At 36.5% G+C, this 72,089-nt stretch overlaps 2 protein-coding genes across 2 annotated transcripts; one reads left to right on the top strand and one right to left on the bottom strand.

Moving 5' to 3' along the window:
• Positions 1-40,555: 40,555 nt before the first annotated feature.
• LOC112284877 (putative dynamin-related protein 4A) lies at positions 40,556-43,883 on the bottom strand. Its single transcript, XM_090251977.1, has one exon. It carries the CDS (start codon positions 43,881-43,883, stop codon positions 42,783-42,785), a length of 1,101 nt encoding a protein of 366 aa, XP_090108103.1. The 3' UTR covers positions 40,556-42,782.
• Positions 43,884-45,144: 1,261 nt separating this feature from the next.
• LOC112284542 (putative dynamin-related protein 4A) lies at positions 45,145-47,677 on the top strand. The gene has a single exon (XM_024524426.3). It carries the CDS (start codon positions 45,434-45,436, stop codon positions 46,532-46,534), a length of 1,101 nt encoding a protein of 366 aa, XP_024380194.1. The 5' UTR covers positions 45,145-45,433; the 3' UTR covers positions 46,535-47,677.
• Positions 47,678-72,089: the final 24,412 nt, after the last annotated feature.

The following is a 72,089-nucleotide window of genomic DNA, read 5'->3' as shown; positions in this document are numbered from 1 at the left end:
CCAGTACAAATACTGAGTGGTCGGGTTCAGTCACTCCGTTACAGTCAGCCGAGGCATACTGAAATGCTCCATTCGATTCCAATAACGGGAGTCAGCAAGAAGAGAAGGACCAATTCACACGACGGGTTCGAGGGGCCAATTGGATCCAATTTCGATAATCCAATCCGGGTCCTCTTATCCAATATGAGACCTGAATTGGCCGGTCAACCCAATGCAGTCTAATTACGGGAAATCCAGGTCTTACTACGGGTCTTAGCCAATCTGACACGACGACCAATTTGACCCAATTACGGGAACATCCAGGTTACTACGGGCATCTTTCCCAATATAGGACCTGAATTGGTCGGGCGACTCAATGTGGTCCCGATTACGGGGTTTCGATTCTGTTTCGGGCTGTCCTGTTCTCTGTGCCGTTTCAGGGAACGTTGTTTATGGTAAATGGATCTCTTAAAGGTAAAAACGGAGGAGAAGGCCTTGATGACGTGAGCCAATTTCGGATCTAAGCTCTAACGGCGGGAGCCAATTCCGGATCTAAGATGGAAGATTGAAGAAATTCAGAGGATAAGGTTAGGGGAGAATATAGTTTTAGGGAGGGAGGTTTTTGGAGATTAAGGGAATTAGAGAGAGGAGCTTCATGCTTCGGATCGGGGAAGGAAAGACATAGAATTTGGATTTTTCTTCTTCGTAGAGTTTTGGGAAGACTGAGGCAATCGCTGCTGAAGTCAGTGTTGTAATGGTGAATCGGGATTTTTAAATGAAGTGGATTTGAATACTCTTGACTGTTTTGTAAAATCAAGTTACGTCTATGATTGAAGGATTAAAGGGGTGTCTATAGGATTGAGTATGCGGAGTGAATGAAATTTATTGGGTTAATCTAACAAGACAGTCAGTGGATACAAGATTGTAACTACAAAGGGGTATTGAAGATTAACAGTTTGGGTTGTTCGGGGTTCTCTGTAACGTCTAGAGACCTATCGACTGGGGCAAAAAAAAGACTTCGACAAGCAGTCGAAGAACATCTGTATAGATTTACGGTACATTATTGCAATCGTTTATATTCCAGCAGTCAAAAACTGATAGACTGCTTGACTATCAGCGAATCTCCATACTACCTTCTACATTCAGACGCCCAGCGCGTTCTCGAGTAGAAAAGCATGTAATACAACAACGGCACAGAGAACAGGACAGCCTGAAACAGAATCGAACCCCGTAATCGGGACCACATTGAGTCGCTCGATCAATTCAGGTCTCATATTGGATAAGAGTCCAGTAGTAACCTGGATGTTCCCGTAATTGGGTCAAATTTGTCCTCGCGTCAGATTGGCTAAGACTCATAGTAAGACCTGGATTTCCTGTAATTAGACTTCATTGGGTTGACCGGCCAATTCAGGTCTCATATTGGATAAGAGGACCCGGATTGGATTCTCGAAATTGGATCCAATTGGCTCTTTGAACCCGTCGTGTGAATTGGTCCTTCTCTTCCTGCTGACTCCCGTTATTGGAATCGAATGGAGCATTTCAGTATGCCCCGGCTGACTGTAACGGAGTGACTGAACCTGACCACTCAGTATTTGCACTAGAGTTGGTCGATGCTCCCAATATTCGAGGTAACTGAATATTAATAAAATTCCCCTTTCTTTTTATTTTCACCGTATACTCGTGTTACGACACGATAGCGGAGCCAATTCTGGATACAAGACGGAAGTTTGAAGAAATTCAGAGGCTAGGGTTTGAAAGAGGGGAGAACTAGGGTTAAAGGAGAGGATAGGTTAAGAAATAAAAGGAGGGAGAATAAGGTTTTTGGGAAGAAGGATCAGAGAGCTAGCTTCATGCTTCGAGGCGAGGAAAAAAGACAAAGAGTTGGGATTTTTTTTCTTCATAGGGTTTTGGGAAGACTGAGGCAATCGTTGCTGAAGTCAGTATTGTAATGGTGAATCGGGATTTTTAATGATGTGGGTGTGATTACTCTTGACTATTTTTTAAAATCAAAGTTCCGCCTGTCATTGAAGAATTAAAAGGGTCTCTATAGGATTAAGTATGCGGAGTGAATGAAAATTTTTTGGGTTAATATAACAAGATAGTCAGTGGATACAAGGTCGTGAGTATAAAGCGATATCGGAGATTAGCAGATTGGGTTGTTCGGGGTTCTCTATAACATCCAGAGACCTACCGGCTGGGACAAAAAAGACTTCGACAAGTAGTCGAAGGACATCCGTATAGATTTATGATATATTCTTACAGTTGTTTATATTCCAACATTCAAAAATCGATAGACTGCTTGAATATTAGCGAATCTCCATACTACCTTCTACAGCCAGACGCTCGACGCGTTCTCGAGCAAGAAAGCACGTAATACGATAATGTTCTTATCTTGCACCAAAAAAAAGAGATGTAGCTTTTGAGCAACAAAGAACGGTTCTCTTGAAGCAACAGTAATTTCATCTTCGAGCAATAAAATCAACATTGACTATTGATTTAACTTTTTTCAAGCAAATCCAATTAAGTATGTCTTCAGAACCTTTTATTCATGATATCAAAAATAATTCTTCTAAATTTCATGATTCCTCTAAATTTGAATTCAAGAACAACCTACTCTATTTCAAAGGATGCCTATATGTTCCAGAAGGAGAAGTACATTTACGTGTTCTTCAAGCTTCTCATGACTTCCCAACAGCAAGATAATTTAGATATAATAAGACTTTGGAGCTGATATCTAGGGATTTTTGGTGGCCTCAAATGTGGAAGGCAGTTAACGACTTTGTACAATCATGTGTTGTTTGCTCAAGATCAAAAACTCCTCGTCATCGACTTTTTGGACTTCTTCAGCCATTACCCATTCCAGAACAACCATGGTCTTTTGTTTCTATGGACTTCATCACGGATCTTGCAATCTCAGGTTCTTATGACTTTATATTCGTGATAGTAGATCGTTTTACCAAGATGGCACATTTTGTACCATGTACAAAATCTATCACAGGTGAAGAAACAGCTAAGCTCTTTCTTGACAATATCTATCGCTATCATGGATTACCCAAAGATATTATATCAGATAGGAGAACTCAATTTGTATCAAGATTTTGGCGGACTCTTTTCAAGATTCTTAAAGTGGATATAAAACTATCTTCGGCATTCCATCCTCAAACTGATGGACAAACGGAGCATGTTAATCAAGTTTTGGAGCAATATTTAAGATGTACCATTAATTACCAACAAGATGATTGGATAACTCTTTTGCCATTGGCAGAGTTTGCTTACAATAACACGGTACATTCTTCTACAAAAAAAAACACCTTTTTTTGCTAATTATGGTTATCATCCACGACTTGATACTTTTGACTATTCAAAAAATGATAATCCTGCTGCGAAAGATTTGACAATTCATTTATCAGAGCTACATGCAACGATGAAGGCGCAGTTAAAAGAGGCTCAAGAAAAACAAAAGGTCAATGCAGATGTCTATCGAAAGGAACAACCATCATTTGTCTTGGGTGATAAGGTATGGCTACTTTGTCGCAATATCAAGACCACTCGTCTTTGTGACAAGTTGGACTATCGAAGGCTAGGACCATTTTCTATTTCTGCACAAATCAATCCAGTTGCATATCGTTTACATCTACCGGAGTCAATGAAAATCCATCCAGTATTCCACATGTCTCTTTTCGAACCATACAAGAAAGTGGACATATCAAGAAGACGACAAGCTCCACCTCCTCCTATAGAAGTGGATGATAATGAAGAGTTTGAAGTAGAAGAAGTCTTAGATTCAAGGCGGCACCGAAATAAATTAGAATATCTTGTCCATTGGCGCAGATATGGTATTAGTGAAAGCACATGGGAGCTAATAAAGGATCTTGCAAATGCAACAAAGGTGGTAGAGGCTTTTCATCGACGATATCCATCAAAATCAAGATAAAAACTTTCTTTATAAAAAGAAAAACATCTACACAAGATAACATTCTACTTTCAATTCTTGTTCGTAGCTTCTTTGTAGTAGTGACGCTCAGGAGATGGAGAACCAACAACCACCGGATTCGACTCAAGAGCCTTCATTTGCTCACCTACCGGTAGAGACATTACGATTGTCACAACCTTCAAGACGACGCAATCGAGATGAATATCTTCAAGAATGACATGTTCTTCCTTGAATAGAGAAGGGACTCCCAATGTTTGGTGATTGTGCTAGAAGTAGGAACAACTCCTGATGATGTTCCAAATATTCTATTTGATGGAAGTTACGAAGGCCTCAACAATGATCAAATAACTGGGTGGTCTTCCCGCCCTGGTATGAGACACTATCGATGGTTGAGAGGCCCTATCAATCATCTTCAAAGAGAACAAAGATCAGAGTATGTAGCGAATATAAATCGTTGCATCATAGATTTCTTCAACATATGATGACCGCTCCTCGTAGAACTCGTCTTTAGAAGGGGGGATAATTTCACGGATATAATCATGTAAGCTAGTAATTACATATACAAATAAATAGAAGTAAATAAAAGTAGGTAAAAGTAAGTAAATTCTATTGTATTTAATATGGAAGCTTCCTAGAAGCTTCATAGATATTGCTTTGACTTCATAGGTGTCTTTAATTGACTTTTTGGATTAGAAACGTGGTCAACAAGTTGGCCATGTGCCACACATGTTGTTAGCTTGAAGATCAAGCTAACTATGTGGCCCACACATAGAAAAGCTTGCCTTGTAAGTCAAGGCATATGTCGTTCAAAGTCAACACTTATTGGAGGTCCTATAGAATGTCGCCACATAGCCCCTAGTTAGATAGTAGATATAGAGACAAGAGTGAAGCCTTTTTCACTCTTATCAACTCCTTTCTTGTTTCTAGTCTAGTTTCAAGGATCTCTAGTTTTCTTGTCTTTTGGCAATAGCCATTCTAGTTTCTCTTTCAATATACATACTTGTTTATTTATATTATCTTTCTTTGAGTGAAGGCTCACTTGTCTGAATTGTTTTTTCATCGAGTTCTTGTCCTTGACAGTTGTTCCTGGGAGGAAGCATTATAGTATTTCTTAGTGTTTAGTGGTTTGGATTACAGTTAATTGAATGATCCTAACTTGTAAGCTCATGCACTTAGTCTTTCTTTAAGTTCAAATTCTCCAATACAAGTTTATTCTGAAAGAAATTATAGAATAAGTAAAATAACAATTACATTTTGGCGCCACTGTCGGGGATTGACAATAGCATTGAGTGTTAGGAATTAACTACCGAATGAATAGATGGGAAATAGAAAGCAAATTCAGCAATATATAATGAAAGATTATGGTTATTAAAAATGAGAACATTGCACTAAGAAAAATATGCTAGGTAAAAATAAGACAAGAGAAAGCACAAGCAAGAAAACTGTTGTAAAACAAACAAGAATGCTAGTTAAAAAGGAAGCATCGATAAAGTTAGATTAAGCCATAGTTGCATGCTTGACAATATATCCGAGCATACCCAGAAGCTGACCGATCTCTAATATTTCACAGATATATACCATTAAGAAAATTACCAAGAGTACTCATAGGAAATTTTGTCAGCAGTACAGCGTATCTCTTGAGCTCGTTAACTGCAAGTGGAAAAAATACAGAAGAATTGGGTACTCTGTTGGGTACCTTCCCAATAGCATAAATTACCGATTCTATAAAAATTGGTTCCGTTGTCGTACTATAAATGCTTATAGTATGTAAAAATTAGTTAAAAGATATTAAATGTTAATAAATCTAAATGTATGTTAGAGTGGATAATAGATTAAATTAAAAAGAGTTAGTATTAAAAAAACTTTATTTTGTTTTCCTTACTTAGTTTGATTATAGTATATAAAAGTTATAAAACATTAATGTTAAGTATAAAGACTTGAGAGGAGATAGGGGCCTAAAGATGAAGATTTAAATTAATAGGAGGTTAATTGGGAGGGATGAAACCAAGACATGGTTGGATGAAGATAGAAATAAGGATTTTCATCTCCATTGGTCGAAATCCATGCCCAATGGGCTTTTAGGAGGCTGCCTGCGACCTTGATAAGGTTTTCGGCGACTTCAAAGAGGCCATTAGGAAATCAGAGGCAAGGTTTGTAAAGTTTAGAATTTGGGCTACAATTTTTGTGCAAATTTTATAGGGTTTGGAGTTAGGGTGAATAAGTTATAGCCATTTGAAGTTAAGGTGTCAATTTGAGACCTACTGTTACTCTTTTGAGTTTAAGAGGAGTCTTACGGAAGCTTTTCGAGATCGGAAGGTGCAGCTACAAGGGAAACTTCAAGACATACATCTTTTGCTAAGGAAATTTTGCATTTGGAGTTTATATGAAGGAGTTATAGGGAGTTAAAGACAGCACATTCAAATCAAAGGCAGTAAGTGAGTTGTTTTGTTCAAAGTAGTGTTAGGAGCCATAACTTGAGTTTTTGAATGAAATTTTGGCTCAAACTTTGGGAGAATGTAAAAATTTGTGTTAAAAAGCTATCTATATAAGTTTCGTGGCATTTAAACTTATGGTTTGTGAGATACGAAGAAAATTGCGCGCGGGTATATAAAGTTTAGGGTCTGAAGCGACTATTAGGGTTTTGAAGATATCTCAAGATCCGCGACGAATTTGCGGTTGAAATTTGTTGTACAAATTAATAACAATATATCAGTACTTCATGTAAATTTTGATCTTGTTTGGACGGTTGGATCAAGAGTTATGAGGTGTTGAGGTTCGGGAGAATTTCCACACAAGGATATTCAAGGTTTTAGAGTACTTCTACCATATTTTGGGTGTTGTTGGTTATTTAAGACTTAAGTATTTGGTATAATTGTCCCAAAAGGAGAACTTATATATATATAAAATTAGGGTTTCTTTATTTTAAGTTTGATTGAGCAATTAGTGACAATCAAAAGCCCAGCGCTTTCTTGAGGCAAAACCTCTCTACTCCGATACTGTAAAATGGCATAAATTGCTTGCCAATAAGGGTCAATTCAGCGTATATCAAAATCCATCATTTTCACCTCCAATTCAATTGATAAACTTATTTAGGGATAATAATAGTAAATTTAGGAGGTTAAGAAGTCCAAAAAAGACAACACGGAAAGGCAGTGGTAATTTTAATATGAGATAAAGGAGCACATTGTGCTCTTCAATGGCGATGGATGGTCTAGCAATTCCAATAGTAGTACAAATAGGTGACGTGAGCGATTCCACAACGAGCATGGCTCCATTATCTACTTTTAGGAATTTTTCGGATGCGGATCCTGATCAACATTTGTCTCAATTTTTGACTGCATGTATAGCCAATAATAGAAGAATCAAAGATATTTGGTTACGATGGTTGCCAGCAACATTAAAAGACACGGCATTTGAATGATACAACTACCAACCAGTGGATCAATTTTTGAATTGGAAAGCATAGAAGAATGTATTTTTAATCCATTTTTGGCCAATAGATTTTGAGGATCGTCTTCAAGAGAGGTTAATGAACAACAAAATGATCTTAAGAGAGGTGGTGGAATCGTATTATGGCCGGGTGGCTAATATACTCAGTAAGTGACTGAATCACTAAATGCCGAAGGTATTTATCTTATCCATATTAATCAATGGTTTGCAACCACTAGAGTTAAAAATAATTGTAAAGGAAGCTCAACCTGTTATGATGTCTGCATCCCTTAATAAAGCTAAGGTTTGGGAGGAATGCCATTATGATCTGTTTTTAACTACGGAAGCTATGATGATTCTAGTTCAAGGCAGTTATCAAAATTTGACTTGGAACGGATGAATAAGTAGTTATCCACAGAGGTTAGAAATAGTGGCCAATTCCAGTGCCAATATTCAGGGGCCAGTTAATGTCACCTCATTGCAAGCTATACCATCAAACGTGATAATAGTGTATGCTCTCTATTTTTTGTATCAACAATAAGCATTAATTGTGACAAAGTTACCAATAATACCAGCTTCAAAAGATTCCAATGAAGCCTTGTTGTTGAACTTGATGAAGAAAATGGAGGAAATGGCCATCAATATGGCCAAGGATAAGGAGAAGAGGTAAAAGCCTACCAATACCAGGACCAATGTTTGGTGTAGTAATTGTAATGGCCACGGTCATTTGGTAATAGAATGCCCTTCACCCTCACAAATGATGGATCAATGTACATTTTGTAGAGGAAAGTAATTAATAGCTAATTGTTGGAATTTGCAAAGTCAACAACAATTTGGTAATCAGACCATGATTCCACCAACTCATTGGGACGTCAATCAAGTTCAATCGAGAAATACATTTGGATGGAATGGAAAGCAATCTAATCGATAAAATCAAGCATTCAATAACTTTCAAAGTTCTAATATTAATCAGAGATCTATATGAAACCCCCAGAATTACGGAAAGGAGCAGTAGAGGTATAAGCAATATGCTCCACCGTGTCATCAAACCAAGTACCAACCGTACCAATGGAACAACTTGGATCATCTTCTAATCCTATATGGAACAAGCCTAATAGGAATATAAGAGTGGAGTCATTCAATATGCCTGATGGGGGTGCAAAAAGACCACTTCGTTGTTTTCATTGCAAACAAATTAATCATTATATGAGTGAATGTGCCAATCCCAAAGTCCGTGACGATTATGTACCAGTTTGTGAGAATTGCAAGCAGTCGGGGCATATTTATCAATAATGTAATGCTCTATTCAATTTTAATAATCATGATCAGCAAATCCAAAATCAAGAAAAAATGGAGGAGATAAATCAAGATCATCAAGATTCTCCAGTAAATCAGGTAGAATTTGTCCAAGTTGTTCTTACCAAAATTTAGCTAAAGAGGAATGGATTAATTCAACATTTAGGTGAGCCTTATGCGAAGGGCCAATTTGACCAAATTAGGGAGATATCTAATTAAGGTCTTGTTCCGTGCTTCTTATCCAGTATTTAACCTAACTAGGTTGGGTAATTCAATGAGGTATCGATTACGGAGGCTTTGGTTTTGTTTCAAGTTATTCTGTTCTCAGCATTATTCTGAGAAACTACCTTTCCATTGAAAGATCTTCTAGGAGAAGTGAATTCCAAAAAAGCTCCATCTTCTGCTCCAATTTCCAGTCTAGGGCGGAAGAATATCTTACATCACGAAGTTAAACTCCAACCAATGAAAAGAAAGAGGGCATTGGACATTACCCAAAATATGGAATCCTATGACATATTGAAGGATCTAGATGCTATTCAACCTTCTATTTCTATGAAGCAACTTCTAGCGATCGCACCAGAGTGCCGTTCTACATTAAATTCATCCTTAACATGATATAGGCAATGCAATAAGAAAGTATGTGAAGAAAGTTTGAATCCTGATCCACATGCATCAACCATCAAAGTTTCAATTAACGGTGTCATGATTTCTAGTATTCAGGGGGATGGTGCTTCGAGTGTCAATTTAATAAACGCTGATACAATAGATGCTTTAAATTTGGAATACTTAGTACCCACGATATTGTTATTATGGATAGCATATTATAGCCGGATTAAACCAATGGATATTTTATAGAGTGTTCAAACTATAATTGTTGGTATTGCATATACAATTGACTATATCGTCTTTCAGCTATAACGTACAATTTTATTATATCTAATTTTATTGGGACGACACTCACTTTATTATTTGAAAGAACGATTGGGATTGAGGTACTTTGACAATTGGCAAGGGCGGCAACAAAATGGTATTATAAATGTACCTAGTATGCTATCACAGGAAATCTCAATTATTAATATCTAAATTGATGTTGGACGATGGACTTAGCTCTGATGATCATGCAGTTGCACTAACTACGGAGGCACCCATAGAGGCAGTGCAATACCCTGGAGTGGTGTATCAATGTGGAGGTCCAGGGGAGTACTTGATATATCCGATGGATTTGAAAAGCTCTAATTATATTAATATTGATTGGATGACCAAGTATCATGTGCATCATGTTAGTGCCGTAGACACAAGATTTAGTACTTTACACATGTCACACTTATTGATTGATTTTCAACCAATCCAGAGGTTGAAATAGAACATCACCATTGCACCTTTATGTCAAACAATTAACTTGGCGACCACAGCAGAGCCTCGGATAATTAAGGTCTACAAAGGTATTAAGGTTTAAGAGTTGACCTATTAGACAGAATTTTTCTTATATCATAAGTCCACATTTTCTTAGACTTATGCTGATTTAAAGGATATTCCCATTGACGTCTATGAATATCGTATCATTTTAGAGGAGAATGCTAACTTGGTACGATAAAGACAACATCGCCTTAATCCTAAATATTCTCTCAAAGTGAAGGAGGAATTGGACAAGCTTCTTATGGTTGGTTTTATTTATCCGGTACCAAATAGTGACTGGGTTTCTCCAATCTTGATGGTATCCAAAAAGAATGGAAAAATCCGCATTTGTCAAGATTTTTGAAAACTTAATGCGGCCACCAAGAAGGATTACTTTCCATTGCCTTTCATAGATAGTATATTGGATGCGGTAGCGAGTCACGAATGTTATTTGTTCCTCAATGGATTTTTTGGATATAATGAAGTTCAAATTACAATGGAAGACCACCTTAAGACGACCTTTACTACGGATTGGGGCACATTTGCTTATTACGTGATGCCTTTTGGGTTATGCAATGCCCCAGCCACTTTTCAGAGAGTGATGACTTAGGCCTTTCCAAACTATCTCTGGTAATTTATGGAGATCTTTTTAGATGACTTTTGTGCATTTAGTACAAAATAAGATCATCTTAATTGTTTGGGCAAATGTTTGGCTTAGTGCATTAAGTTTAGAATATCATTGAATTCAGAGAAGTGTCAATTTAGTGTTCCATTCGATAAATTATTGGGACATATCGTCTCCAGCTATGGCATTGCTACAGATCCAAACAAAGTGCAGCATATAATAAACTTGCCCAGACTAGAGACGGTCTCTAGTATTCGAGGGTTTGTTGGCCATGTCAGTTATTATCGTCACTTTATTCATTTGTTTGCAGTTACTTGTCAATCTTTAATGAACTTACTAAAGAAACCTCTGTTAGAAGAGACTAGTCTCATGTGAACTATAGAGTGTACCATGGCCTTTGAAGCGTTGAAGTCAAAATTGGTCTTTGCCTCAAACTCTGTGACTCCTCATTGGACAGAGCCCTTTCATGTATATGTTGATGCATCCAATGTGGCTATTGGATCAATGCTAAGTCAAAAGGATGACAAGGATTTGGATCATCCTATCTATTATGCCAGTCGGCAATTGGTGGCTGTCGAATGTAATTACACTACTACTGAACGAGAAGCGTTAGGTATAATATACTCGGTTTAGAAATTTTGACACTATTTGTTGGAGTATCCATTTGTATTTTATATGGATCATGTTACTCATAAATACATGATTAATAAGCCTGAATTGAGTGGGTGCATTGTCCAATAGGTCTTACTCTTAGAAGAGTTCAATTTTATGATTATTGTACGATCTGGGAAGAAACATGCCAATTCTGATCATTTATCACGGTTGTCTAATATTCTTGACAACAAGCTTGACTTGGATGCTCTTCCTGATGCTGAATTATTTGTAGTAGATGTGATTTCTCCCAAGTATAGTGAAATCATTCAAGTTTTGATCTTCCACACCTTTTCGTCAACTTTCACCAAGAAGCTTAAGAAGCGACTTATTCTAAAGAGTGCCCCGTACACGATGATTCACGATGCTTTGTATAAATAAGGCAAAGATGGCATTTTACGATGCTGTATCTTTCCAAGTAAAGTATAGTCGATCCTAGAAGGTTGCCATTTGGATAGTTGTGGTGGTCATTTTGTGGAAAATAGTACTGCTTGCAAGGCTTTAATGGCCAGATATTAGTGGCCCACAATGTTTGCTGATTTGTACTAATTTGTTCATCGTTGTGATCTTTATCAACGAATTGATCAACCCACGGATACTTCTCCCATGCCGTTAGTTCTAATCTTGGTACAAGCACTGTTTAAAAAATGGGATATTGATTTTGTCGGTCCTATCGCACCAGCGTCCAAACCTAGCCAAAAGTGATATATTTTAGTCGCCACGGACTATGTAAAAAATGGATAGAGGCTATTGCTATCCGCAATAATAATGCCAGTATGGTGGCTACTTTTTTATACAAGAATATTATAACTTGATTTGGGTGTCTAAAGGAATTGGTTAGCGATCGCGACACTCATTTCTTCAATGCTACCATAGCAGCCTTGACGAACTCATATGAAATCAAGCAACAGAAAACCACTCCATATCATCCTCGTGCTAATGGACAAACGGAAAAGACCAACAAAATTCTGTGCAAGATCTTCACTAAGACAATTTCGACGGCGGGTATCGATTGGAAGACCAAATTCTTTGTGACTTTGTAGGCGTATCATATCACATATAAAGTAACTACCAATTCTACTTTGTTTCAACTAGTTTATGGTCAAGAGGCAATTTTACCTATCGAGTTGGAGGTTCAAAGTTTATGGATTACCTTGGATGAATGTCTTAATGATAACAAGTCATTACACTCTTGGTTGGTAAAATTGGAGAAATTGGATGAAATACGAGCTATAGCTCTTTTCAATATAGAAGCGATTCAAAAATAGAGGAAGAGTTACTATGATAATAAACTGCGTCCAAAAACTTTTATGCCCAATGTTTTGGTATTATTGTACGATAGCCAGTTTAATCATTTCCTAGGTAAATTTCAAGTTCCTTGGCATAGGTCGTATTGGGTGATTGAAGGTTTTTCCAATGGATTTGTTCAATTGGAGGATTTTATGGGCCATCGATTCAGTATCCGTATTAACGGGAACCGATTATAGTTATATAATACATAAAACCTGAGACGGGTTTTAATTTTTTTTTTAGAGGGATGACTTCGAATAGACACAGGGTAGACCTAATTATGGTATAAGTGCATTAGGATGTAGAGGAAACAGAAAGAATAGTTAGTAATTATTAATGGGTCAGATGGGACGGAGGTGAAAAACGGACAGTATGGATAACATGTTGTCATGATCATTGGTAGTAAGAGAATAGGAGTGGAGCACCAATTAGAGGTCATTCTCTGTTGTCATTCTTGATTATTTTTTAGAGATTGCTATTTCTTGTATTCCTTACATTTTTTAGCATAGTAATTCCAATTAAGAATTTGAGAGACGGAGCATCATGGCAATTGAAAGTGCAAAGCAAGCTACAGATAAAGAGGATAGTGGCTGAAAAACGAAAGCTAGATGCACATCAAAACTACCTTCTATGATAATCATTATCAATATGGAGTAGATGAAGTTGGATATCTGCTGGATGCCGAAAAAAATAAAAGACTTTCAGAATGCGGAGTAGTTTCAATTTTTGTACGTGTCAGATCACTTATCATCAATTAATATGTCATTAGTGGAGGAATATATTACGAACTACAATCCAGAGGATGGATCGAGTGTGATACAAGGATGAATTATCAGGATTAATAGAACAATCTTGGAAAAGGTGTTGTTTCTTTCCATTGGAGAGATTGCTGTAGGGATTGATGACTCAAGCGACTTCAATCTAAGAAGATATTTTAAAGGAGGTATATTGGCCTTTGAGAGGAGCCAAGGTTGGTGGACTGCTGAGGTAATTTTACCAAAACTCGTAGAATGGTTTCGTTTTGTGGTGAGGTGGTTAGGATTATATCGACACCCCACATATATGTCCAAATGATTATTGTATGCAGCAGTAGGAACACTGGAAGGGATGGTTTTCAACTGAGCAGCGTATGTAGTAACTCGTATTTATATAGAGATAGGAGCCAAGTGAAAATTGTAGAAGTTCACTTATTTACTTTATTCCAATTATGTATATGTTGTAATCGCACACACATTGCATGAAATACCGCCATTAGTGATAGAGGCAAGCATTTCTTAAATGAAGAGATAGAAGATTTTACCTCTTGATTTAAAATTGACTATAGAAAAACTACTCCTTATCACCCTCAAAAAAATGGGCATACAAAAAGGGTAAATCAAACCTTGGTCAATATTCTTAGAAAAATTGTTACAACATCTTAAAGAGATTGGGATACAAAGCTCCTTGTGGACTTATAGAACAATGTTTAAAGTGACAACCCAAGCAACTCTATTTTCCTTGGTTTATGGAATAGAAGCTATTTTACCAATTGAATTTAAAATTCGTTTCCTTTGAATCACCTTGAAAGAAAGATTATCCATTAAACAATCTTTAATTGATAGATTAGAATGATTAGAAGATCTAGATGAGACTAAAAGACGAAGTGCTCAACATATAGAGGCCATCCAAAGAAGAAAAAAAATTACCTTTGATAAGCAACATAAAGTTAGAACCTTTAAGCTTGGCATGTTAGTTCTCTTACAAGATGCTAGGAGACTAGATTTTCTAAGGAAATTTGATACCATATGGTTGGGCCCCTACTTAGTCAAGAAAGTCTTTCCAAATAATTTAGTTTGGATACAAACACTCAATGGCAAAGATTTTCTCACTAGAACATCTGAAAATAGATGTAAAGAATATAGAGTGTCATTTTTATCATACACAAAGTCAAACGGCTCATCCTCAAATTCACCCTTATTCAATTCCTTAAGTGGCAAATTATCAAATCCGAGTGGAATTTAGAAGCTAAAATATTGGAGCTCAAAATAAGCTATAGTCATTTTTATTTGTCTTGTCTTCCTTTCAATTTAGAAATATTCTAACTAAAATAGACGATTCTTTGATGAAACTTTTATGAATATATATATATATATATATATATATATATATATATATATATAATATTATTGAGAATTGTAAAAATATGTCTTAGTAAATATCCAAAAGGCATAGACGGGTTGATCAATTAAGAGATTGTCAAGAGAGCATCCCAAGTTTGAATCCGGTTGGAAAAAATGGGCTATCTCAATGAGCTAGTATTAGTGCAAGAAAAGACCAATATTGTACCTTCTATGGATGTATAGGCCTTTATGGCTTTACACAAAAATCCTTTCATGTCAAAGAGGGGAGTGGAGATACCACCTATTTAGCCTTAGTCTTGTCCATCTTGTTCTAGAATCATTAGTTTCTAAGATTAAATTAAATTTTCTTCTATCTTCTTATATAATTGTATAAAAAAAAAATCTATTTTAGTCCCTATAGACTAGTAGCAACTCACTTATACTTGAATTGAATAGCTATTGAAACCTTCTATAAACAAACCCTCTTTTTATTCAATAGCATTTTGAGAAGTTAGTTCTAGGTTCTTCTCCGTTGCAAGTCATCCCACATCGTTGCCATAAGTGAGTCATCACATTAACTCACTACTTGTTTTAGGACAAAAGAATGCATGTAGAGTGCCAAAATTACAATTATTAGGTAAAGATGTGCGTAAAAGATATTAAAGAAAAAAAAATAGTATTAGTGGAGAAGAAATGGAGTCTTCGTAAGTCTTGGAGGTAATTATTTTAGTTGATTTAGTATTTTTACTTAATATTGAGGAGTAAGGATTAGTTACTAAAATCAATATTTATATTGATCTTATATCTATAAGTATTACTTATACAAAAACTATAAATATTAGTTAGTAGTTAAAAGAAGCATGAAAAAGAACCTCATGTCTTTTTAGTTATTTATACAGAAAGTAGAATTTATAGTAGATTTAAATTTATTCCATTACTATAAAAATCAATAATATACGAAATTATATCTTTAAATTGCTATTATCATTATAAAAATATTAAAGGAATTTTTAGAATTTATTTAGAAATTATTTAGAATTTTTAGTAGATTTAAATTGATTTTTATCACTATAAAAAATCATCAGTATTGGGAATTATATCTTTAAATGTATATTAAAATTATAGAAATATTATAGGAATTTTTAGAATTTATTTAGAATTTATTTAGAATTTTCTATGAATTTTTAGGATAATTTTCAAGACCTTCGTAAAATTGAGTTTTACCATTTGGGGAGCCATTATGAAGAAATGGAACAAGATTTGAAGGACACACAACGTTTCTAGGCTAATTGGATGTTTCTAAACACCATGGTGAAGTCAAAAATACAAAAATATTAATTCTACTAGTAGAAAATAGGAGGACTAGCAGCTAGTATAGTCCTTGTAAAAAGGGAGGTGCATAAGTCCCATATGGGTTGTAGCACCTTGGATGTAGGTAGGAAGATAAGACTAAGGCCTCAAGGCCTCTTTAGACAATTGATATACACTACATGTGAGCCTTGGTGAGGCTCGAACCCTTAATCTATAAGCAAGTTATCCTTGAGGTAAAATATTTTCACTTCACTTTTTAATTATTTACTTCCTATTTTTTAAAACTTCATAACTTACTCATAGTAATTCGGATTTATATGTTTCTTACGTCATTAGAAAGATAATAAAATTAAATATCTAAAAATTTAATTTTTACTTTTTAATTTTACTTTTTACTGGGTGAAAATATAGTGAACAGATTGTGACTTAGTTTTTGATTATGTACTTGCTTCATGTCATTCATTTCAATTGTTTTGTGGTTGTTCATCTTTTGTTCTTGTTAATTGCTTACTTTCGTTCATACCACCAATTACAAGCAACTCTTAATTGAGCCCATCTTGTAATTGGGGTTGAAGAGTAAAATTTACACTCATAGCCACATTCGGAGAAAGTGATTGAGAATGAGTAGCAGAGAGCAAGCTTTTATCCTTCTGGTAAAGATCACGATTAGCTACTACATATGCTGCCAAATTCCAAAATCTTGCTTGTAATGTGGACTAGAACGATAAAACACTTATCAACCAATTTTGATATGCATTGAAGAATAGCTTCAAAGATTTGTTATTAACAATGTTAAAAGTAGAATCTTTGAAATAATTTATTACTCAAGCCGTTGTATGCGACAATTGTTTATTTGAAAGGTATCAAGAATAAAGATTTGGTTGGAGAAGAATAAGTCAAGTAATGGCGGCAGCTCTCAAGTTTTCTAAAACGTATTCATCAAAGCTGGAACCAATGCAAATTGATATGATATGTTTTAAACCTCTCGCGAAGCAGGAAAAGACTTGATGTTGCTAAGAAGGGTTATATATATATTGTAGAGAAGCTAAGCACACTGCTCAATATTATCCAAAGAAGCAACAAAATTACAAAATGAGGAGCACAATTACCAAAGAAGATAATGTGTCAAAAAACGAGTTTCTCCAGCTATAATACGGACCATGTGGCTGGAATCATATGCAACACCTAGTAAAGATCCTATCCTCTCTTTTGACCCTTCACCTTGTTTTATAATAGAAGTATATTTAGGACCTAATAATCACAAAGTCTTTGCCTTCTTAGATTCAAGAGCCTCAGCATGTTTTATACACAAAGATTTTGTCAAATATCAAAAAATATCTTAAGTGAAGAAAGTTAAATCCGTACATGTAGAAGTCAAAGATGGTCGTTTATTGTCTTCTAGAAATATTATCTATGAAACTATTCCTTTAGATATAGCAATTAAAGATCATAATAGCATAATAGTATTTAATGTAATAAAATCTCCCTTTAATCCGGTTATTTTAGGATTATCATGGATAGAAAAATATAACCTTCAAAAAGATTGGAGTTTTCATAACCTTAATTTTTTTGATAGTTTAATGTAAGTTCGCATTAGCAAAGTAGAAGTACGTAAGTCCACTATGTCCAAACTTTTATTAGTAGGTACAAAAGCCTTCATACATGCTACAAAAGAAGGATCATCTTTTCTTATATATGCTACATCTATTTCTAATGGTGAAACAATGTCGAGAGATATTTCTAAGTAATATCAAGAATTCCAAGATGTTTTTGAAAAGAAAAATGTACATATTCTCTCCAAGCATTGACCTTATGATTGTTCAATTGATCTGTAAGAAAGAGCTCAACAACCATTCGGACCAATCTATAGATTATCGCAAAATGAGTTTGCTGCATTAAAGAAGTACATTGATGAAAATTTGGCAAAGAACTTCATACACCATTCTAAATCTCCAGCCGAGGCTCCTATCTTGTTTGTGAAGAAGAAAGACGGATCTCTACAAATGTGTGTAGATTATCAAGGGCTTAAGAAGATCACCATCAAAAATAGGTATCCTTTGCTTTTGATTTTAGGACTTCTTGACCAAATCAATCAAGCAAAGATCTATACCAAAATAGATCTAGAAGGAGCATATAACTTAGTTCGTATCAAAGAAAGAAATGAATATAAGACTACTTTTCGAACTAAGTATGGACATTTTGAATATAATGTCATGCCTTTTGGACTCACAAATGCACCGGCCGCTTTTCAACATCTTATGAATGATGTTTTTTGTGAGTTCTTAGATGATTTTATTGTTTGCTATTTAGATGACATTCTAATCTACTCTAAGAATACAAGAGAATATGAGCTTCATGTTTGTCATGTGTTACAGAAACTTAAAAATGAATGATTATATGCCAAGTTGAAAAAAAATTTATTCCATACTACTCAAGTTGACTTTTTAGGGTACATTATTTCCAATGAAGGCCTTATGATGGATCCTAAGAAGGTTCAAACTATCATAGATTGGAAGATTCCAAAAACAATATGAGATGTGCAATACTTTTTGGGCTTTGCTAATTACTATAAAATCTTCATCAAGAATTTTTCTCAAGTTGCAGCTCCACTTACATGTTTGACTTGTAAAGACAAACTTGAGTGGAATAAAGAAGTAGAAGCATCATTTGATGCTTTAAAGAAGAAATTTGTTTCAACACCAATCTTGTATTGCGTTGACTTTTCCAAGGTATTTTTTATGGAAATAGATGCGTCAGATTTTGCTATAGGTGCCGTATTGTTACAAATGGAAATAGATGACAAACTCCATTCAATAGCTTTCTATTCGAAGAAATTTTCAGCAGTCAAGATTAATTATGACATCCATAATAAAGAACTCTTCGTAATCGTGGATTCATTTGAAGAATGGTGTCATTATCTAAAATGCACCTCAAGTCTACTTACCGTTGTCGTATTGTGGTTCGGCTACTATATGAAAATAATGTAATTATGTACTTAATATATAATTTACTAATTAATATGGTGAGAGCCATGTTAATAGATTTTAGTTGGTTGTAGAATATAATTTGATTATTACCTTGAGAAGAGGTTGTTTAAAAAGATTACATTAGAATTTGTATAACTTTATTTTCTTTTGATAGTGGCTTTTAAGATTGATTTTGGTTGATAGAAACTTTTAAATATTTAGAGTCACCTTTGTTAGACATTGGTGACCTTTGAAAACTTATTTTGGTTCTTTTATTTGATGTTTGGAGCATAAATTATGTAAATCTTATAATAAAAAGAATTGAAGAAGGATTTTGGTAGCAACATGGAGTAATTAGGACATCAATATAGATGAATGGAGATGGATGATGAAAATCTCCATTCCTACTGGTCAAAAATCATAACCAATGGACTTTGAGGAGGTTGCTTGAGGCCATATTAGGGATTAGGGTTAGTTTTTCAAAGCCATTTGAGCTTTAAATACTAGGATCAGCAAGTTTAGGTATTTGGCTATGTTTTTGGTACAAATCGTGTATGATTTGGAGTTTATATGAAGGTAATATAGATGCTCAAAGTTAAGGTGTTGATTTGGGAGCTATTGTCACTCTTTTTGACATAACGCACGCTAACAAATAGCAATTGAGGATCGGCAATTGCAACTAGAGAAAGCACTTTTGCGGCTACATTTTCTATATACTACTTGCTGAATTTCAAGTTGAAATAAAGGAGTTATTGGATTTTGAAGTCAGCACATGCAATCTAAGGGTAGTAAGTGACCCGATTTACTAGTAGTTGTATCTTGAGCTATATCTTGGGCAATTTGACAAGATTTTGGCTCAAAATTTTAAGAATTGTATAATTTTATGTTATTAAAATTTATATAAAAGTTTATTGACATTTAAATATTAGATTCTTGAGATATTAAGAAAATAGTGCTCAGGTACTTGTAAATTAGGGTTTAGAGCATCTGCTAGGATTTCTTAGATGCCAAAAGTTTGAGAGTGAATTTATAGTTGGTTTTTTTTGTGGTCAAAGTTAAGGGTGAATTCTACCTACTTTCTAAATTTGAAACAAATTAAATAGCTAGATCAAGAGTTATGAATTTCTAAAGTGTAAGACAAGAAAACTCTTTGTGAGAAAAATATATTTTGAAGAAATTTTGTTATATTTTGAGTTTTATGCAAAACCAAAGGAGTTTTGGAAGCTAAGACAAGATTCATATAAAGGTTTAAGTTAAAGTCTCTATATCTAGATACCTAGTGTATTTCCAAATAGCAAATCACGCCATACGACATCGTGTATACAGACCATAAGAACCTCGAGTACTTCATATTAGCACGTGCCTTTAATCATCGTCAAGCCTGTTAGAGCATGTCTTTATCTAGATTCAATTTTGAGATCATTTATTGATCCAAAAAACAACAAGGTCTATCAAACATTCTTTTTAGACATTCTTATCTTACATCAAAAGAAGGAGATGCATCTTTTGATCAACAAAGATCAATTTTCTTGAAGTCCGAGCATTTTCATCTTAGAGCTATAAAATCAACATTGACTGTTGATTCATCATTTGTGAAGCAAATTCAATCAAGCATGTCCTCTGATCCTCTTGTTCAAGATATTAAGGATACTTCCTCTCAGTCCCATGATACTTCTAAGTTTGAATTCAAGAATAATCTATTATATTTCGAAGGATATCTATATGTTTTAGAAGGTGAAGCTTGATTACGTGTTCTTTAAGCTAGTCATGATTTTTCAACAATAGGATATTTTGAGTACAATAAAACTTTGGAACTAATATCTAGGAATTTTTGGTGGACGCAAATGTGAAAGGTAGTCAAAGATTTTGTACAATCTTGTGATATTTGCTCAAGATCAAAAACTCCTCGTCATCGATCTTACGCACTTCTTCAGCTGTTATCCATTCTAAAACAACCATGGTCTTCTGTTTCTATGGATTTCATCACGGATCTTCTAATCTCAAGTTCTTATGACTCTATATTCCTGATAGTAGATTGTTTTACCAAGATGACACATTTTATACCATGTACAAAATCTATCACAGGTGAAGAAACAACTAAGTTTTTCATTGACAATATCTATAGCTATCATGGATTGCAAAGGATATTATATCAGAAAGAGGGACTCAATTTGTATCAAGATTCTAGAAAATCTTATTCAAGATTTTAAAGTTGGATATAAAGCTTTTTTCAGCTTTTTATCGTCAAACTGATGGACAAACGGAACATGTAAATCAAGTTTTGGAACAGTATTTGAGATGTACCATCAACTATCATCAAGATGATTGGACAACTCTTTTACCATTGGCACAGTTTGCATATAATAATTCGGTACATTCTTCCACTCAACAAGCACCTTTCTTTGTCAATTATGGTTATCATCGACATCTTGATACTTTTGACTTTTTAAAAGTTGATAATCTTACGACGAAAGATTTAGCAAATTACTTGTCAAAGCTATATATAACAATGAAGCTCAAGAACGAAAAAAGACCAATGTAGATGTCTATAGCAAGGAACAACCATAATATAATATGGGTGACAAGGTATAGTTACTTCGTCGTAATATCAAGACTATTCATCTTTGTGATAAATTAGATTATCGTAGGCTAAGACCTTATCCTATTTGTGAAAAAATTAGTTTTATTGCATATCGATTACATCTACCGTAGTCTATGAAGATCCTCCTTGTATTTCACGTGTCTCTTTTGGAGCCATATAAGATAGTCACATCTATTAAAACTAACATGAAGGATAGCCAACCTTTCTTATAAAAGAAAAATAATTTTAAAAAGTTTGTATTCTATCTTTTATTTTTTTTTGTAGTTTTTGTATAATTGTAGCATTAAGGAAATAGAGAGCCAACATCCACCACATCCAATTCAAAAACCATCATTTGGTATCTAATTGGATAAAACATTATAATTATTATAGCCTTGAAGATGACATATTAAAGATGAAGGCCTTCAAGAATGACATATTCTTCTTCAAATAGATGGAAAGATATAATACATTTGGTATTATGATAATGGAAGAGACTCCTTATGTTTGGTGATTTTATTGAAAGTAAGAACAAATCTTGATGGTGTTATAAATGTTTTGTTTGAAGAAAATTACAAAGATTTTAACAATGATCAAATAATAGGAATGTATTTCCACTCTAAGATAGAACATTATGAATGGCTGAAAGGACCTATTAACTACCTTCAAAGGGAATAAAGATCAAAGTACATGGAAAATATAATTTATCACATCTTAGACTTGCTCAACATGTGATCATTGCTCCTTGTGGAACTCTCTTCATGAAAGGGACATGATGCCATAGATATATATATATATCAATTGTAATTGTTACCTAGATAATATGAAAAGATAGAAATAGATAAAAGTAGATTTATTTTATACTATTTTTTAAAGAAGCTTTTTAGATGCTCTTTTGACTTTAAATAGGATTGTAGTTGATTGATAGGTTAGAAACTTGATCAAAAAACTAACCATGTGCCACTGTCAAGGACAAGAACTCGATGAAAAAACAATTCAGACAAGTAAGCCTTCACTCAAAGAGAGGTAACAAAATATATATAAACAAGTATATATATTGAAAGAGAAACTGGAATGGCTATTGCCAAAAGACAAGAAAACTAGAAACCCTTGAAACTAGACTAGAAGCTAGAAAGGAGTTGACAAGAGTGAAGAAGCCTTCACTCTTGTCTCTATATATACTATCAAATTAAGAGCTACGTGGCGACCTTCTATAGGACCTCCAATAGGTGTTGACTTTGTAGGGCACATGCCTTGACTTACAAGGCAAGTTTTTCTACGTGTGGGCCACATAGTTCGCTTGATCTTCAAGCTAACAACATGTGTGGCACATGGCCAACTTGTTGACCACGTTTCTAAGCCAAAAAGTCAATTAAAGACACCTATGAAGTCAAAGCAATATCTATGAAGCTTCTAGGAAGCTTCCATATTAAATATTATAGAATTACCACACTTTTACCTACTTTTACTTACTTCTACCTATTTCTATATGTAATTATTAGCTTATATGATTATGGCCATGACATTACCACCCCTTCTAGAGACGAGTTCCACGAGAAGAGGTCATCATATGTTGAGGAAATCTATGATGCGACGAATTGTATTCGCCACATACTCTGAGCTCTATTCTCTTCGAAGATGATTGATAGGGCCTCTCAACCATCGGTAGTGTCCCATACAAGGGCGAAAAGACCACCCAGTTATTTGATCATTGTTGAGGCCTTCGTAACTTCCTTCAAACAGAATATTTGGAACACCATCAGGAGTTGTTCCTACCTCTAGCACAATCACCAAACACCGGGAGTCCCTTCCCAAATCGTGATACCAATCGCGTTGTATCTCGCCATCTATTCGAGGAAGAACATGTCGTTCTTGAAGATCTTCATCTCGATTGCGTCCTCTTGAAGGTTATGACAATCGTAATGTCTCGTCCGGTAGGTCAGCAAATGAAGGTTCTTGAGTTGAATCCGCTAGTTGTTGGTTCTCCATCTCCTGAGTGCCACTACTACAATGAAGCTACGAACAAGAATTGAATGTCACGGCCATAATCATGTAAGCTAATAATTACATATAGAAATAGGTATTAGTAAGTAAAAGTAGATAAAAGTAAGTTAATTCTATAATATTTAATATAGAAGCTTCCTAGAAACTTCTTAGACGCTGCTTTGACTTCATAGGTGTCTTTAATTGACTTTTTGGATTAGAAACGTGGTCAACAAGTTGGCCATGTGCCACACATGTTGTTAGCTTGAAGATCAAGCTAACTATGTGGCCCACACGTAGAAAAACTTGCCTTGTAAGTCAAGGCATGTGTTCTACAATGTCAACACATATTGGAGGTCCTATAGAACGTCGCCACGTAGTCCATAGTTAGATAGTATATATAGAGACAAGAGTGAAGGCTTCTTCACTCTTGTCAACTCCTTTCTTGCTTCTAGTCCAGGTTCAAGAGTCTTTAGTTTCTTGTCTTGTGGCAATAGCCATTCCAGTTTCCTTTTAATATACCTACTTGTTTATATTTTGACTTATTATATCGAGATAGCCTTTTTGTGTATATTTTCCCTCATCGAGTCTTTGTCCTTGACAGATTGACAAGAGTACACTTACAATATCAGAGCTTTGTTTTTTTCTTGAGTACGAGTGGAGTACCCCTTTCTCTTGACAAGACATAAGCGTATTAGAAGTTTGCGGATTACCCACTTCTAAACTGATATTGTTCTTAGTATCTTCTTTGTTATCAAGTCTTTCTTTTCTTTTGTCTTGAGCAATATCAAACAAATTTTTCTTCTTAGTGTCATTATGGCAGAGCTTGTTGAAATGAAGAATGCAATGGCACAAATGCAAGAGCAAATGAGGGAGTTAATGCTTGCGATGCATCAACTCAATTCACCAACACAGGAAAGAACAAGAATAGCAGAAAGTGGAGATATTGAGATGATCGGAGCTGCTTCAACATCTACAACAAATCACGTTCCTTCTCCAATTGTACAACACCCTATAAGCACTAGAGAACCAAGAATTACCTTACCCGAGAAATTTGATGGTACGAGATCAAAGTTTTGAGGGTTCATCAATCAAGTACAATTGGCAATTGAACTTCAACCGCAAAGCTATCCAACTCCAAGATCACAAGTCAGGTTTATTGGCACTCTACTTTCTGGTTCTGCATTATCGTGGTTTTCATCTTTTCTTGAACAACGAAATCCAATATTGGACAATTTGGAAGCTTTTTTGGCAGAGTTTCGATCTATGTATGGTGAACACGATGCAACTCGTGTTGCAACAAATAAGATCCGAATTCTGCGACAAGAAAATCGCTCAGTAACAGTATATGCTTCACAATTTCGACAACTTGCAATTGACATCAAGTGGGATGATGCTGCACTCATGAGTCAATTTCTTTATGGATTGCAATACGAAGTAAAGAAATTGATGCTCAACTTACCTGATCCTCAAACTTTGAGTCAAGCAATCGATTTTGCGGTAAAATGTGATAATCGACTTTTCGAATTTCGATCTGAGAATCATTCACGAGAACCTCAACGTTATTACTCAATGGCAACATCAACATCTTTGCCAAACGTACATTCGGAAGTAGAAGACATGCAAATTGATGTGGTACGTTTTAAACCTCTAACTGAGCAAGAAAAGATTCGTCGTCGTCAAGAAGGATTATGTTTATATTACGGAGAACCTAAGCACACTGCTCAATATTGTCCAAAGAAACGATGCAACTATAAAATGAGGGGTACGACGGTCAAAAAAGACAACATGTTGGAAAACGGATTCGTCCAGCTACAATAGGGACCGTGCAGCTGGAACCTTGTACAATTCCTAATGAAGGTCCTATCCTCTCCTCAGAACCCTCTCCTTGTTTTATAATAGACTTATATTTAGGACCTAAGAATTACAAAGCCTCTACTTTATTAGATTCGGGAGCCTCAGCATGTTTTTTAGATGAACAATTTGTTAAAAGTCGTAAAATACCCTTTGTACAGAAACCTAAACCAATACATGTAGAAGTCATAGATGGTCGTCCCTTGTCTTCTGGAGATGTCACTCATGAAACTCATCCTATAAAAGTAACAATAGACGGTCATGATAGCTACATAGCTTTTAACATAATTAAATTCCCATCCAATCCAGTTATTTTAGGTTTATCCTGGCTAGAAAAATATAACCCTCGAATAGATTGGAATTCATGTAAACTTGACTTTTCCCAGAGCGTTATTAATAGTTCTATAAACCAAGTAAAAAATTATAAGTCTAGTATAGTAAAACCCGTACTGATAGGTGCAAAAGCATTTATACACGCAGCAAAAGAAGGATCAACTTTTGCTATTTATGCTGCACCTATTTCTGAAAACGTAAAGACTTCAAGTGGCATTCCAAGTCAATATCAGGAGTATCAAGACGTTTTTGAGAAAAAGAATGCAGATATTCTTCCTGAGCATCGTCCATATGATTGTTCAATTGACCTCAAGGAAGGAACTCAGCCACCATTTGGACCAATTTATAGTTTATCGCAAGATGAGATGGCTGAACTCAAGACATATATTGACGAGAATTTAGCAAAAATTTCATACGCCATTCAAAATCTCCAGCAGGAGCTCCAATTCTATTCGTAAAGAAAAAAGATGGATCTTTACGAATGTGTGTTGATTATCGAGGACTCAACAAGATCACAATCAAGAACAGGTATCCATTACCTTTGATATCAGGACTCCTTGACCAGTTGAATCAAGCTAAGATCTATACAAAAATAGATCTAAGAGGAGCATATAATCTAGTACGGATCAAAGAACAAGATGAATGGAAGACTGCGTTTCGAACCAAGTATGGACATTTCGAATATAATGTCATGCCCTTTGGACTCACGAATGTACCAGCTACTTTTCAACATCTCATGAATGATGTATTTCGTGAATTCTTAGACAATTTTGTCGTCTGCTATCTAAACGATATCCTGATCTATTCTAAGAACGTCGAAGAACATGAAATACATGTTCGTCAAGTATTACAAAAACTTAGAGATGCAGGATTGTACGCCAAGATGGAAAAGTGTGTATTTCACACTACTCAAGTTGACTTTTTAGGATACATCATTTCAAATGATGGTCTCATGATGGATTCTAAGAAAGTCCAAACAATCATGGAATGGAAGATTCCATGGACAGTAAGAGATGTCCAATGTTTCTTGGGATTTGCCAATTACTATTGGATCTTCATCAAAGATTTCTCACGAGTTGCAGCTCCACTTACACGCTTGACTAGTAAAGATAAATTCCAATGGAATCAAGAAGCGGAAGCAGCATTTGAAGCCTTGAAGACATCGTTTGTCTCTGCACCAGTCTTATATTGTGTTGACTTTTTCCAAGGCATTTTTTATGGAAACAAATGCATCAGATTTTACCTTGGGTGCAGTTTTATCACAAATGGGAACAGATGACAAACTTCATCCAATAGCTTTTCATTCAAGAAAATTCTCAGCAGCCGAGATCAATTATGAGATCCACGATAAAGAACTTCTTGCGATCGTGGATTCCTTTCAAGAATGGCATCATTATCTAGAAGGCGCTTCTAGTCCAGTCACTGTGTATACAGATCACAAGAACCTCGAGTATTTCATGTCAGCACGCGTATTGAGTCGTCGTCAAGCTCGTTGGAGTATGTCTTTGTCAAGATTCGAGTTCATTATCACTTATCGGCCAAGAAAACAATAAGGTTTGTCTGATGCCCTATCTAGACGTTCTTATTTTGTACCAAAAGAAGGAGATGCAGCTTTTGAGCAACAAAGAACGGTCCTCTTGAAACTGGAGCAATTTCATCTCCGAGCAATGAAATCAACATTGACTGTTGATTCAACTTTTCTCAAGCAAATCCAGTCCAGTATGTCCTCAGACCCTCTTGTTTATGATATCGAGAATAATTCTTCCAAGTCTCATGATCCTTCTAAGTTCGAGTTCAAGAATAATCTATTATATTTTGAAGGACGCCTATATGTTCCAGAAGGAGAAGCATGTTTACGTGTTCTTCAAGCACGTCATGACTTTCTAGCAGCAGGGCACTTTGGATATAATAAGACTTTGGAACTCATATCAAGAGATTTTTGGTGGCCACAAATGTGGAAGTCAGTCAAAGACTTTGTACAATCATGTGATATTTGTTCAAGATCAAAAATTCCTCGTCATCGACCTTACTGACTTCTTCAACCATTACCTATACCAGAACAACCATGGTCTTCTGTTTCTATGGATTTCATCACAGATCTTCCAAGCTCAAGATCTTATGATTCTATATTTGTGATAGTAGATCGTTTCACCAAGATGGCACATTTTGTGCCATGTACAAAATCTATCACAGGTGAAGAAACAGCTAAGCTTTTCATTGATAATATCTATCGCTATCATGGATTACCTAAAGATATCATATCAGATAGGGGAACTCAATTTGTGTCAAGATTTTGGAGGACCCTTTTCAAGTTTTTAAAAGTGGACATAAAGCTATCTTCGGCTTTCCATCCTCAAACTGATGGACAAACAGAGCGCGTAAACCAAGTCTTGGAGCAATATTTAAGGTGTACTATCAACTACCAACAAGATGATTGGACAACCCTTCTGCCATTGGCAGAGTTTGCTTATAATAATACGGTACATTCTTCCACGCAACAAACACCTTTCTTTGCCAATTATGGCTATCATCCACGACTTGATACTTTTGATTTTTCAAAAGTTGATAATCCTGCAGCAGAAGATATGGCAAATCGATTGTCAGAGTTACATGCAATAATGAAGACGCAATTGAAGGAAGCTCAAGAACCACAAAAGATAAACGTAGATCTATATCGTAAGGAGCAACCACAAATCAACGTGGGTGATAAGGTATGGCTACTTCGTCGCAATATCAAGACTACTCGACCTTGTGACAAGTTGGACTATCGTAGGCTTGGCCCCTTTTCTGTTTCTGAACAGATCAACCCAGTTGCATATCGGTTACATCTACCGGAGTCAATGAAGATCCATCCTGTATTCCACGTGTCTCTTCTTGAACCATATAAGACAGTGGATATATAAGGAAGAAGACAAATGCCACCGCCTCCTATAGAAGTAGATAATAATGAAGAATTTGAGGTGGAAGAGATATTAGACTCAAGGCGACGTCGAAATAAGCTGGAATATCTTGTTCATTGGCACGGATATGATATTAGTGAACGCACATGGGAGCCATCTAGGAATCTAGGAAATGCATCAGCTAAAGTCAAAGTTTTTCATCAACGACATCCATCAAAACCAAGATGAAAATCTCTCTTATAAAAGAGACAAGATTGAGGCAAGATAACATTCAATTTCCTATCCTTATTTGTAACTTCTTTGCATTTGTGACGCTAATTAGATGGAGAGCCAACAACCAGTGGATTCAACTCAAGAACCTTCATTTGCTGACCTACCGGATGAAACATTACGATTATCACAACCTTCAAGACGACGCAATCGAGATGAACATCTTCAAGAACGACATGTTCTTCCTCGAACAGATGGTGAGATACAACGCGTTTGGTATCACGATTTGGGAAGGGACTCTCGATGTTTGGTGATTTTGCTAGAGGTAGGAACAACTCCTGATGGTGTTCCGAATATTCTATTCGAAGGAAGTTACGAAGGCCTCAACAATGATCAAATAACTGGGTGGTCTTTTCGCCCTTGTATGGGACACTACTGATGGTTGAGAGGCCCTATCAATCATCTTCAAAGAGAATAGAGCTCAGAGTATGTGGCGAATACAATTCGTCGCATCATAGATTTCCTCAACATATGATGACCGCTCCTCGTGGAACTCGTCTCTAGAAGGGGTGGTAATGTCATGGCCATAATCATATAAGCTAATAATTACATATAGAAATAGGTAGAAGTAAGTAAAAGTAGGTAAAAGTGTGGTAATTCTATAATATTTAATATGGAAGCTTCCTAGAAGCTTCATAGATATTGCTTTGACTTCATAGGTGTCTTTAATTGACTTTTTGGCTTAGAAACGTGGTCAACAAGTTGGCCATGTGCCACACATGTTGTTAGCTTGAAGATCAAGCTAACTATGTGGCCCACACGTAGAAAAACTTGCCTTGTAAGTCAAGGCATGTGTCCTACAAAGTCAACACATATTGGAGGTCCTATAGAACGTCGCCACGTAGCCCCTAGTTAGATAGTATATATAGAGACAAGAGTGAAGGCTTCTTCACTCTTGTCAACTCCTTTCTTGCTTCTAGTCCAGGTTCAAGAGTCTTTAGTTTCTTGTCTTGTGGCAATAGCCATTCCAATTTTCTTTTAATATACCTACTTGTTTATATTTTGACTTATTATATCGAGATAGCCTTTTTGTGTATATTTTCCCTCATCGAGTCTTCTTCCTTGACATTGAAAGTAGAATGTTAACTTGCCTAGATGTTGTTTCTTTTATAAAGAAGGTTTTCATCTTGATTTTGATGGATGTCGTTGATGAAAAGCCTCCACCGCCTTTGCTGCATTTGCAAGATTCTTTAATGGCTCCCATGTGTGTTCACTAATATCATATCCGCGCCAATGGACAAGATATTCTAATTTATTTTGGCGCCGCCTTGAATCTAAGACTTCTTCTACTTCAAACTCTTCATTATTGTCTACTTCTATAGGATGAGGTGGAGCTTGTCCTCTTCTTGGTATGTCCACTATCTTGTATGGTTCAAGAAGAGACACGTGGAATACAGGATGGATTTTTATTGACTCTGGTAGATGTAAACGATATGCAACTGGATTGATTTGTGCAGAAATAGAAAATGGTCCCAGCTTTCGATAGTCCAACTTACCACAAAGATGAGTGGTCTTGATATTGCGACAAAGTAGCCATACCTTATCACTTAAGACGAATGATGGTTGTTCCTTTCGATAGACATCTACATTGGCCTTTTGTTGTTCTTGAGCCTCTTTAAACTGCGCCTTCATCGTTGCATGTAGCTTTGATAAATGAATTGTCAAATCTTTCGTAGCAGGATTATCATTTTTTGAAAAGTCAAAAGTATCAAGTCGTGGATGATAACCATAATTAGCAAAGAAAGGTGTTTTTTTTTGTAGAAGAATGTACCGTGTTATTATAAGCAAACTCTGCCAATGGCAAAAGAGCTATCCAATCATCTTGTTGGTAATTAATGGTACATCTTAAATATTGCTCCAAAACTTGATTAACACGCTCCGTTTGTCCATCAGTTTGAGGATGGAATGCCGAAGATAGTTTTATATCCACTTTAAGAATCTTGAAAAGAGTCCGTCAAAATCTTGATACAAATTGAGTTCTCCTATCTGATATAATATCTTTGGGTAATCCATGATAGCGATAGATATTGTCAAGAAAGAGCTTAGCTGTTTTTTCACCTGCGATAGATTTTGTACATGGTACAAAATGTGCCATCTTGGTAAAACGATCTACTATCACGAATATAAAGTCATAAGAACCTGAGATTGGAAGATCTGTGATGGAGTCCATAGAAATAGAAGACCATGGTTGTTCTGGAATGGGTAATGGCTGAAGAAGTCCAAAAAGTCGATGACGAGGAGTTTTTGATCTTGAGCAAACATCACATGATTGTACAAAGTTGTTAACTGCCTTCCACATTTGAGGCCACCAAAAATCCCTAGATATCAGTTCCAAAGTCTTATTATATCTGAAATGTCCTGCTGCTGGGAAGTCGTGACGAGCTTGAAGAACACGTAAACGTACTTCTCCTTTTGGAACATATAGGAGTCCTTCGAAATAGAGTAGGTTGTTCTTGAATTCAAATTTAGATGGATCATGAGATTTAGAAGAATTGTTCTTGATATCATGAACAAGAGGGTCTGAAGACATACTTAACTGGACTTGCTTAAGAAAAGTTAAATCAATAGTCAATATTGATTTTATTGCTCGAAGATGAAATTGCTATGGCTTCAAGACAACCGTTCTTTGTTGCTCAAAAGCTGCATCTCCTTCTTTTGGTGCAAGATAAGAACGTCTAGATAAGGCATCAAACAAACCTTGTTGTTTTCCTGGCCGATAAGTGATGATGAAGTCGAATCTTGATAAAGACATGCTCCAACGAGCTTGGCGACGATTTAATACGCGTGCTGACATAAAATATTTGAGGTTCTTGTGATCCGTATACACGGTGACTGGACTAGAAGCGCCTTCTAGATAATGACGCCATTCTTGAAAAGAATCCACAATTGTAAGAAGTTCTTTGTCGTGGATCTCATAATTGATTTCTACTGCTGAGAATTTTCTTGAATAAAAGACTACTGGATGAAGTTTGTCATCTGTTCCTATTTGTGATAAAACCGCACCCAGAGCAAAGTCCGATGCATCTGTTTCCATAAAGAATGCTTTGGAAAAATCAACACGATACAAGATTGGTGCATAAACAAACGCTGTCTTCAAAGATTCAAAAGCAACTTCCGCTTCTTGATTCCATTGGAGTTTGTCTTTACAAGTCAAACGTGTAAGTGGAGCTGCAACTCGAGAGAAGTCTTTAATGAAGATCCGATAGTAGTTGGCAAATCCCAAAAAACATTAGACATCTCTTACTGTTTTTGGGATCTTCCAGTCTATAATAGTTTGAACTTTCTTAGGATCCATCATAAGTCCATCATTTGAAATGATGTAACTTAAGAAATCGACTTGAGTAGTGTGGAATACACACTTTTCTAACTTGGCATAGAGTCCTGCATCTCTTAATTTTTGTAACACATGACGAACATGAAGTTCATGTTCTTCTAGATTCTTAGAATAGATCAAGATGTCGTCTAGATAACATACCACAAAATCGTCCAAAAACTCTCAAAAAACATCATTCATTAGATGTTGAAAAGCTGCTGGTGCATTTGTAAGTCCAAAAGGCATGATGTTGTATTCAAAATGTCTATACCTAGTTTGAAACGTAGTCTTCCATTCATCTCCTTCTTTGATGCGTACTAGATTGTATGCTCCCCAAAGATCTATTTTGTATAGATCTTAGCTTGATTTAGCTGATCAAGAAGTCCGGATATTAAAGGTAGTGGATACCTGTTTTTGATGGTAATCTTGTTGAGTCCTCGATAATCAACACACATCCGCAATGATCCATCTTTTTTCTTCACAAATAGGATTGGAGCTCCTGCCGGAGATTTAGAATGGCGTATGAAATTCTTGGCTAGATTTTCTTCAATATACTCCTTGAATTCAGCCAACTCATTTTGTGATAAACTATAGATTGGTCCGAATGGCGGTTGTGCTCCTTCTTGAAGGTCAATTGAGCAATCATAGGGATGATGTTCCGGGAGTGTATCCGCATTCTTTTTTTCGATTACATCTTGAAATTCTTGATATTGGCTTGGAATGCCACTTGAAGGCTTTTCACCAGTAGAAATGGGTATAGCATAAACAATGTATGGTGATTCTTTCATAACAGCATGCAAGAAAGCTTTTGCACCTATAAATATGGGTTTAATTGAACTGGAATTATGACTCTCTACTCGATTAACTACACTGTTAGTTACACTTTTAGAGAAAGTAAGAGTTTGAGAAATCCAATCTATTTGAGGGTTGTATTTTTCTAACCACGATAAACCTAAAATGACTGGAGTAGAGGGAGATCTAATGATATTAAATACTACAAAACTATTATGACCATTGATTATTACTTCTATAGGAAGGGTTTCGTGAGTAATATCTCCAGAAGACAATGGACGACCATCTATGACTTCTACATGAATAGATTTAGTTTTCTTTACTAAAGATATGCTATGTCTTTTAGTAAATTCTTCATCTAAAAAACACTCTGAGGCTCCTGAATCTAACAAGGCAGAGACTTTGTAATATTTAGGTTCTAAAATAACATTTAATGTAAAACAAGGAGAGGGCTCTGAGGAGAGAATAGGACCTTTACTAGAAGTTGTGCAAGGTTCTAGCCGCACGGTCCCTATTGTAGCTGGACAAACTCATTTTCGGACATATTATTTTCTTTCACAGCCATACTCCTTATTTTGTGATTGTGTCATTTCTTTGGACAATGTTGAGCAGTGTGCTTTGGTTCTCCACAATATAAACATAATCCTTCTTGACGACGACAAGTCTTTTCTTGCTTAGTAAGAGGTTTGAAACGTACTGCATCAATTTGCATATCCTCTACTTCTGAATGTATGTGTTGAAGAGGTGTTGGTGTTGCCATTGAATTATAGTAACGTTGAATTCCACTTGTACGGTTCTCAGATCGAAATTCAAAAAGGCGATTGTCACACTTCACAGCAAAGTCAATTGCTTGACTCAATGTTTGAGGATCAGGTAAGTTGAGCATTAATTTTTTTACCTCATATTGTAATCCATAGAGAAATTGACTAATAAGTACAGCATCATCCCACTTGATATCAGTTGCAAGTTGTCAAAATTGTGAAGCATATAACGTTACTGATCGATTGTCTTGTCATAAAATACGGATCTTATTGGTTGCAACACGAATTACATCATGTTCTCCATACATGGATCAAAACTCCGCCAAAAAAGCCTCTAGATTATCCAATATTAGATCTCGTCGTTCAAGAAAAGATGAAAACTACGATAGTGCTGAACCTAAAAGAAGCGTACCAATGAATCTAACTTGTGATCCTGGAATTGGATAGCTTTGGGGTTGAAGTTCAATGACAAGTTGCACTTGATTGATAAATCCTCGAAACTTAGATCTGGTGCCATCAAACTTCTCGAGTAGGACAATTCTTGGTTCTCTAACATTTGAAGGGCGTTCCACCATAGGAGAAAGGACATGGATTGGTGCAGATGTTGAAGCAGCTCCAACCATTTCTATATCTTCTCTTCCTATCAATCTTGTTGCTCCTTGTGGTAGTAAATTGAGTTGATGCATTGCAAGCATTAACTCCCTCAATTGCTCTTGCATTTGTGCCATTGCACTCTTCATTTCAAGAAGTTTTGCCATAATAACACTTAGAAGAGAGAAGATGTCTAATATCACTCAAGACAACTAGAAGAGAGGACTTGCGGGCAAAGAATATACTAAGGACAATATCAGTTTAGAAGAGGGTAATTCGCAACTTCTAATACGCTTATATCTTATCAAGAAAAAAGGGTAATCCACTCTTAAACAAGATTAGACAAAGCTCTGATATTGTAGGTGTACTCTTGTCAATCTGTCAAGGACAAGAACTCGATGAAAAAATAATTCAGACAAGTGAGCATTCACCCAAAGAGAGGTAACAAAATATATATAAACAAGTATATTTATTGAAAGAGAAACTGGAATGGCTATTGCCGAAAGACAAGAAAACTAGAGATCCTTAAAACTAGACTAGAAGCAAGAAAGGAGTTGACAAGAGTGAAGAAGCCTTCACTCTTGTCTCTATATATACTATCTAACTAAGAGCTACGTGGCGACGTTCTATAGGACCTCCAATAGGTGTTGACTTTGTAGGGCACATGCCTTGACTTATAAGGCAAGTTTTTCTACATGTGGGCTACATAGTTAGCTTGATCTTCAAGCTAACAACATGTGTGGCACATGGCCAACTTGTTGACCACGTTTCTAATCCAAAAAGTCAATTAAAGACACCTATGAAGTCAAAGCAGCGTCTAGGAAGTTTCTAGGAAGCTTCCATATTAAATATTATAGAATTAACTTAATTTTACCTACTTTTACTTACTTCTACCTATTTCTATATGTAATTATTAGCTTATATGATTATGGCCATGACAGCCACATGTGTTGATAGCTTGAAAAACAAGCTAACTATATGGCGTCTATATAGAAAACTTGTCTTACAAGATAAAATATATGTCATATAAAGTCAACATGATATTGGACAACCTATAGAACGTTACCACATAGATCCTAAATAGATAATATATATAGAAGCAAGAGTAAAGCTTTCTTCATTCTTATGAATTCTCTTCTTGTTTTTAGTTTAATTTCAAGACTTTCTAATTTCTTTGTTCTTTGGCAATAGCCATTTCAAATTTCTTTTTAATATACATATTTTTTTATATTTGTTTGAGAAACCCACATTTGTTTATTTGCTTTCATCAAAATCTTGTCCTTCACATTATATTAGAAATATTGTCAAAGTAGAAAACTATATCCAAGATCAACTCCAAATATCAACTTTCCGCACAAAACTTCCTTTTGACATCTAATAGTCTCTGATCTTCAATTAAAACAAATTGAATGTAACTAGGGGGTATCAACTTTCACAAACTCCAAAACAGCCTATTCACTTGAACCATCAATCAATTACTTCTAATGCATGCTCACACTTTAAAGTTTAAATAACAACTATGAATCTTGAACAAAGAGTAGATGAGAGAAAACCTTGCCTTGAACTAAAACATCAAGCAACAGAAGCAAAACACAAAACAAAATATAAACAAAAACAAAAAGATACCATGACAACAATAGCATACCTATGTCAAATGTTATAAGCACCAATTGGAAATAAAAAACATCACATTTCATATATTCTAAAACTTTAAAATAACGTCTAATAATAAATTATAATATAAAAATTTGGTATTTAACTTTATTGTTTTATACAATCCACTCTTCATAGAGGAATGTAATGCATGCCACCTCCACATAATCATTCACTAATAGATGTACTATTCACTGTTTCAACAAAATAACAATCAGAATACGTTTGCTTACAATATAATAATGCAATAGTAGTCTATTAAAGTATGTGAACTGTATAGAGCAATTGTATTATATATAAATCATAAACTGAATACAAAACTCAGGCTGGAAATGAACACACTCTCATCGTATTCGGCTACACTATTTATGAGGGAGGATGAACGAGAGTCAGTCATTCTGTTGTCCTGGATTACTCCTCTACATTAGTTCCTTCTCCCCTAAGCCTTGAGCCCTGTTTGGACTGGGACACTGCACGATACACTCAGTGATCCTCCAAAATCATTCCTGCAGCATCAATCAATTCACAATTATTATATTAGAAGCAAGTGAACTTGAGAGTTTTTGATAGAAAGAATATAATACCTATATTAAAAATTGAGTGTACACTGTTATTATTCTATTGAGGGAGGTGCGACCGTTCAAGGTCTCGCCTATTTGACTAGTTGCGACGTTTCACTTAGTTTGTTCGTTATGTTCGGTTAGTCATTGTTATTGTTTCCAACACGGCCGCTTAACCAAAGCATCACGAACGGGGGGTTTCTCCTCCAAGCAGGCCAAGCATGGGTAAATGCTGGGCATGCTTCGGTGCAGTGAGGGACTTCGTGAAAATGTCCGCATGCATATTGTCTGTTGGGCAGTAGGTAAATTCGGCTTTGTGTTGAGCCATAAGTTGGCGTATGAAATGGTAGCGGATAGAAATGTGCTTTGTGCGGGAGTGAAAACGAGTGGTTGTGACTAATGCTAACGCTGATTGGTTGTCGCAGTATACACGGGTCGGCGTCTTTAGGGTGTCGGTGCAGTGAAGGTCGTGGAGGAGTTGCCGCAACCATAGAAGCTCGGACGCGGCTGTGGCCATGGCGACATACTCAGCCTCCGTGCTGGATAGGGCTGTCGTCTTTTGGCGTGTGGAGCTCCAACTGATGGCGCCTGTTGACAGAAGAAAAACGTAGCCGGATGTCGAGTGGCGTTGATCCACTTCGCCTGCCCAGTCGGCATCGCTGAAGCCGTAGAGAGGGCGCGGCACAGTAGAAGTGCGGCGGTACTCCAGATAGTGGTCGATAGTGCCGCGGAGGTACCGAAACACATGTTTACATGCACGTATATGGGCATCGCCCGGGTTGTGCATACATTGAGCAAGAACGTTGACCGTGAACGAGAGATCCGGGCGAGTGCACAAGCTGGCCCATTTCAGCGACCCCACAGCATTCGCATAGGGGAAGGCAGCAATAAGGGCAGTTTCGGCAGAGGAGGACGGACAGTCGGCCGCTGAAAGATGAGTCCCAAGGGCCAGCGGGGTCGACACAGGTTTGGAGGCGAGGAAACCGAATTCCGCAAGCTTCTGTGTGATGTACAGAGCTTGTGTGATTCGGAACCATCCGTGATCAAGATTTCGAGTGACCTGTAAACTGAGCAGGTGATGTACTTCGCCGAGATCGGAGAGTAAGAAGCGAGAGTTGAGTTGTCGCTTGATCGAATGGAGAAAGGGGAGGGAGTTCCCCGCGATGAGAGTGTCATCGACGTAGAGGGTGAGGACTGCGAAGTCAGAGCGGTTCTGTAACACATAGACATTCCCATCCGCAGCAGAATTTGTGAAGCCGAGGGTCAGTAAAAATTTGTTTATGACCGTAAACCATTCTCGGGGAGACTGTTTCGACATGTAGAGGGTCTTGAGTAAGCGGCAGACCTTGCCGGGGCGGGGGGAAGTCCCCACCTCCGGCACCCGCATGAATATTTCCTCGGAGAGAACGCCATTTAAGAAGGCTGTCCTCACGTTTATCTGATGGACATGAAGGTTCAGCTGGGCGGCAAGGGCGAGAATCAGTCGTATTGACTGAATTCTCACCACCGGGGAGAACGTCTCGTGGTAGTCCAACCCGGGAATTTGGTTAAAACCCCGGGCTACGAGACGGGCCTTGTAGCGGTCAATTTGGCCGTGGCTGTTTAATTTGAGCTTGAAAATCCACTTACAGGTGATGGGTTTTCGATCTGCAGGGAGAGTCGAAAATATCCACGTGCCGTTCATCGCATGGGAGTTTAGTTCTTCAGCTATGGCAGATTTCCAATGGTGACTGTCGGGAGACGTCATGGCTTGCGTGTAGGTCGTTGGCTCCATGGGAACCGCGGCAAGGGTTAGAAGAGTGCGCTTCGGTCGAGAGGGTCGCGGAGGAGTCTTCCGCGGCCGAAGAGAACTTGGATCATAATCTTCGGAAGGGTCTCGCGGCGGGGGTACGCCTTTGTTGGTGCGAGAAGACTTGCGAACGGGTACAGGAGAGGTTCTATGCGGGGACTCAACGGGAGAGTCAGCAACATGGTCCGTGCTGGGAGCTTGTTTGTGGTGGCCTAAATGAGGCATGAGGGCTAAGCCGGTGGGAGACCGGACGTCATGCCGCGGGGACGGTCTAGCCGGGAGGAGTGGTGGTACCTCGGGCGAGGAGGATTGTTCAAGTCGGGACTGAGCACGGGCGGAATCTGGAGCCAGGGGAAGCAAAATATGAAAATTGCTCAACCCATGGCTGGGGCCATCAGCAGCATCTGGTTCCGGAGCAGCAGACGAGAGGTGATCATCAAGAGGATTCGTGACAGATAGTGAAGGAGGACGTTGATGCTGGTCTGACGGCACCTGCGGAGCATCAGAAAGAGGGTGCTGGGGCTCACGCGTGGATACACGTGCAGGTGGAGTGGCAGGGAGCTGCGACCTGCTGGGAAGGAAGAAATGTGGGTCTTCCTGGAGTCTGGCATCGGGTGAGGGGCTGGCCTGAACAGGTTGGCGGGGAGGAGCAGGCTTCTCCTGAAGGATGACGTCCCTAGAGACGACGGTGGCGCCAGTGCGGAGGAGTTGAACCTTGTATCCCTTGCTGACTGGGCTATAGCCAAGGAATATGCAAGCCTCCGTTTTTCCATCAAGCTTGATACGGAGCGGATCAGGGATTTTGCCATAACATCGACTTCCAAATACACGAATGTGAGTGAGATCGGGCTTCTTCTTGTGCCACATCTCGAATGGAGTGGTGTGAGAAGGAATAGCCTTCGTGGGAAGTCGATTTTGTATATACGGAGCACATGTGACTGCTTCTCCCCGTGCTTCTCCCCCTGCTTCTCCCTAATACGATCTAGAGAGTTGAGCTTCATGGAGCATGCACCTTGTGGTGTAGAGGAGAGTTCGATTCTTGCATTCAGCCACACCATTTTGGCCTGGTGTATAGGATATGTTGAGTTGATGTTGAATTCTATGTGCTTCTAGGTAGTGAGCGGTGAATTGAAGTTGAATTCCATGTGCTTCCAGGTAGTGAGTACTACTTGAAGATAATTTTGAAGATAAGTACTCTCCTCCTTGATTGGAGTGGAGAGTTTTGATTTTATAGCCTGTTTGATTCTCAGCCCATGTGAAAAATTTTGAATTCATGTAGACATTTGTTCTTTTTTCATAATAGTTTTAGTACAATATATTTGGAAAAGTCGTCGATGAATGTAACATAGTATCTGTAGTTAGAGAATGTTGGAGTAGAGATGCGGCCGCTTAAGTTTGAGTGGATTAATTCGAGAGGTTGGGTGGCTCTTGTAGTTGCTTGTTTTAGAAATTTTTTGGTTGAATGTTTGCTATAGATCATGTTGTGCACATTTGGTTGGAGATCGTTTTGAGGTGGATTCTCGTGACAGTTGAGTTGGTGATGAAGTGCTTGAGGTGGTCACTACTGGGATGACCAAGCCTTTGATGCTACAAGAACTGTTGTGAGCTTGGAACTGAGGTGATAGCTTGAGTGGCTTCGATCGATGAGGCTGTAATAGGTTGTAGTGTCATAATATCGGTAGAAAAGATAGTAGCAGTAAGAGACAGTCGGTTCGGCCATGGAGGGATCTCCGGGAGGCCATAATGTCCTTGCGAGTTTGTTGTGCTGAGGTGGAGAGGAATCTATTGTGCTCCGTGGTGATGAGTAGGATTCCGAGGCTCTGGTAGTGGTAGTTGAGAGGCATGGGGGTTGAAGGCGGAAGATAACTCCACGTTGACTGTCCATTAGGCAGAGTTGTTCGTAGAGGGGAAAGACGGCGTTGGAGAGAGCTGTGGTGACCAGCATACGTGATCAGGACTAGAAAGGGTCGTTAGTGAAGGTTGCGAGATAAAAACTCTCTGATCGGTACTTGGGGTCACGAAAATAGATGGTGATTCTCCCGACCAAGTAATGGTATGTGCCACCACATTTTGGGCTGGGAATTTTGTTGATCCTAGTAGATAAAGATTATCTCGAATAGGATAGGAGGCGAGTATTGTGTTCTTACTAATAGATCACACATCTGATTTTTTATTAAGATGCCACCACCTTCGAGATTATAGTCACATACTGAGAATAGATTTTTGTGTAAATCTGGTACATATAAGGTATTAGAGAGACGAAGAATCTCGCCATTTGCCATTGAGATTTCTACTTCTCTTTGGCCATGGATGGGTAATGCTGTGCCATCGCCAAGGTATACTTTGTTGTCATCATGTAGAAATGGTTTGAAATTAATGAATTGTCGTTTATTATGTGCCAAGTGGTGGGTGGCACCCGTATCAATGAGCCATTGTGTGTCTTTGGTGGTTCCAAGCTTAGGTGATTTCGCCAAGCAAAAAGCTTGTGTAATGTAAACATGGGCATAGAAAGCGGGAGGTAATTCCTCTACTTGTTCTTGCTTCCATATTTGGTTATTTTTCTTGTTATCATGATTTGTTGTTGCTGAATTTGCAGCAACTCCTGTTTTGTGTTTGAAACACTCGGAATCCCAATGCCCCATTATCTTACAATGTGGGTAAAGAGTTGTAGGTTTGTTGTGCTGTTTTAAAAGCTTATGGTCTTTAGGATTGGATTTGTGAGGTTGCCATTTTGTCTTTCCTTTGCGTCCTACAAAGAGGGCATGTGAGTTAGAAGAAGAGCTTTTCATGGCTGTTTCTTCCTGCAAGAGGATTGAAATCAGCGTGGGGAGTGTTACAGTCCCCATTGTGCGAAGCATTTGTATCACGATGCCATACTGGGATGGCATGGACCTCATGAGAGTGAAGATTTCTATTTGAGGAGAAATGATAACTCCGACAGAAGTGCATTGTTGAAGCAGACATTTAAAGTTGTGTATATGTTGAGTTACCGATTCTCCAATTTTCATCTTTGGTATGATGAATTTTTCTTGTAGGTGGGATTGAGTGACGATGTCACCTGCGGAGTATGTATTTTCAAGGGCCAGCCATGCTTCATTGGTTGTCTTGCATGCTATGACATGAGAGAAAATTGGATTTTCTACGCAATCCCAAATTGCTGCTAAAGCAACATGATCCTTCCTTTTCAAGGTAAGGATTTCAGTTTGATTAGTTGATGGTGAAGTTGATGTTGCATTTACTCATTGAAGAAGTGTTGGTTGTGTTTCTTTTCCTGAAACTACATCCCATAAGTTCTCCATTTCAAACTTCATTTCAATCTTTTTCTTCCAGATGGAATACCACGAGCCATCAAACTTAGGCCACTTATCCATGGTAATGTTGCTTACAGTCATGTTTGAAGACAAGAAGAGGATTCGTCGGTGCTCCAACTTTCTATATAGAACGTCTTCTACAAAGCCTCCTTTTTCTGTCTGCAGTGTTTTCTTTAAATATATATCATAAAACTTTTTCAGAGCTTCCCTCTCATATCATATTAGAAGCAAGTGAACTTGAAAGTTTTTGATAAAAAGAATATATTACCTATATTAAAATTGAGTGTACACTATTATAATTATAATGAGGGAGGTGCGACCATTTAGGTCTCGCCTATTTGACTAGTTGCTACGTTTCACTTAGGTTGTTTGTTATGTTTGGTAAGTCACTGTTATTGTTACCAACAGGCACCACCCTATCGCAGGTACTGCTTCGTTAAGAATCAGCCCCTCACGGATAGGTCCAACATCTTATTCGATATATGCTTGGTTTGAGCGCCGAGCTGTTTCCATAGCAGAATTTAACTTCGCCATAGTTTCCAATTAGGAGGCATTCGTTGTGAAGATGACCGTTCTCTCTTTGGCCAACATTCTCTCAACGAACTCCACAGTTGTCATTTTGGTCTCATTCAGGACTTGGATTGCAAGCTTGTGGTGCTTGTCCCTCAAGTGAGGGTAGACTTCAAATATAAGACTTTGAACATGTAGCACAACTTCGGCGGCATATTTGAACACTCGGTCCACGAGGAATATACACGTCTGGGTGATGCTATCGATCTGTTTCTTCACCAACTGGTGCAAGACCGTGTGAGGCAGGAAGTCGGGAAGGGCCACTCCCTGATGCTCCGAGAACATCTGCCTAATCTCGTCAGTTTTGGATGGCTGGGACAGCCGCAGCCCAGATTTGCCCAGGTCTTCAGCAAATTTCGTGAATTCCTCGTGCAATCTTGCTGTGTAATGAAGAGTACAATCGTCGGGAACCAGACTGAAGTCTCCGTCCCGAACGACCTGAGTGAGCATGTTTAGCATTTCATTTTGCAGTCGTAAGAAGACCGCGACGGCCTCATTAACGCTGTCAATGCTCCTCGGAACATTGCTCATCTCCTGACGCCGCTTCTAGAGCGCTTCGTGTATTTGATCGCGGATGCGAGGTAAGCATCCCCTCACCATGTCCGATTGTATCTTGACGAGCCTTCGCGCAAGGGTGGGAATGCCAACCATGCTTCGGTCTATGTTTCTGAGGTCCGGGTGGTCATTAAATAACTCTAACTCTCGACACCTTGCCACAGCTATGCTGTCATCGGCAGGTGTGCGGTTGCGCACGCAAACATAACCGAGACCAATGCCGACGGCATCCGAGGTCACTTTCTTGAACAATCCCTCCGGCGCTTTATCTACCTTCGTGACAACCGCCAGCGTGCGCACGCCCTTTTTGTCCACAGTCTGAGAAAGCCGGATGGACTCGCAGGTGGAAAAATCAACCTCGGCTGGGAGGACGTTCAGGATTATGCTCTCCTCGGGTTTTATGTAGCGCATTATCATGTCACGAACCTCCTCGTAAATATTCTCCAGCTGACCATGAACTAGTACATGTGTAATGCCTGGGAGATCCACCATGGGAAGGTCGGGTGCGTCCGGCTTTCGGATGTGCAGGGAAATCGGAGTGTTTCTGATGTTTTTGTTGCTGCCGGCAAGGTCATCCGTAGCGGCATTGATAGCTGCTTCGATGTCGTCCTCTGAGTTGATTCTCATTTCTTTGACACTTCCGTACTCCATTAGAATTTTGGAATTCTGTTCGGAGAGGCAAGACTGGAGTCGAAGGATGAGAGGCACCCCAGTAGCAATCCCCTGCCCTCGAGGCAGCGTGATACCTGCGAGTGACTCGAGCACGCTGCTCTTCCCGCTGCTTTGATCGCCGACGACCACGATCGTTGGTATGTTCACGTTCTCCTCCGTGATACCTTGCGTTCGGAGTTTGTCCAACACATCTAGTATGGGTCGTATTTCCGAGTGGAATGAATTACGAAGTGCCTCTGGATCGTAACTTTCGATCGGGTTCAAGTTGCTCCCGCTAGAGACCACCAACATGTTGTTGATCGAGTCATTCATCGTTAATTCCGACTGTTCCGACATGATGAATGTTCTACATATATCGGACTTGGAAGGAAACTGGATTATTGCCCACTGGATTAACAAAAGAGGATCTCTGTATGACATTGTGAAGAACAAAGAACGTCGTTCCAATACGATCACACTTCGAAATCGTGGAGGTAGGATAAAATCAGCGCACAGCACAGCAAACCTCCTTAAAAAACTTGCATCGAAGGCCACACAATGACCATCCAATTGTGAGGTGCACAGCTCACGTAAGCTGCCGTTTCTGCGGCCAGGTTTGGCAATTCCAAAACGGAACTGGCATCACAGGGCAGACAGGGCCACTTTCTGCATTTTCTTAGCCAGTTGTGTGCCAAGGCTACCAGAGCTGGAGTAATATCCAAGTTAATCTAGTTGACTACAGCTGCGACGGACACCGCACCATCAGCAGGGAGAGGACACAAGTTGACCTGCCTGAAGACATATGACATGGCTGAGACGAATAGTTGTTTCTATCCCCTCTGATCATCAGTGGAGCATCTACTTGCTTGAGTTTCCGTGGCCCAGTATTTGTCTAGAAATTATCCACCGCGGAAACAAAAGTCGAGAAATACCCCACCATTGGGGTCGACTAACCACTGGTACTGTGCTACATGCACACAGAGATGAATCAGAATGGGCGACAATGTCTATACTAGTCTCGGTAAGAAGGTGAACCTGATGTCACAAGGCGGTTCTGCAAAGGAAAACCTCGAAATCGCAACCTCGCTGACGGTCAGTGAACTATCGTTGCAGGAGATTTGTTCGCACAAGCCCCTCGCTGCTGATTCTCCAAAGTCTACTGATCAGTTCAACTCGGATGCAGCTTTCCTTCCAGTCAGCTATCGTCTCGGAGAGAACACGTCGCGAGAGAGAGTCCCAGATGATGAACAAGGAGGTTCAGCGCTAGTCAAATACTACTGTGCAAAGGAATATCACTCGCTTCGGCCTGAGTGGTGTTCCGAATTGAGATTGTTTCCAACGGATGACTTGGCGTGACATGCTGCTGGCTATATATAGTGGCTCCGAATGTCCTACCGCAGTAGTGGATCTTATTGCCTTTTACGGTGCAGTTGGGCATTTGTAACAGGGTGGCTAAGAACTAGATCTGTTCGTTTCCATCACAGCTGGATAACACGCAGAAGAGGAAGTGCGTCATTTCCAACAATTCCTCTCGAATGTACTTCCTCTTCACAGAAGGATATCTCGAGTTATTTCTATTCACTGAGTGCGCGCATACCCATCGCAGTAACTAATTTTAGTTCCGTACCCATCGTACTAACTAACCAACTAATTAACTAACGCCCTGCTGATTGTGCGGTGTCCGTCGCAGCTGTAGTCAACTAGATTAACTTGGATATTACTCCAGCTCTGGTAGCCTTGGCACACAACTGGCTAAGAAAATGCAGAAAGTGGCCCTGTCTGCCCTGTGATGCCAGTTCCGTTTTGGAATTGCCAAACCTGGCCGCAGAAACGGCAGCTTACGTGAGCTGTGCACCTCACAATTGGATGGTCATTGTGTGGCCTTCGATGCAAGTTTTTTAAGGAGGTTTGCTGTGCTGTGCGCTGATTTTATCCTACCTCCACGATTTCGAAGTGTGATCGTATTGGAACGACGTTCTTTGTTCTTCACAATGTCATACAGAGATCCTCTTTTGTTAATCCAGTGGGCAATAATCCAGTTTCCTTCCAAGTCCGATATATGTAGAACATTCATCATGTCGGAACAGTCGGAATTAACGATGAATGACTCGATCAACAACATGTTGGTGGTCTCTAGCGGGAGCAACTTGAACCCGATCGAAAGTTACGATCCAGAGGCACTTCGTAATTCATTCCACTCGGAAATACGACCCATACTAGATGTGTTGGACAAACTCCGAACGCAAGGTATCACGGAGGAGAACGTGAACATACCAACGATCGTGGTCGTCGGCGATCAAAGCAGCGGGAAGAGCAGCGTGCTCGAGTCACTCGCAGGTATCACGCTGCCTCGAGGGCAGGGGATTGCTACTGGGGTGCCTCTCATCCTTCGACTCCAGTCTTGCCTCTCCGAACAGAATTCCAAAATTCTAATGGAGTACGGAAGTGTCAAAGAAATGAGAATCAACTCAGAGGACGACATCGAAGCAGCTATCAATGCCGCTACGGATGACCTTGCCGGCAGCAACAAAAACATCAGAAACACTCCGATTTCCCTGCACATCCGAAAGCCGGACGCACCCGACCTTCCCATGGTGGATCTCCCAGGCATTACACATGTACTAGTTCATGGTCAGCTGGAGAATATTTACGAGGAGGTTCGTGACATGATAATGCGCTACATAAAACCCGAGGAGAGCATAATCCTGAACGTCCTCCCAGCCGAGGTTGATTTTTCCACCTGCGAGTCCATCCGGCTTTCTCAGACTGTGGACAAAAAGGGCGTGCGCACGCTGGCGGTTGTCACGAAGGTAGATAAAGCGCCGGAGGGATTGTTCAAGAAAGTGACCTCGGATGCCGTCGGCATTGGTCTCGGTTATGTTTGCGTGCGCAACCGCACACCTGCCGATGACAGCATAGCTGTGGCAAGGTGTCGAGAGTTAGAGTTATTTAATGACCACCCGGACCTCAGAAACATAGACCGAAGCATGGTTGGCATTCCCACCCTTGCGCGAAGGCTCGTCAAGATACAATCGGACATGGTGAGGGGATGCTTACCTCGCATCCGCGATCAAATACACGAAGCGCTCTAGAAGCGGCGTCAGGAGATGAGCAATGTTCCGAGGAGCATTGACAGCGTTAATGAGGCCGTCGCGGTCTTCTTACGACTGCAAAATGAAATGCTAAACATGCTCACTCAGGTCGTTCGGGACGGAGACTTCAGTCTGGTTCCCGACGATTGTACTCTTCATTACACAGCAAGATTGCACGAGGAATTCACGAAATTTGCTGAAGACCTGGGCAAATCTGGGCTGCGGCTGTCCCAGCCATCCAAAACTGACGAGATTAGGCAGATGTTCTCGGAGCATCAGGGAGTGGCCCTTCCCGACTTCCTGCCTCACACGGTCTTGCACCAGTTGGTGAAGAAACAGATCGATAGCATCACCCAGACGTGTATATTCCTCGTGGACCGAGTGTTCAAATATGCCGCCGAAGTTGTGCTACATGTTCAAAGTCTTATATTTGAAGTCTACCCTCACTTGAGGGACAAGCACCACAAGCTTGCAATCCAAGTCCTGAATGAGACCAAAATGACAACTGTGGAGTTCGTTGAGAGAATGTTGGCCAAAGAGAGAACGGTCATCTTCACAACGAATGCCTCCTAATTGGAAACTATGGCGAAGGTAAATTCTGCTGTGGAAACAGCTCGGCGCTCAAACCAAGCATATATCGAATAAGATGTTGGACCTATCCGTGAGGGGCTGATTCTTAACGAAGCAGTAATTGCGACAGGGTGGTACCGAGAGGCATGGAAAATGAAGGTCCGCATTGCAGCGTATTCAAAAATTATGCACGAACGCCTCGCAGACGAGATACCCTTGGAAATTCGCTACGCACTGTAGAGGACGATAGTGAATCGCCTTCAGGAGCTAACGATGATGCAAGAATTCTCGTCCCCGGAAGAGTTAGGGACTCTCATGCAGCAAGACTCGAAAATCATCGGCCGTCGCGTCCGGTTGCAGCAGCGCATCGATACTTTGGAGAAGAGTCTAATGCTTGTATCAGGAATGATTGCAGCTTGATTGATGCTGCAGGAATGATTTTGGAGGATCACTGAGTGTATCGTGCAGTGTCCCAGTCCAAACAGGGCTCAGGGCTTGGGGGAGAAGGAACGAATGTGGAGGAGTAATCCAGGACAACAGAATGACTGACTCTCGTTCATCCTCCCTCATAAATAGTGTTGCAGAATACGATGAGAGTGTGTTCATTTCCAGCCTGAGTTTTGTATTCAGTTTATGATTTATATATAATACAATGGCTCATGTACAGTTCACATACTTTAATAGACTACTATTGCATTATTATATTATAAGCAAATGTATGCCGATTGTTATTTTGTTCAAACAGTGAATAGAACATTTATTAGTGAATGATTATGTGGAGGTGGCATGCATTATATTTCTCTATGAAGAGTGGATTGTATAAAAAAATAAAGTTAAATACCAAATTTTTATATTATAATTTATTATTAGACATTTTTTTAAAGTTTTAGAATATATGAAATGTGATGTTTTTTTATTTCCAATTGGTGCTTATAACATCTGACATAGGTATGCCGTTGTTGTCATGGTATCTTTTTGTTTTTGTTTATATTTTTTTTTGTGTATTGCCTTTGTTGCTTTATGTTTTAGTTCAAGGCAAGGTTTTCTCCCATTTACTCTTTATTCAAGATTTATAGTTGTTATTTAAACTTTAAAGTGTGAGCATGCATTAGAAGTAATTGATTGATGGTTCAAGTGAGTAGGCTATTTTGGAGCTTGTGAGAGTTGATATCTTTGGTTACATTTTGTTATTTTATATTTTTATATTGTAAGTAATTTTATTTTGATTGTTATCTTGTTCAAATAGTGAATAGAATATTTATTAATGAATAATTTTGCAGAAGTGGTATACATTATATTCTTGTATGAAGAATGGATTCTATTTGATAATAATATTAAATATCAATTTTTTATATTATATTTTATTATTAGATATTTGATAAAAAATTAGAATATGTGAAATGTGATTTTTTTTATTTCCAATTGGTGCTTGCAACATCTGACATGAATACATTGTAATATTTATAGTATCCTTTCATTTATTTATGTATTTATTTCTTTATTTATTTTTATTTATTGCTTATGCTCTTGATGAATTACTTCAAAATATAGTTTTCTTGCATCTGTTTTTTATTAGTAATTGATATTTCTTATTAAACTGTGGATTTTGAGTAGGCATGTGTAGTAGTTAGTTGATGCTTCTAGTAAGTAGATTGTTTTGGAATTTGTGAAAGTTTATACCCTTAGTTACATTCAATTTTTTTAAGTTGAGGATCAGAGGCCTTTGGATGTGAAAAGGAGGTTTTGTGCATAGTAGAGACATTTTGAGTTACTCTTGGATGAAGATTTCTATTTTCATGATATTACTAATACAAGTTCTAAAGAATCTTTGTATGCTTTAACTCATCACTATATTCAATCCCTTGGCTATATTTTCTTATAGTGTCTTTTAGTCCTCGAGGGTATATTAAGAAGTTCGTAATATCAGTGTTTTATTACTTGTATTCTTGCTTGAGAACATATGAAGTACCAATCTATGGATGGTTAGTAGAAATGCAAGAACAATCCTACCAAGTCTAATAGAATCTTAAATAATCTTAAGTAGAGCTTAATAATCCTGATCAAACTTTGATTAATCCAAAAAACTAAAATAAAATAAAATAAAATAAATATATATATATATTAAATAAATAAATAAATAAATCTTTTAAATTATTAAAAATAAAAACTGTAATATGATCTTAATTGAAATTCTAATTGAATCTTAATCAAATCTTAGGTCAAATCCTAGGTCAAACTTTAATTAAAATCCTAATTGAACGTCAACCAAATCTTAGGTCAAATCCTAATAAAATCCTAATGAAAACCTTAATTAAACCTTATACAAATCTTAAGTTAAGCCTTTATGAAATTCTAAATTCTTAATAAATCCTAGATAAGTTCTTGTTGAAATCCTAAACAAACCTTAGATTAAATCCAAAATCAAACCTTAATCAAATCTGAGATCTTAAATAAATTATTAACTATTCTATAGCAAATGGAATATCAACAATTAATAATCAAACCATTGATATCAACTCAAAATTTGCATACTTCTTAATTTCTTAGTTATAAACAAGCATAAAAAAGATGAAATCAATCGCACTTACAAATTGAACAAAATGCATGAAATGCTCATGAAAAGCAAGTTGCCATGTATCAATGTCTTAATAAGTTGATGATGGTTGCACAAAAGAAGAGCTTTGGTAAAGAGATCAACAAGGTTATTTTTAGATTCAATTTTCTTTATAATAAGTGCTTAATCAATAAGCAAGTCATGGGTATAATTAAAATATTTTGGACCAATTTACTTTGTTCTATTGCCTTTGGTGAAACCGACTTGCATCTATGTAACATAAATACTATTGTCTTTATGTAACATAGTTGGAGAATCATCATATAAAAGTCCACAAGTTTTTTGAATGAGTTTATGGATTGATCACAAGTAAGTATATTCTTGAGATGCTTCATGTAAGGCAATAATTTTTACATGATTGGATAAAGTTACAATTATATTTTGTTTTACTGATTTCCATAATATTATAGTTTTATGTCTTAAGAATACATAGCCTATTTGAGATTTAGATATTGCAATATCAGATTTATATCTCATATCACAATATCTAATCAAATTTGGATCTATAAATTATATGAAATATATTTTCAAGTTTTCAGTATCTTTTAAATAACATAATAAATATTTGATGCTATTCTAATGTCATAGAGTTGGACATACACTGTATCTTACAAGAATACTAACTATAAATATAATATTTGATCTTATAGATGTTGCTAAATATAAAAGTGCTCCAATTGCTACAAAGTATAGATATTAATCTTCTAATATTTCTTATTCTTCTTTGCATGGATAGTATGAATTATGACCATCACAATCATGTCCAACTGTTGATATTGATGATTGACAAGCATCAATCATCTTGAATCTCTACAAAAAATTTCTTATATACATTAGTTGGTAGAAAAAAATGCTACCATTTGTAAAATGCTTAACTTGTTGAATAAACCTTTAGGCAATAAGACAAGCTTTATAGTGAGTTGTTTGATCTTTGACATCGCGCTTGTATATTAATACCATCTTATATTCTACATGGCTATATGTAAGAGTGTCTACAATTGAACCAAAGACTTTTTTCTTATGTAAAGAAGTATACTCCTCCTCGATGGAATTTTTCTATTTTAATAAGTAAGAGTGATATATTGCTTCTTTGATAGTTTAAAGTTAAGGATCTTTTTCTTCATAAGAAAGATTTTTTGCAATCATAGATGCAAATGATTCAATTATTGTAATAGATGGTCTATCCCAAATGTCATTTGTAGCACAATATATATATATATATATATATATATATATATATATATATAATAGATAATTTTGTATTCAACTTCATTTTATTCCTTCCAATATGAAGATTTCCTATTGCATGAAGTGAAGATATAATTTGCATGGACATATCATCATTAATTGATGGTTTTGTAGGTTTAGTAAAAATTTCTATAGAAACAATATTAAAACCAATGCATGTTATAGCCTTCTTTTTACATGGTTGCTCATCTAGTCCATAAGTCTTTTTATTTTTTGATATTATAAACTTAGATATATTAATTAGTGATATTATAATCTAAGCATGTACATTCAAAACTTCATTAATTTGAATTTTTGTAATCTAAAGCATATCATTCAAACCATTAGATGTTTCATCTACAATCCATTGTTATATTAGGTATTGTTTTGTTTAAAAATACATCAGGTATTTGGTTGTAGAAGGTGAGGTTGTATTTTACAAGTATCTAAAAATCTTAATATGTTTCACCCTTATAAGAAGAATGTAATTTTAATTTTAATTCAAAGTGCTTAAATCCAATAAAAAGTTCTCAAAAACACTCTTTATAGTAATCTCAACCATATATAATCTCCAATTACTTTATTACTTTTATAATTAGATAATTTTGATTTTTCTTTACAAATCCAAATTCTAATTACTAAGCTTTAGTGAGCTGTAGTTCTTAATCTAAATATCTACTTAGAACAAAATTTTGCACAAAAATACCATTTTAAGTCTTCTATGTATTCAAAAGAATTCACTCCAATCTAACTTGAAAATCATGAGAAAACGTCCAAAAACCACAGTGATGTTACTTGGCTGCTAACTTGAAAGTTAATGCAAATATTCTAGTAGTGATTTTTCCTTCTCCAACCATTAACTTCAACTTAAAATTTGTATATAGCTTGATCTTTAAGCCTTCTAATACTATGCCAAATTTTAAATACTATAGAATTAACTTATTTTTATCTACTTTTACTTACTTCTACATATTTATATATATAATTACTGGCTTACATGAGTATGTTCGTGACATTACCCCCCCTTCTAGGGACAAGTTCCACGAGGAGTGGTCATCATATGTTGAAGAAATCTATGATGTGACAAATTGTATTCGCTACATACTCTGATCTTTGTTCTCTTCGAAGATGATTGATAGGGCCTCTCAACCATCGGTAATGTCCTATACCAGGGTGGAAAGATCACTCAATTATTTGTTCATTATTGAGGCCTTCTGTCACGGACACAGAAATACAGGTTTGAGATCTAACAAGAAGTTCAAGAAGAACAGGCAAAAACTAGATTAATCAGATGAATACAAGAACAACACCAGAGAGGTGAGCTAGAGCTCCAAGAGATGTGTTGTCGAGACTGAAGAACTCTTTAGCCTCGATTCCAATATATACTCCTATTTAGAAAGCTTCTCAAGCAACTTCTATCAACTAAGAAGCTTCTCAAGTGACTTCCACCAACTAGGAAGCTTCTTAAGCAACTTCCATCAATTAAGAAGCTTCTCAAGCAACTTCCACCAATTAGGAAGCTTTTAGAAGGTTCCAGAGACTTGCTTCTAGAAGGTTCTAGTAACTTGTCTCTAGAAGGTTCTAAGGACTATGTCCCTAATATCACCCCCTCCTTTAGCTTCGAGGTCTCTAAGAAGCAATATTATTGTTAATCAGTACCAATACAAGAAAATGAAGATCTGTCGCATAACGTCTGCTATGAACTCCAACTCTTGTTTACGAGACAAGTGATTCATCAGCCCTTGAAGCCAACGGTAGTGGCCCATGCCTTCGACTTTTGACCAAGCATGAACTTCTGTGTCCTCATTGTGAAATTGTCCTGCAAACACGCCTTCTGGCTGACCATCGTAAGCAGGCTCGAACTCAAATACAATCACTAGTGATCGGTTACTCGGTATCCTCCGTCGTCATCATGGTATAGGCGGTTCTTCATCTCGGGGTCACCTTCGTGAGCTAGTCGGTTGAGATAATCTGACTGGCATAGTATCTATCTCTTGGCTATCCATATCAGAAGGCTATTGAAAAAATTCTACTTTATCAACTACGAGTTTTAGTGGTGCTCTCCCCCTTTCTTATATTCTTGGGTGAGCAAGCTTCAGAAGGAAGCTATCGTTGAACCGACTTAGATTTATGAAGATGTTGTTGATGAAACTCCTGTACCTTTTGCGGCGCATTGGCAAGATTTTCAGCTAGTTCTCACGTTCGTTCATTAATGTTGTGGCCGCACCAATGAACCAGATACTCCAACTTGCTCCACCTTTACCATGAATCCAACACCTTTTTGACCTCGTATTCCTCATGGTTCTTGATCTCAATACTAGGTGGAAGACATTGCACTCTTTCAGGAAAGGACGACTCTCGATAAGGCTCCAACAGAGAAACATGAAAGACTGGATGTACCTTTATAGAAGCCGATAATTCCAGATGGTACACCACCGGATTGATTTGCTTCTGGATGATAAATGGTCCCAATCTTCGATAGTCCAACTTATCACATGGTCGCTTGGTCTTGATATTCCGTCGAAGAAGCCATGTTTTATCTCCAATTTTGAAAGTAGGTGCTTAATTCTAAAATCTATCTACAGACGCCTTGTAGGATTCTTGAGCGGATTGTAATTGAAGCTTCAATGTAGTTTGAAGCTCTGATAGTTGCTTCACAAATCCTTCAGCTGCTGGATTGTTATTTGTTGACGGACTCAATAAATCAAGCTTCGGATGATATCCATAGTTAGAAAAGAATGGTGTGTATTGAGTCGACACATGGAGGGTATTGTTATATGCAAACTCGGCTAGCGGTAGATATGCAATCCAATCGTCTTACTGATAGTTGATGCTGCATCGTAAGTATTGTTCCAAGACTTGGTTCACCCGTTCCGTTTGGCCGACAGTTTGAGGATAAAAAGCCGAAGAAAGCTTAATATCCGCCTTCAGTATTTGAAAAAGAGATCTCCAAAACTTTGATACGAATTGGGTTCCTCGATCTGATACGATATCATTTGGTAGTCCATGATATCGATATACATTATCGAGGAAGAACCTTGCTGTGACTTCACTGGACGATGTCTTCTTGCAAGGGACAAAGTGCGCCATCTTTGTAAGCCGATCTACCACGACAAAAATGCTGTCAAATGAGTTTGATGATGGCAGGTCCATGATGAAGTCCATGGAAACTAAAGACCATGGTCGATGTGGAATCGGCAATGGCTGTAGAAGTCCATAAGGGTGATGTCGAGGATTCTTGGATCTTGAACAAATGTCGTAGGAGAGGAAAAAATCTTTCACATCCTTTCACATTTGTGGCCACCAAAAATCTCGAGAAATAAGCTCCAAGGACTTGTTGAATCCAAAATATCCCGCATCTGGAAAATCGTGGCGAGATTGAAGAACTCGGAGTCGTGCTGGTCCTTTTGGAATATACAACCGCTCCTCACAGTATAAAAGATCTCTCTCCACCTTGAACTTGTCGTCATTGGCATACTGCTTGATATCAATGGCTACTGGATCTTCAATGGTCACGGCACGTATCTGGTTCAGGAAGTCAACATCAATTGGCACAATAGTAGCGCAAAGCCAAAATTGCTCTAGCTTCAATAATGTTGTACATTATTGATCAAACGCTGCTTTTCCAGCCTTTGGTACAAGATACGATCTCCTCGATAAGGTATCGGATAGTTCTTGCTGCTTTCCACATTGATAAGTGATAACAAAATCAAACCTAGACAGCAACATACTCCACCGAGCTTGACGTCGATTTAGAACTCGAGTCGACATGAAATACTCCAAATTCTTGTGATCTGAGTATACGATCACTGGATGTGCAGCTCCTTCAAGAAAGTAACACCATTCTTGGAAAGAATCCTTTATAGCAAGGAGTTTCTTATCGTGGATCTCATAATTGATTTCAGCAGTAGAGAACTTTTGAGAATAGAATGCAACTGGATGGAGCTTCTTGTCTTCTCCCAATTGTGAAAGTACAGCTCCCAAAGTAAAATCCGGAGCATCAGTTTCTAAATAGAATGCCTTTGTAAAGTCTGGATGTACCAAGATTGGAATCGTAGTAAATGCCGTCTTCAGGTCTTGAAATACCTTCTCTGCTAGAAGTTCCTATTCTAGCTTATCCTTGCATGTCAATCGAGTAAGAGGAGCAGCAACTTCAGAGTAATTCTTGATGAAGATCCGATAGAAGTTAGCAATACCAAGAAAGTATTATATGTCTCTAACCGTCTTCGAAATCTCCCAGGACACGATTGCTTCCACCTTCTTAGGGTCCATCTTCAAGCCTTCCGTAGTCGCAATGAACCCCAAAAACTCTATCTCCATTTGGTGAAATAACACTTTTCCAACTTGGCATATAGTCCTCGCTTGCATAGTTTCTCCAAGACCAAACGAACGTACTTTTCATGCTCTTCTTCATTTTTGGAGAATATCAGAATATCATCCAAGTAGATGACAACAAAATCGTCAAGGTGCTCTCGAAAAATTTCATTCATCATATGTTAGAAGACTGTTGGAGCATTGGTAAGACCAAAGGGCATGACATTATACTCAAAATGGCCATACCTTGTACGGAATGCTGTCTTTCACTCATCTCCTTCCTTGATTCGTACGAGGTTGTAAGCTCCCCTTAGATCAATTTTTGTAAAGATCCTTGTACGTCCAAGTTGTTCTAAGAGACCGGAAATTAAGGGTAATGGGTAACGATTCTTCTTTGTTATCTTGTTGAGGCCTCGATAGTCCATGCACATCCGTAATGAGCCATCTTTCTTCTTCACAGATAAGATGGGTGCCCCAATTGACGATTTTGAATAACAGATGAAGTTCTTGGTTAGATTCTCGTCGATCTACTTCTGCAACTCCGCCAACTCCCTCTGCGATAGATTGTAAATTGGGCCAAAAGGTAGTTGTGCTCTTTCTTGCAAGTCTATGGTGCAGTCATATGGTCAGTGTTTTAGTAGCATGTCGGCATTCTTCTTTTGAAACACGTCTTTAAAATCTTTATATTGCTCCGGTATACTTGCTGTTGAGATATTTCACTGGGCATCCTTGTTTTCTTGAACAAATACGCCCCTGGTCTTGACAATACGTCAATTTTGCTTCTTGGGGCAATTTCCAACTTTGTGGTCTTCTTCACCGCAATATAAGCATAGACCTTCTTCCATACACCACTTTTTTTCTTCTAGAGTAAGGAATTTGACACGTACCGCATCAATTTGCATGTCTTCTACCTCTGAATGTGAATTCATGCTGCTTGTTGACATAGTTGGAGCTTGGCAAACTATATGTTGTCTTGAGCGTTGATCTTGGTGACGTTGGAATAGGCAATTATCACACTTCATAGCTTGGCTAATAGCTTTGTTGAGCATTCGCGGATCAGGAAGAGTTAACAGCAAATCCTTCACATCGTCTCTTAAACCCCAATAGAATTGACTCATCAATGCTTCTTCATCATAATTGATGTCACATGCTAGTTGCATGAAATCCGATGCATAGACTGATGTAGAGCATATTCCTTGTCGTAATGATCGGATCTTTGTTGTAGCCCATCGAACCTTGTCGTGTTTACCAAATGCTTCCGCAAACGCCTCGAAAAAGGTTTCAAAGTTGTTTAGTATGGATGATCATTTCTCAAACAAAGGAGCAAACCATGATAGAGCTTGCCCTATAAGTAAGGTTCCAACAAGTCCAACACGAGATTCTTCCGTTGGATAGCGTTCGGACTGTAAAACTGTTATCAACCTGATTTGATTGACGAATCCTTGAAACTTGGAACACGTACCATCAAACTTGTTTGGAAGGTTAACTCGGGGCTCCTTATGTTATAGAACCAGCGGTGCTTGTCGAACTTGAGGCAAAATTGCTTCTCCAAGTGCAGAAGTTTGAGGCTGATATAACCTAGATTGTGCCATCCCAGATGCTCCATCATTATGAAGCCTTGCCACGACTCCTTCAATCTCTGCAGTTCTTTGTGATAACGTTGCGAGAACATTCATGATAGCATCTAACTTGGACTCCAAACTTTCCGTCATACTAATATCTTGGTCTCCGGCCATTCTAAGAGAAGGACAGAAATGACTCTACAAGAAGACAATATTGGTTTAGAGGAGGGTATTCCGCAACCTCTAAAATGCCTTAAGAGCTTCAAGAAAAGGAGTAATCCACTCTCTCTAAGAAGAATAAGACTCCAATATTGTAAGAAAAGAAATATCAATTTAGACAAGGGTAATCCGCAACCTCTAAAATGCTAGTACACCTTCAAGCAGAGGGATAATCCACACTCTAACGAGGAAGAAACTAGCTCTGATATCTGAGGTGAGTTCAGTCTTGACAAATTGTCACGGACACAGAAATACAGGTTCAAGATCTAAGAAGAAGTTCAAGAAGAATTGGCAAGAACTAGATTAATTAGATGAATACAAGAACAATACTAGAGAGGTGACCTAAAGCTCCAAGAGATGTGTTGTCGAGATTGAAGAACTCTTTAGCCTCGATTCCAATATATACTCCTATTTAGGAAGCTTCTCAAGCTACTTCTACTAACTAGGAAGCTTCTCAAGCGACTTCTACCAACTAGGAAGCTTCTTAAGCAACTTCCACTAACTAGGAAGCTTTTCAAGCAACTTCCACCAACTAAGAAGCTTCTAGAAGGTTTCAGAGACTTGCTTCTAGAAGGTTCTAGAAACTTGTCTCTAGAAGGTTCTAAGGACTATGTCCCTAACACCTTCATAACTTTCTTTCAATAGAACATTTGGAACACCATCAGGAGTTGTTTCTACCTCTAATAAAATCACCAAACATTGGGAGTCCCTTCCCAAGTCGTGATACCAAACGCATTGTATCTCACCATCTATTCGAGGAAGAACATGTCGTTCTTGAAGATCTTCATCTCCTAAGCGTTACAAATATAAAGAAGTTACAAACAAGGATTGAAAGTAGAATGTTATCTTGCTTAGATGTTGTTTCTTTTATAAAGAAGGTTTTTATCTTGATTTTGATAGATTTCGTCGATGAAAAGCCTCCATCACCTTTGTTGTATTTACAAGATTCTTTACAGGCTCTCATGTGTATTTACTAATATCATATCCACACCAATGGACAAGATATTCTAATTTATTTTGACGCCACCTTGAATCTAAGACTTCTTTTATTTCAAATTCTTCATTATTATCTACTACTAAAGGAGGAGGTAGAGCTTGTCATCTTCTTGGTATGTCCACTGTCTTGTCTGGTTTACGAAGAGATATGTAAAATACTGGATGGATTTTCACTAACTTCAATAGATGTAAATACTATGTAGCTGGATTGATTTATACAGAAATAGAAAATGGTCCAAGCCTTCGATAGTCCAACTTGTCACAAGGTTGAATGGTCTTAATATTGCAACAAAGTAGCCATACCTTATCACCCAATTGGAATGGTGGTTGTTCCTTTTAATAGACATCCGCATTGACCTTTTTCTTGTTCTTGAGCTTCTTTTAACTATGCCTTCATCATTGCATGTAGCTCTGATAAATGAATTGTCAAATCTTTAGCAGCAAGATTATCAACTTTTGAAAAGTCAAAAGTATCAAGTCGTGGATGATAACCATAATTAGTAAAGAAAGATATTTGTTTTGTAGAAAAATGTATCGTATTATTGTAAGCAAACTCTGCCAATGGTAAAAGAGTTGTCCAATTATCTTGTTGGTAGTTAATGGTACATCTTAAATACTGCTCCAAAACTTAATTAACATGCTCTGTTTGTCCATCAGTTTGAGGATGGAATATCAAAGATAGTTTTATATCCACTTTTAAAATCTTGAAAAGAATCTGCCAAAATCTTGATATAAATTGAGTTCCTCTATCTGATATAATATCTTTGGATAATCTATGATAGTGATAGATATTGTCAAGAAAGAACTTAGCTGTTTTTTCACTTGTGATAGATTTTGTACATGGTATAAAATGTGCCATCTTGGTAAAACGATCTACTATCACGAATATAGAATCATAAGAACCTGAGATTGGAAGATCCATGATGAAGTCCATAGAAACAGAAGATTATGGTTGTTCTAGAATGGATAATGGCTGAAGAAGTTCAAAAGATCGATGACAAGGAGTTTTTGATCTTGAACAAACATCACATGATTGTACAAAATCTTTGACTACTTTCTATATTTGAGGCCACCAAAAATCCCTAGATATCAGCTCCAAAGTCTTATTGTATCCAAAATGTCCTGCTATTGGGAAGTCGTGACAAGCTTGAAGAACACGTAAATGTGCTTCTCCTTTTGGAACATATAGGCATCCTTCAAAATAGAGTAGGTTGTTCTTGAACTCAAATTTAGAGAAATCATGAGATTTACTACTTGATTAACTACAGTGTTAGTTATACTTTTAGAGAAAGTAAGAGTTCAAAAAATCCAATCTATTTGAGGGTTGTATTTTTTTAATCACGATAAACCTAAAATGATTGGATTAGATGGAGATCTAATGATATTAAATACTACAAAGCTATTATGATCGTTGATTATTACTTCTATAGGAAGGGTTTTGTGAATAATATCTCTAGAAGACAATGGACGACCATCTATGATTTCTACATAAACAGGTTTAGTTTTCTTTACTTAAGATATGCTATGTCTTTTAGTGAATTTTTCATCTAAGAAATAGGCTAAGGCTCTTGAATCTAACAAGGTACAGGCTTTGTAATATTTAGGTCCTAAAATAATATTTAATATAAAACAAGGAGAAGGTTCTGAGGAGAGAATAGGACCTTTACTAGATGTTGTGTAGGGTTCCAACCGCATGGTTTCTATTGTAGTTGGATAAATTCGTTTTTTGACATATTGTCTTCTTTGACAACCATACTCCTTATTTATTAGTTGCATCATTTCTTTGGATAATGTTGAGCAGTATATTTTGGTTCTCCACAATATTAACATAATCTTTTTTGACAAGGACAAGTCTTTTCTTGTTCAGTAAGAAGTTTGAAACATATTGCATTGATTTGCATATCTTTTAGTTCTGAAGATATGTATTGAGAAGACGTAGGTGTTGCCATTGAATTGTAATAATATTGAGGGCTACTTATATGACTCTCAGATCGAAATTCAAAAAGTCGATTGTCTTATTTTACAGCAAAATCAATTGCTTGACTCAATGTTTGAGGATCGGATAAATTAAGCATCAATTTTTTTACCTCATATTATAGTTCATAAAAGAATTGGTTAATGAGTGTAGCATCATCCCACTTGGTATCAATCGCAAGTTGTGGAAATTATAAAGCATATGTTGTTACAAATCGATTTTCTTATCACAAGATATGGATCTTATTTGTTGCAATACAAACTGTATCATGTTCTTCATATATAGATCAAAATTCCATCAAGAAAGCTTCTAAATTATCCAATATTGGATCTTATCATTCAAGAAAAGATGAAAACCATGATAATGCAGAATTGAAAAGTAGTGTTCCAATAAACCTGACTTGTGATCCTAGAGTTAGATAGCTTTGGAGTTGAAGTTTGATTGTCAATTGTACTTGATTAATGAATGCTTGAAACTATGATCTCGTACCATCAAATTTCTCAAATAAGGTAATTCTTGATTCTCTAGTATTTGAATGGTATTCCACCATGGGAGAAGGGGCATAATTTGATATAGATTATGAGGCAGCTCTGACCATCTCTACATCTCCAATTTCTATATATTTGTTCCTCCTTCTATTGGTGAATTAAGTTGATGCATCACAAGTATTAATTGCCTCACTTGTTCTTACATTTGTATTATTACACTCTTCAATTCGACAAGCTCTGCCATGATAACACCTAGAAAAAAAAATGTCTAATATTGCTCAAGACAAATAAGAGAACAGATTTGAGAACAAAGAAAATACTAAAAATAATATCAGTTTAAAAGAGGGTAATCCACAACTCTTAATACGCTTATGATTTATCAAGAAAAAGGGCTAATCCACTCTTAATCAAGAAAGGACAAAGCTCTTATATTGTAAGTGTACTCTTATCAATTTGTCAAGGATAAGAACTCGATGAAAAAGTAATTTAGACAAGTGAGCCTTCACTCAAAGAAAGGTAACAAAATATAAATAAACAAGTATGTATATTGAAAGAAAAATTGGAATGGCTATTGCCAAAGACTAAAAAATATGAAAACTCTTGAAACTAGATTGGAAGCAAGAAAAGAGTTGACAAGAGTGAAGAAGACTTTACTCTTATCTTTATATATACTATCTAACTTGGGACTATGCAACGATGTTCTATAGGATCTTCAATATGTGTTGACTTTGTAGGACACATGCCTTAACTTACAAGGCAAGTTTTTTTACATATGGGCCACATTGTTAGCTTGGTCTTCAAGCTAACAACATGTGTGGTACATGGCCAACTTGTTGACGATGTTTTTAATCCAAAAAGTCAATTAAAGACACCTATAAAGTCAAAGTAGTATCTATAAAGCTTCTAGAAAGCTTTCATACCAAATACTATAGAATTAAATTATTTTTATCTATTTTTACTTACTTCTACCTATTTATATATGTAAATACTAGCTTACATGAGTATGTCCATGACACATACCATCCAACTCCCTTGATGAATATGTGGTATTATTATGAATTTTTACTACCACATATAGTCTAAATCAATATTTTGAAAACTTTTACAAAAACCTATGTTATTTATTTAGATTGTTGTCATAAAAGAGTACTCAATTATCTTCTTCAATTACTCTAGGCCTCAATCGATGTTACTTATTAAATTGAATCTTATTTCCTAACTTTGTCTTTTTCAATCTTTTTAATGATAGTTCCATATCTTTTGATCTTTGTTTAAGTTGCCGAATTCTAATAGCCAATAATTCATCCCTTGTCAACTCATCTTTCTATAGTAGCATACCCCAAGTTGACACATATTTTTTAATTGGCATAATTGATTTATGACGTGTCATAAGTTCCACCAATATATATCATGTCACTGAACTATGTATTGTTCAATTAGTCCATAATTCATTAGACAAAAGTCAAGGCCATTCTCTCACTCTTCTATTGCAAGCTTTAATTAAGGCTTTTACAATTGGTGGATGTCCACGTTCACTCTTTGTATTTTTCTTTGGATTATAAGTAGTAATTAATGATAATTTAATTCCATATCTCTTAAAAAAACCATAAGCTTCATATGCATCTAATTCTCCACGATTTGCAATGACCTTTGCCATACATCCATAGCGACAAATAACATCTCCAAGTAAAAATTTGCAAATTTCTTTTGTAGACTTTATTCTTAGTGCCCTATCTTTTACTTAGTTTGATAAATCTTCATGAGCCAAAACTAAATATCTCATTTTCTATAATCCCATTGATATAATAACCAAATCTACAATTCATTTAAAATAAATAGATAAAAGATATATTAGATATAACCATCTCAATATCATATATTTGAATATATCTCATAAGTAACATAAGATTCTATAAATAAAGCTACATTTCAATACATATTCTTCTACCAATATTATTCTTTTAATGTAGCAAAAGTATTCTAAATTCCTCTATGATTCCCTCATAGACTATTATGAAACTCCTTGAGTAGTCTTTGTTGATCTTTTTTGGTACCTACTACATGTTGTGGCATTCTAATATTTGATTTTGGCCTCTTCTACATAAATTCTTCTTGTAATACAAATCTACATATTTTTTTCTTGATTTTTTTAAATTTTTCAACCAACCAATTACTACGCTTGATTAATATACTCAAATAATGTTCAATATTCAATAACTCTTCTTCATAATTTTTTTCATAAAATAGCTTATCTTCTTTATTCAATTAAAAAAAACCAAATAAAATTTTCTACCCACATCATCAATATTCTCAATCATCTCATCTTCTTTATCATATATTGCTCAAGATAACATATTTGTTATTGGATTGTCTTTCTCCACAATATGCCTAAATTCTAAATTTAATGACTTGATATAAGCAATCCATCTCAACATCATAATATCTCATGTTATATAATTAGTAATTATTCTAAATAAAGGTAAACAATTTGTTTCAATTACCACCATTGCTCTAATCAAATAATCTTTTTTAGCTTTCATAGCTGAAATAACTCCCCATAATTTTCTTTTTATCTATGAATTAATATGTTGGCAAGTACTTAAAACCTTAGTTCCAAATCGCACTACAAATTTGTATCCATTCAAATCATCTTAATTTACAATCCATCCAATGGTAATCAGATTAGTATCCATTATAAGAATCACTAGTCTATTGCACTTATAATCAATTTTTTTCAACATTAGAGGTGATGTCAATAATTTCTTCAATCTTTACATTACTTTAATATGCTTTTCTTTTTATTTAAACTGATAGCCTATGCATAATAATTCATACAATGGATCTACTATGTGAGTGTAGTGAGGAATCCAAATACAATAAAATACACATGTACCTAAAAACCTACAAACCTTTGTTAAAAAATTGCAATCCTCTTTTATTCTTCCAATTGCATCAACCTTGGTTGGATCTGATTTTCTTCTATAAAATTGACATAAATGTCCAACAATTATGACCTCTTGTACTCTAAATGTAGATTTTGCACTCAATAATGTAAGATAAACTTCTTCAAGTCAAGTTAATATTTTTTTACAATCTTATATATGATCAGTAACATACTTGCGATATCCCCTCTTATCTAAAGTTTTATTCTTATTTTCTTTTTTTCACCTCTTAATAGGAGTATAATTTAGAAAAGGCAAAGTCTTCTGAAGAATAAAATTCTTGAACACCTTGTTCATCTTATTCATCATATACACAACTGAGTTAGTTGTGCCTTAAAAAAGAGTACACATTCTAACTAGCTTAAGTGGTATTCTCATTATCGTTATATATCTAATCTCTTCTATAAGTTAAAATTGGTCATAGCTCAAATACAAATTACTTATTGAATAGATTGCCCTTCCTAAAAATGCTTCAACAAATTTATATACTAATATTTCAATTCTTGTATTTTTTATAGTCACCGCATTCAATGACTTCATATCTTGAATAAATTGTAATGATTCATTTTTCTTAGGTATTGTAAACCTTCAACTAGAATATGGTGCAAAAGAGGGCTCCAAAATCTTCATCTTCATCTTCTCTTTCAATAATTCTACCAATCTCAATAAATGTGCCCTTGATATTAGAATTAGCTTTAAATTCTAAGATATATATAGTATAGTGAAAATAACCATAGGTGTTATAATATTTGGATTTAGACACCCAATTTTGTAAAATTCAAAGGCAAACAATCTTCCTTGTTTTGCGAATATTTCTTTGAAGCAAACAATTTCTTCTAGCAATAAAGAACTATCAAAATCAATCTTTAATTTCTTAAAAGTCTCTTTAGTGAATTTGTACTTAATATTCCTTAGATTCTTTAAGATCTTTTTCCTTGATGCTTCTTCTATCTTCTAATAAAGGACTAGCAATGTGTTTCACCTTCTTATCTACTATCTTATATTTTGTCTCAACCATAACTTCTAGTGCTTGAAAAGATTCAATGATATCATAAACTTTTCTTGAATGAGTTTGTATAACTTTATCATTGTTATCTAATCCAATAAATGCAATCAATTCCAAAGGATCCTCCAATTCATATTCTTCATAATTACTAATAATCTTTTCATTATCTTTTAATATTCTTTATCCTCACAATTCTTTTTTAATAGTATATAATCACTTTCTTTCTTTTCTTTTTAAGTCTTCAATCTTCTTATACACAATTCTTCCATTCTCAAAAATGCCAATAAATCCTACATCAAAGGCACCTACATCTTGCAAGAATACCTCTCTTTTTGTACTTCTATAATTTTGCTTTATAGAAGTGTGATACTGTACTTGCTTATAGTATATAAAAATTAATTAAAACATATATTATGTTTGTAAGTCTTAATATGGATTAGAGTAGTTAGTAAGTAAATTTAAAGAGAATTGACATAAGAAAATTTATTTGGAGGTTTATTTAATTTTATTATAGTATTTATATTATGTAGGATTTAGATATATAGTATAAAACTTAAAAGAAGGTTGGAGTCTAAAGATGAAAGTTTAAACTATTAAGAGGCTTATTAAGAAGGATGAAAGCAAGGTATGGTTGGATGAAGGCAAGGAGTAAAGGACTTCATCCCTATTGGTCGAATTTCATACCTAATGGACTTCAAGTAGGCTGCCCGAGGCCTTATTAGGGATTAAGGTTTTTTTTTGAAGTCATTCGAGCTTTGGAGGCTAGGATCATCAAGTTTAGATTTTTGGATATGTTTTGGATGCAAAATTTGTATGATTTGGAGTTTTTATGAAGGAATTATAGGCACTCAAAGTTAAGGTGTTAATTTCATACCTATTGTCACTATTTGGGGCATAATATATGCTTACAAAAAGCAAAAAAGGATCGACAATTGGAATTAGAGAGAACACTTTTTTAACTATATTTTTCATATATTTTTTGATAAATTATAAGTTTGGATAAAGGAGTTATACGGCATTGAAGATAGCACATATAATTCAAAGATAGTAATTGAGTTATTTTATTGATAGTAATAATTGGAGCCATATCTTAAGTTTTTAGAAAAATTTTTAGCTTAAAATTTCTATAAGTATTTATTATTATATTAAAAAGCTAAAGATCATTGTTTCAAGATATTTTAGTACTTAATTTATGAGATATGAAGCAAATTTCATGGAAGTATATGTAAGTAAGGATTTGAAGCTATTGTTAGGATTTTGGCAATATCTTAAGTTTCATAATGAATTTTTAGTTGAGATTTATTTTGGTAGTTTTTGAAATTATATTAGTCTTTTATATAAAATTTTAGTTTGTTTGAATGGTCTGATCATGAGATATAAGCTATTGAAATTTAAGAAAAAATTTCTATAAGAATATTTAAGGTTTTGAGATTTTTTATCATATATTTGGATGTCTTTTTTTGTACTTAGGCTTATGTATTGATCTAATTTCCCTAAAAGAAAAAATATTATATATATAAACTTTAAACTTTAATATTTTAGACTTGATTGAGCATTTAATGGCAGCCATAAGCTTAGTGCTTTCTTGAGATAAACTCTCTCTATCCTGACAAAGATGCCTTCAAAAAATCCTTAAATTCTTCAACAACCCTTGATAATGGATTTTCTTTCAATTTGTCTTGATTTTTTTCATGATTTAGAGGTACAGTCAAAAATTGTACTATACTCTTCTCATCCTCATTACAAATTTATACATAAGTTGAACCATCATCAAATATCTTTATTTTCATCCGAGTTGTAATAATATATGGCTGCCCTAAAATAAGAGGATAAGACATTGCATCTTGAATAAAAAAATTTTACTCCATTCCAACATCACCAATTCAAATTTTTATATCTAGACAAGCACTAAATAATTCACATTATATATTATTAGCTATCCATATTGTCTATCCATGCCTATATCAATTAGCCACCTTTGCTTCATGTAAAGATCCTTAGATATAAGATTTATGTCAAGACTGTGGTCAATCAAAGAAATAGCTAGCTTATCTATATCTCCAATCTTCAGTAATGTCTGTATAGTTACTCTAGCCCAATGCTTTAGAGTATAATGACTTAAAATCTCTCTATCTTTATTACTTTGATCATCAAAACATATTCTTTGATCATAACTCCTTCCCTCACTTGTTGATTATTTGTAACAATTATCAAATACATCTTCTTTACCCTCATATATACGTGCATCAATATCATGATTCAATCTAACTTCTCCTATTAATTATCTCTTTTATTTAATATTGTCAATAATAATATCATGAAATTCTTTCTTAGCAATTTCTAAAATCTCCATCAATGTAAACACAATCTTAGTATTGAGCACACGTTCTTCAAGCACTCCCTTTAAATTTGTTGTCACTTCAATATCAGAAAGTAATTTGTAAGTTATCAATTTATATTTATATTTCATTTCTTTTGCTTTTTATTTTTCAATATTTTTGAAGTATCCTTTATAGACAATTCTTATGAAGTTGCTTTATAAGCCTTATTTTCTGAAGTTTGCTTATTGAAAGAATTTCTTTTTCTTATATCATCAAAATTTTCTTTTCTCATTTTTTCCAATAAAGCTTCATATTGGCTTTTAGCAATACATGCATGTATTGACAAAGCTTCTACAAAATCCTCTCAGCCTGTAGTACCACAAATTCTTCCAGCAGTTCTCAATAAAGCTTCTCAAGGCATCTTCTCTTTTTATATTGTAGAAATGACAAAAGATCAAAGTCCACTTAGTTGAATATTTCCAACAAAATTTTGTTTGCCATTATTATCCACTTTAGTTCCAAAACTTGTAGCTTCTATTGTTGCAACCCCATGTATTATCAAATAATTCTTTACTAACACTTTCACATCTCTTTTATCAAAGTTGATTTGGAGAAGATCAATAATATTCTTCAATGCAACTATTCTATCTTTCTAATAAAAAATGCTTTGTTGCACCATCTTATTAGATTTACCATCATATCAAATATATCTTTGTACATATCCTTGTTTAAAAGTAATTTTTTAACTTATTATAAAAGTCTTCTCCTCAAGCCTTGTAAGTTTGATTTGAAGATCCCTATCCCTCTTTGAGTCTTATATCTTCTTTCTTTGGTGTAGCCAGTGGACGTTGTTGTATTGTAACATGACTATATGGTGAAAGATGATAATATGGATCTTACTATAGAAGAGCCAAGTTAAAAGATAAAAAAAAAAAAATATAGATAAAAAATAAGGAAGTAGTGTGATTGCTCGTTTCACTTATTCTAAATTAATCTAATGAGAATAAACCCGTATAGGGGGATTCGAAGACGGGGAATTACTAGTTGCTTAAGCATTCACGTTAGAGTCATACAATCAATTACCTCCTGAATGTATCATCTCTATTTCTAATATCTGAACACACAAGGAAACTATAATCTCTTCCTTTACCTTATCGGTCTCTTCCTTACAGCAATTCATTCATACTAATAACTACTATTTCCACTAATATATTCACCCTCATAATCTCTAACTGTAATACTGCGCCTTCACACCTTTCAGCACATAATTACTCTCATTCCAATCACTGGAATTCTTCATACAAAACTGCCATTCACATTACGGTGTTTCACACAAACACAGACTCATTCTCTCTGCTGAACTACAATCAAATTTCAGCATTCAATCTTTCTTCTTTTCAAATAATATCAATCACATTTCCATTCCATAATTCACTTCATAATATTCAAAAAATCTCAATCTTCTTATTCAAAGAAAATAACAAACAAAAGAAAAGAAGTAGCACCAAGCTTACCCCGACTCACAACTATCACAGCGATGGCCCTCGGCTCATGATTATCACAGTCTGGCATCTTAATTAACTTCTACAACTCCTATATATTTTTTCTTGATTCTCCAGATTCTAATCATAATTTTATAATTAACCACTTTTAAGAACTAAATCACTCATCCATCCTCCTGAATTTCCTATTATATGGACTATTAATATATTTTACTAATATCTTTCAAAAACGAATTAATATCTATTCTATATAGCCCCACTCCTATTTGTGCAGCATCCTCGCAAACACTCAATTAATACCTATCTAAAAATTATCTAACAAAATTCTACAAAATTACAAGTTCCTTTAGCCTATCTAATTAATCAATTGCTACATTATCTAATGTAGGTTCGACCAAATCTGGTTCCAATTGCACATCTTCTTCTTCCTCTAATCCTTCCATCAGCTCCTGCCTCAACTGGTTTGATAGATCTTCATTATACTCACCCAGTATATGGACTTGAGCTTCCAATTTCAAGATCTAGACATCTCGAAGTTCCAATTGTTGCTGCTGACTCATCTATTCTAAAATATCTTCAATCGACACTTGTGTCCGGCTCCTCACTGTTAATTCTTAACTAAAACTACTACTTTCGAAAACACAAGAAATACAAGAAAATGGCACTTTAATCAACCCAAAACAACACCACAGAATGACTTTAACTGGTGCCTCACTCCTATTCTTTTACTGAGTGGTGATAACGACAACATGTTACCCCTATTGTCCGTTTCTCACCTCCGTTGCTATGTTGTAACATGAGTATACTATAAAAATATAAAGAAAGGGGACTTTTATTAATATTCAGTTACCTCGAATATTGAGAGCAACGACCAATTCCAGTGCCAATATTCAGGGGCCAGTTCAGACAGCCTGTCACAGTCGGTCAGGGCATACTTACCAGTAACAAAATGCTCTGTTCGAGTCCAATAGTAGGAGTCAATAGAATCGAAAGGACTAAATCGTCGACAAAGCGAGCCTGACGTGAAGGACCAATTTGATCCAATTATGGAAACATCCAAGTCTTATTACAGGCCTCTTAGCCAATATGAGACCTGATTTGGTCGGGCGACTCAATATAGTCTCGATTACAGGTGTTTTGATTTTGTTTCAGGTTATTCCATTCTTTGTACCATTCCGGGAACGTCCTTTTGATAAAAAGACCTTTTAAATGGCAAAAAAAATGGAGGATAAAGCTCTGACGGCAGAGCCAAATTTGGATCCAAGAAGAAGATTAAAGAAATTCAGAGGCTAGGATTTGAAAGAGGGGAAATGGTTAGGCTTTGAGAGGAGGAGAAAAACATTTGAGAAATGGTCAGGGTTTGAGAAGAGGAGAAAAACATTCAAAAATAGGTAGGGTGGAGGAGAGGATTTAGAGATTCGGGAATTAGGGAGGTTAAGAAAAAAGGGAGGATACAAGGTTTTTGGATAGGGATCAGAAAAGGGACTTCTGGTAATCAATGCTAAAAGGTCGATGTGTTGTACTGGTGAATCGGGATTTTAATGAAGTGGGTGTGATTACTCTTCACTGTTTTGTGAAATCGAAGTTACGTCTGTGATTGAAGAATTAAAAAGATGTCTATAGGATTGAGTATGCGAAATAAATAAAAAAATTTGGATTAATGTAACAAGACAGTCAGTGGATACAAGGTCGTGAGTATAAAGCGGTATTAGAGATTAGCAGATTGGATTGTTCGGGATTCTCTGTAATATCTAGAGACCTACCGACTTGGGCAAAAAGGATTTTGGCGAGCAATCAAAGGACATCCATATAGATTTACGATGTATTCTTGTAATTATTTATATTCCAACAGTCAAAAATCGATAGATTGCATGAATATTAGCAAATCTCTATACTACCTCCTACAGCTAGACGCCCGGCACATTCTCAAGCAAGAAAGCATGTAATATGACACAAGTGGTGAACCCGACGTGAAAGCTTGAGGTGGAAGATATTGGATTTCGTTTGATTTTATTTTTATTTTTATGGAGAACGAAAATAAAAATTTTAAAGGATCTTTGGGAGGAGTTTTTGGTGGAGGTTCTTCTAAAGGACAAGGTATGCACATGGATCCGTCTATTGCTAGTATGTTTCATGCCTTCTCATTATCAATGCAGCAACAGCAAAGTAATGATCAAAAAGAAGCTTTGGCAACCAAAGCATTGCAAGTAGTGGTCAATAAAATTGATCAATTTGATGGAAGGAATATTTCAAGGTATTTAAGATGTTATGTTCGTGAAATGGAATTAAATCGAGTTTGTGAGAAGAAAATGATTGAATTATTTGGACTTGCGACAATACCGGAGATAAAAGACTATATTACATCGATTACGGATTATTATAGGAATTCATGGGAGGTTTTTTTACATGCATTGAAAGACGAATATTTCTTGGAGGATACTGATCGCATTACTAAGAAGCTGTTTTTGGAATGGATTGAATGGCCTAATAAGAATTTGCAAGCAACAGAGCTATTAAAGGAATTTGAAAGGCAGTACTCTCAAATATCGAAGGTAGAAAAATTGACATTGGAGCCGAACCAAGTTGATCTATTTCTTCAAGCTGCTGATGGAGAATTGCAAGGAAAATTGGAACTCCTTCTTAAAAATAAAGAAGAAGATGAAGGATTGACAACAAAGTGGAAGAACATTGAAGATGCGGTGGGATTGCTTACAAAAAGAAAAAGGAAGAAGGATAGGAGCAATATTCCAAAAACAGTACAAGCATCCAAAGCTCCAGTACGTACAACACCACCAACAATGCCTACAGTTCAACCTTCGACATCCTTATAAAAGAAAGTAGATATAGAGATGGAAGAAATTATACGAGGAATGCGAGATCTTCAAATCAAATTGGCAAGACTTGAAGATAATACTTCTACAAATAATTTAAAGAATGTTTCAAAACAAGGATATGTACAAAGATGCATTTGGTGTGATGATGCTTCACACACTAGGAAAGATTATAATGAATTTAATAATATGATACGGCAAGGAATTATTTGCTGGAAAGATGAGAAGATAGGATTAAAAGATAAGGAGGATCTTCTTCAAATCAAATTTGGAAAGGGAAGAATGAGAGCATTGGTTCAAGATTACTTAAAAGAGCATGAAACAGCAGCACGAGAAAGTGCAAGTTATGGTGCTAGAGTAGATGATGACCTTGGTGGAAGTACGGAAACTAGTGAGTTTTGGGCTTCTGCCATTTCTACAATGCAAGAAGGGAAATTACCTCGAGAAGCGTTATTGAGGACTGCAGCTACAATATGAGGTGCAACAGGTTGGGAGGATCCTATGGAGTCTCTTTCAGTTCATGCATATATTGCTAAGAGCCAACATGAAGCTTTGATGGAAGAAAAGAAACGAGGAAATTTTGATGATACGAGAGAAGGAAATTCTTCTAAGAGACAAACTCGAGGAGACAAGGCTCGAGAGGCAGCTTCACAAGAATTGCCTATAAAGGATACCTCAGCATCATTGGAAGAAAAAACAAGGGAGACAAAAGATAAGGACAAATCAATTGCTTATAAGCTACTTTCTGACATTGAAGCGGCAACAAATTTGAAAGGGATGTTGGAAGAACGAATATTAAATGCTAAGATGGAATTCACATTGAAAGAAGTTTTGGGAATTGCAAAGAAGGAGTTTCATGATGTTATCATTGATAGCATTAAGTAAAAGAGGTAATTAATGGACGAAACTAGAATAAGTCATGCTATTGATGCAAAAATATATAAAGATAAAGCAGAGGTTGATATTGGTTACAAGCAACCAACAAATG

This window comes from Physcomitrium patens, chromosome 7, assembly GCF_059467195.1.
Source record: "Physcomitrium patens ecotype Gransden chromosome 7, ASM5946719v1, whole genome shotgun sequence".
Lineage (NCBI taxonomy): Eukaryota > Viridiplantae > Streptophyta > Bryopsida > Funariales > Funariaceae > Physcomitrium > Physcomitrium patens.
The sequence above is the reverse complement of the archived record's forward strand: the minus strand, read 5'-3'. Positions and strand labels throughout refer to the sequence as shown.

Bases quoted from the DNA above. Each gene is read 5' to 3' on its own strand.
- LOC112284877 (XM_090251977.1), bottom strand. From the start codon at position 43,883: ATGTCATACAGAGATCCTCTTTTGTTAATCCAGTGGGCAATAATCCAG.
- LOC112284542 (XM_024524426.3), top strand. From the start codon at position 45,434: ATGTCATACAGAGATCCTCTTTTGTTAATCCAGTGGGCAATAATCCAG.